Genomic DNA, 60948 nt, shown 5'->3' on the forward strand with positions numbered 1-60948 from the left:
TTTATAATTATATATAATTAAATTTTAATAAAATTTAAATTCATAAATTATTAATGAAATAAAATTATTGATCATAAATTATTTTTTTAATATTTTAATATTTTATTTTTAAAATAAAAAAAATATATTTAATTAAAAAATAAAATGAAAACAAAAAATAAAGAAACAGCTCCATAAACACAAAGTCACTTCCTCATAATTATATAAAAGAGTTTCCTCCAATATAGAAGGGAGCTCTTTCACTAGAGTCATGTCATAGTGGGAGCTCCGAAGACCTTAGTTTCATGTTAAATTAATATTGTTTATTTTTAGTCTATCTATATTTTCTTTCATTTTAAACTTGGTTGAATTATTTAAAATCTATTTAAAAAAATTATCAAAAATATTTGATGTTATTAGTTAATTAAAATAATATTAAATGGTTGAGAAGTCGTCAAATATTTTTAAAAATACTTAAAAATTATAAATCTAATAAAGAAAATTTTAAAAATGATACTTTGCATGCTAACTACTCAACTATTAAGCATCAAACTCCCTCAAAACACATGGTAAAAAATAGAATGGACTCCTATATAATGATAATTTAAAACTCATGTAAGGGTATTTTATACTTTCGAATTACTCGTGATATTAAATCGTCGTTAAAATTCATTTATATATTTTTTTAAAATTTATAATGATGACTTGTAAAAAACTTCTATAGAGTCAGATTTGTTCCCTCAAGATTAATCGATTCAAAAAAAATTAATATCCAGATTAAAAAAACCTATTGGTCATCAAACACTTTTAATTAAAAAAATATTTAATGGGTACTCATCGATGCCAAAGTATTTGATAATTATTCAATTGGTCATTCATGGATGGAAATGGATAAAGTAAAATGGGTCGGAAAAGAGTATTTATTAAACTTAACAAACTAGAGGCGGTCATAATTACATTTTAAAGTAAAATGTGTAGATGGGGAATGACTTACTTAAAATTAAAAGAATATTATTTCTTGATCTTTAGACTAAGTTATTCAAATATTTGTTAAAAAATAGAAAGTTAAATGCATAAAAATAAAGAAAGAGGTAAAAATCTTCACTTAGTTTGTAATTAGAACATTGTTAATCTAATATAAATGTAACTCACTAAAATCTCCTTCTCCCAAAGACGGAGTAACGTCTTATAACATTAAAAGTTAAAAAAAAAAAAAAAAAGTAAAGAACAAAATTAGAAGTTGAAGTACAGAATTTATTTACAAGTGTTATTCTTAACTAATGAGACTAGGGCTCTATTTATATAGTCCATTGGTCGAATCTAACTGTTTGCTGATGTGGCAGCTCTGGGCGCCTTGCATGGTTCCGGGTGTCTAGGCGTGGATAAAACTTTATACATATTATAACGATTTTGCATAGGATAAATTAAACTTTATTAGGTCCGAGAGCCCGGACCGTTTGACGCTGCTTCGAACAACGCTCATGCTCGTCGAGGAGGCGCCCCTAGGCTGCCCCAGAGGGTCCAGCGCCCGGATTGTTTGGGCGCCCGAACCAATCTAGGCACCCGGACAGTCAACAACAGGTTGACTATCCGGATTCTCCTGCATTCCGACTCTGTTCGTTTGGGTGATTTCGGTCATTCAGAATAAAGTTCGCTCGAATCCATCTTCTGACCTTCCAATCAAGCAAGCTTTCGCTCAGACTTCTCGCCCCTCGAAAATGTCGCACGCTTCCTTCTCATCCGTCAACGTACTCTTCCACAACACTTCGTCTCTAGGACGGACCGAACTTGTTGACTCTCTCCCATGCTGTCCTTCTTGCTAGCTACGTCTTTTGTTCGACTTCTTATACTCCTAAATTCCTGCACACTTAGACACAAAGCATCAAACATATACAGGACTTAACTTACTTGGTTGATTACATCAAAACCACCACGGGATACTTATAATATCTCTCTTTTTGACGTGGATCAACCCATTTTAAGTTAAGGTAAAATAAATCATTAAAGTAAATGAATATATAAATTAAAACATTAAATATATAGATTAAAATGTACCTCCCCTAAACTTAATCTATAATCCTCCTCTTTGATTACATTAAAAATAAGGGTTAAAAAAAACTAAGGGTAACACAATTAGTGATTAACACTTAGAAAAAATTTGAAAAGTATATTTTGAAAACTAAATTTTTTTGTGATTTAAAAATTAGGTTTTAAACTAAATAATTTTAAAATTAGTTTTAATAATTAAAAAATTTTAAAATTTTTTGTAACGGTTAGACATACTTATCTAAAATAGATATAAATTTTTCAAAAAAAATAACAATAATTAGAGCAGTAATTAATTATTCTATATAGAAAGGTATATTTGTAAATAAAATTTTTAAAAATAGATTTTTAACTCGAAAAATCTTAAAAATTTTTTGAGAATGTAAAATAGTAAGTATTTTTTTTTTTTTAGAAAAAGTAAATTTTCAAGAATAGAATGTTCAAGAATTTTTAATATTAAAAATTAGTATTTAAATAAATAATCTATAGAAAATCAAATAACTGTCGAAAAAAATTTCTTTGACAGAGAACATGATGTCTTATCACAATTTTTTCAAAAATATCTCTGTAAAATAATTTTAAATTTAAATATATAAATTTTGCAATCCACTAATCAGTCGGTCGAAACTCACTGATCGACCTAGAGACCTCAAATTGCAGCCATTTTAAGTCCTGTAGATTTCTAAAATTATAAAAATTGTAAATATGCACTTCATTGTTATTTTCGGCATTACAAGTGGTGGTCCAAAGGTTTTGGGAAAAATAAATTTTCTTTTTTCTTCTTTTTTTTTTATTTTTTTTCTCAATCATATTGTAAGAGATCAAGTTCATGTTGGACATGATATCTCTTCATATTACGCCTAATGTATCTCTCCATAGCAGACCCAACAACAGAAAAAAGGAAAAAAATGATTTATTTTTTCAAAATCTTTGGACAACCACTAGGAATGCCGAACATAACAATGGAGAGCATATTTAGACTTTGCAATTTTAGAAATCTACAAGACCTGAAATGGTTGCAATCTGAACTTTCTAGGTCGATTAGTGGGTATTTAATCCTATTGATCGACCTAGAGACCTCAGATTGCAATCATTTCAGGTCCTGTAAATTTCTAAAATTACAAGAAGTCTAAATATGCTCTCCATTGTTATTTTCAACATTACTAGTGGTGGTCCAAAGGTTTTAAAAAAAATAAATTCTCTTTTTTTTCATCCTTTTTTATTATTTTTTTCTCAACCATCAGACCCAACAATATAAAAAAAAAAAAGGAAAAAAAAAAGAAAAAAAATAAAGAGAGATTTATTTTTTTCAAACCTTTGGACAACCACTAGGAAATAGGAATGTCGAAAATAATAATTGAGAGCATATTTAGATTTCTTGCAATTTTAGAAATCTATAGGATCTAAAATGGTTGCAATATGAGATCTCTAGGTCGATCAGTGAGTTTCGGTCATACAACTATTTCAGATCCTGTAGATTTCTAAAATTGCAAGAAATCTAAATATGTTCTCCATTGTTATTTTTTACATTATTAGTGGTGGTTCAAAGGTTTTGAAAAAAATAAATTCTCTTTTTCTTCTTTTTATATATTTTTTCTCAACCCTACTATAGGAGATCAGGCTCACGTTAGACCTGATATCTCTTCATATCAGGCCCAACAACAGAAAAAAATGGGAAAAAGGATAAAAAAAGAAAGAGAGATTTATTTTTTTCAAAACATTTGGACAACTACTAGGAATGCTGAAAATAACAATAAAGAGCATATTTAGACTCCTTGTCATTTTAGAAATCTACAAGACCTGAAATGGTTACAATCTGAGCTCTCTAGGCCGATTAGCGGTCAATCCACTGATTAATCTAGAGAGCTCATATTGCAACCATTTCAGGTCCCGTAGATTTCTAAAATTGCAAGAAGTCTAAATATGCTCTCCATTGTTATTTTCGGCATTCCTAGTGGTTGTCCAAAGGTTTTAAAAATATTTTTCCTGGTCAAAACCCACTGATCGATCTAGAGACCTCAGATTGCAATCATTTCATGTCCTATGGATTTGTAGAATTGCAAGAATTATAAATATGCTCTCCATTGTTATTTTCGACATCTCTAGTGGTTGTTCAAAGGTTTTGAAAAAAAAATAAATTCTTTTTTTTTCCTTATTTTTTTCTTCTTTTTTGTCAACTCTATTATAGGAGATCAGACCCACGTTGGACCTGATATCTCTTCATATCAGGTCCAATGTGGGCCCGATATCTCTCCATATCATGCCCAACGATAGAAAAAAAAAAGAAAAAGAAAAAGAAAGACAGAAAGAGAGCGCTCTGTTCGCACGAGTATGCTTCTCAATCGATCGGCTGATCGATTGGGAATTCAATCGATCAACTGATTGATTCGAGAGTGCTCTGTTCACATGAGTATGCTTCTCAATCGATCGGCTGATCGATTGGGAATCTAATCAATCAATTGATTGATTCGAGAGTGCTCTATTCACACAAGTATGCTTCTCAATCGACCGGCTGATCAATTGAGAATCTAATCGATTCAAGAGCGCTTTGTTCGCACGTGTATGCTTTTCAATCGATTGCCCAATCGATTGAATGTTTTTCAATTGATTAGTCAATCGATTGATACATTCTTTTGTTCACGGGTCTTAGCTTTTAGCTCACCAATCGTTGACAAACTTACCAATCAATCTTGTTCGACAAACATATTCATATTTACAAACTCTAAATAATAATTCTTTCCAACAAGCATATTGTTGGGGTTGCAAGGTTACAAACATAGTCCCATATTAAAAATACATGGGAAAGATCATGAGTTTATAAGAGAAAGATATCTCCATTGGTATGAGGTATTTTGGATAGAGCCCAAGAGCAAAACCATGAGGGCTTAGGCCCAAAGTGAATAATATCATACCATTGTGGAGATATCTAAATTCTTTTCGATCCTACAATTGGTATCAGAACCCGGATTGCCAGAAGGACTAACCGCCAATTGTACACAAGAGCAAAGAAGTGGGGGCTCCCGTGTCCGGATCAAGAGAACGATGGATCATGTGAACCACCTGGAAATGGTTCACATAATATTTCATCATCTTCATTATTCCCTCCATGAAGATTCCCTCCAATGGGTAACTTTTCATGCACATCTTCTTGTTGTGGTGCCTCTTTTTGGGTTACTTGTGATTATTGTACCTTTTCTTGTAATGATTGTACCTCTCGTGCAAGTCTCTCTTGTCGACACTATCTGTCAGAAGTCGTTGGTCTATTCCTCCTTGAAAATGTTTTCAACATTTTTATTGCACATAAGAAATAAGTGAATTAGATATACAACCAACATGTATTGAAAAGAAACAGAGATGTTCGACCACTAAAAATGGAACAAAACATAATATATTCGGCAACACACAATCAAACAAATTTGTCGGTGTTCAGCTGCTGGAGGCCAAACGTTTAGTGTTTCGTTCAACGTTCATTGATCGAACACATTGTGTTACATTCAGTAAACCATGACGGAACATATCCTGATGCATTCGGCAGATTGTAGATGAACAAGTGACAAACTAGGGAAAAATGACGCACAACTGAAATTTGAGAGATTTTCATGAGCACTTGAAACCTAAACACAAAATCTAACAAAAACAATATAATGATTTGAACGAGCACTAATATTGTTTGATTCGGTTGGAAATCGAGTGGCCCAAGTGGAGAGATGAGAGAGAGAGACGACAAAAGTGGCGAAGGCTACAACGAAAATGGCACAAGTAGGAACGATGATGGCGAGTCGGCAAAATCGTAGGTAGGAAGATGATGTTAAGGTTTTGTTTGGTTTTTAGGATTTTTAGAAAGGGTAATATAGGAATTTTATGAGGTGTATTTAAAAAGAATTATGATAAAATATTTTTTTGATGAGTATATTTAAAAAATAGGATATATTTAGTAATCCATAGGGTTTGGGTTTGGATAGCCGCTCCCTTCACACAAGACATTATGGTCCATACTAGTTTTATCCAACACCCCCGCCCAACTTAAGGGCTAAGCCACTTTACTCGTCCGATTTGCTCCCCCCTATAATAATTTGCAGCCGTCTTCTCAAATCTCATTCATTGAGTTTTTGCTTTGTTCCTTCGATGGCTCTCTCCACATTCTCCTTCCCCTGCCATCTTCTTGCTGCAGCTGCCTCTAATCACCACAAGAGTTCCATGTTGCTTTCTGAACTTCATCACCAGCAACATCACCGCAGATTTCTCAAGGTTAGTCTTCCTTTAATCGCTGTCTTAATTAACTTTGTTAACTGAAAAGGCTCAACCTTGATTTCTTAATTGATTTGCTTGAATTTATTGACTAGCAATTGAAGAAGAGAAGGGCATCCGTTTGTGCATCGCAATCAGAGATCGGAGAGTACCATTCACAGAGGCCTGCGACTCCACTTCTGGACACCATCAACTATCCCGCTCACATGAAAAACCTCTCTCTCAGGGTACGCAGCCAAAAACTGAACGCAGCCTCTCCTTCAGGATCGCTTAAGCATTTATTTTTGATGATTTGAATTGCTTCAGGAGCTTAAGCAGTTATCAGATGAGCTCCGTTCTGATATCATCTTCAACGTCTCCAATACTGGAGGTCATCTCGGTTCGAGCCTCGGCGTCGTCGAGCTCACCGTTGCCATCCACCATGTCTTCAGTGCTCCAAAGGACAAGATACTCTGGGATGTTGGCCACCAGGTTTCCTTCTTTATTCGCATTTGTTCCTCTGTTTTTTTAGAAAGTGAATAATAAGTTCTAAATATTGGAGCGGTTTGCAGTCTTACCCTCACAAGATATTAACTGGAAGGCGAGACAAGATGCAAACTCTGAGACAAACTAATGGCCTATCCGGGTTCACTAAGCGTTCCGAGAGCGATTACGATGCCTTTGGTGCAGGGCATAGTTCGACCAGCATATCAGCAGCACTCGGTGCGTAAGAAAAAACTCAGATTAAAATATTGATTTTCTTCCATTAAATGGGTTCGATCGAGCTATGATTACAAATGAACAGGGATGGCGGTCGGGAGGGATCTGAAGGGAAGGAAGAACAATGTGATAGCAGTGATTGGCGACGGAGCCATGACTGCAGGGCAAGCATATGAAGCCATGAACAACGCAGGATATTTGGACACCGATATGATTGTGATTTTAAATGACAACAAGCAAGTCTCTCTCCCCACCGCAACTCTCGATGGCCCTGCGCCGCCTGTCGGGGCTTTGAGCAGCGCCCTCAGCAGGTTGCAGTCGAGCAAGCCACTGAGAGAGCTGAGGGAGTTGGCTAAGGTCAGTATCCATGTGCGATTAAAACAAGTTGAAGGATCTTTTCTTCATTGGATCTTGTTCAGAGGAATATAATATTACTAATCGAATCATATCGACCAGAGTCCTCTTTGTCGTGACTAAACGAATCTGAAATAGCATCTCTCGACGCTGCAGGGAATGACAAAGCAAATCGGTGGGTCCGTGCACGACATAGCGGCTAAAGTCGATGAATACGCCCGAGGAATGATCAGTGGATCCGGCTCGACTTTGTTCGAAGAGCTTGGCCTCTACTACATCGGCCCAGTGGACGGGCACAACATAGATGACCTCGTCACCATTCTCAATGAGATCAACAGCACAAAGACAACGGGTCCAGTTCTCATTCATGTCATCACGGAGAAAGGAAGAGGATACCCTTATGCGGAGAGAGCTGCGGACAAGTATCACGGTAGGTCATAATTCACTGAGAATATGTAAATTAAATTCCTCTGCTAAATTTTTTTTGTTGGTGAAGGTGTCACCAAATTCGATCCGGCAACTGGGAAACAGTTCAAATCAAGCTGTTCGACAAAATCTTACACCGACTACTTCGCCGAGGCGCTGGTGGCGGAGGCGGAGCTGGACAAGGACATCGTGGCGATCCATGCAGCCATGGGAGGTGGAACCGGGCTCAACCGCTTCCTTCGGGAGTTCCCGGACAGGTGCTTCGACGTGGGAATAGCAGAGCAGCACGCGGTCACGTTTGCGGCCGGGTTGGCTTGCGAGGGCCTTAAGCCTTTCTGCGCCATCTACTCTTCCTTCTTGCAGAGAGCTTACGATCAGGTGGTGCACGACGTCGACTTGCAGAAGCTTCCGGTGAGGTTCGCGTTGGATCGCGCCGGCCTCGTGGGGGCCGACGGACCGACGCACTCGGGGGCGTTCGACGTGGCCTACATGGCCTGCCTGCCGAACATGGTGGTAATGGCGCCGTCCGACGAAGCAGAGCTGTTCCACATGGTGGCCACAGCGGCTGCCATTGACGACAGACCGTCGTGCTTCCGGTACCCGAGAGGAAACGGCGTCGCCGTTCCTCTTCCTCAGGGAAACAAGGGTGTTCCTCTGGAGGTTACTAGTAATTCGATCATCTTCAGGGTTCAGATCTCTATGCACGCGCTTCCAATTGTTTGATTATCAGTTGTTTATTTCTCAGATTGGGAAAGGAAGGATACTAATTGAAGGGGAAAGGGTGGCGCTGCTGGGGTACGGGACGGCGGTGCGGAGTTGCTTGGCGGCGGCTTCCATGGTGGAGCTCCACGGCCTCAAGATCACGGTGGCCGACGCACGATTCTGCAAACCACTTGACCGAAGCTTGATTCGGAGCTTGGCGAAGTCGCACGAGGTTCTCATCACCGTGGAAGAAGCATCAATTGGCGGCTTTAGCTCTCACGTAGCTCAGTTCATGGCTCTGGATGGCCTCTTCGATGGCAAACTCAAGGTAATTAAACAGATTCATTAGTGATTAGTGCGATCGATGATTAAAGGATTAATTAAAAACTTCTTGAATTGTTGTTGTTGCAACAGTGGAGGCCTTTGGCTCTTCCTGATAGATACATCGACCATGGATCGGCAAGTGATCAGTTATCAGAGGCTGGACTGACACCGTCGCATATCGCAGCGAGTGTGTTCAACGTCATTGGACAGACAAGAGACGCACTTAAAATTATGATGCCGTTGGAAAAATAGGAAGAGACGTTAAACGTACGGTTTAGTTTCTTCTTGTTTTTCTTCAATACGGTGGATTAATTGCTTATTCTCTGGTAGCTGATAACGAATAGGAAATGGTATGAAAAGGGCAAATCGAGCCAAGCATAATAATATGGACGTAGGCCAAGTCATGAACTACAGGATTCTTCATATTAGGCTTATCATTCTAGTAGTGTTTGCGTTTCAATTGGTTTTGTTATTGTTGGTGTAGGTGGTTTTGATGGTGTTATAGGAATTATATAATAATTGTATAAAATAATTAAATATTTACAGTGATCTTTCGTAGATCTACAATCGGCGATGATAGGATTTACTGTCGGAAGAACGATCATAAAATCGGAAAGTTGTTTATGGTTCACAAACTAAATCTCTCTCTAAAGGATATTCTCCTTCTCTACAAGACACGTAGTCTCGGTAGAATTATGATAGCACTTCTGTTGTGCTTCGATCTCATCTGTGTACACAACACAACAGCCTTTCCCTGATGCATGCTCTCCTTTCTCGTCATCCACCAATTGCTTGGACGCTCTTTTATATAGAGGAAGATGATTCTTCCTTTACCTCCATTAATGGTGGAAGGTGAAAGGGTTAGAAGATGAGGGGAAGAGACACCCTTTCACCTTCTTAACACCAACATCTCTCACTTGTTCAAGTCAATCCTTAAAGGTTAACTGGTCACATAGACCATGTGTTGGTTGCTACTCGGAAAACCTAAAGGTTCCACTGTACAAAAATTTTGTACAAAGGTCTGAACCTTTTCCTAGCTACCATGTGTTCTTTTAAATTAAATTTTGGATCGCCTGCGGAACTTAACACGTTTGATCCAAAACTTAATCTATTCGTTCTTTTAGGTTTTGACTTGGGTCTCCTGCGGAACTTAACACGTTCGACCCAAATCACCTTAAGTTATTAATTTCATTAAATATTAATTTCCATAATTGGTTCCCAGTACTGACGTGGCGAGGCACATGACCTTCTTGGATATGGGAGCAACCACCACCGACTAGACAAAACCTTTTATGGAAAGCTAATATTTAATTTCCTAAAATAACTTTAGGTTAACCGAAAAGAACAATCAAATCACAAGAAAAAAAACAAAAGCACACAACATCGAAAAACATATTCGAAATACTAGAATCGCATGCCTCTTGTATTTGGTATTATTTTCAAAAATAACTAGTATGATGCGGAAAGAAAAATTACTAGTTATACCTTTTAGAAAGACCTCTTGATCTTCTACCGTATTCCTCTTCTAACCTCGGACGTTGTGTGGGCAACGATCTTCCGAGATGAGAAACCACCAAAGCACCTTCTTTTCCTTTACAAGTTTCGGCCATCAAAACTTCTCCTAGGATGAAGAGGTTCGGCCACCACCATCATGCTCCAAGGGATGCTAGAAAAGAGGCTTCTTTTCTCTCCTTCTTCTCCTTCTTCTCCTTCTTTGATCTGCCTCTTGACTTGGAAAACCTCCAAGATCCTTCAAGAACTGGCGATCTGAGCTTTGAGAGTGCTGTGCAGCAGCTGGCGAGAGATCTGAGATAAAAACAGTGGAGAGTTGCCGCAGCCATCGCACGCCTGCAGCTCAAATACGACGCAACGGTCGGATCCCGATCGATTCGAAAGCTCCCAATCGATCGGGGAGGCTTTGGATTGATCCATGGATCGATCCAGAGCGCCTCTGTGCTCTGGGAAAACGCCTGGATCGATCCACGGATCGATCCAGCGCTTATCGCGCGAACCAGCAGCGTCCCAATCGATCGGCTGATCGATTGGGACCTCTGGATCGATCCACTGATCGATCCAGAGGCTCTCTGTTCATTGGGAAAGGCCTGGATCGATCCACTGATCGATCCAGAGGCTTTCTGTTCGCTGGGAAAAGCCTGAATCAATCCAGTGATCGATCCAGAGGCTTTCTGTTCGCTGGGAAAAGCCTGAATCGATCCACTAATCGACCTAGCTCCTGGATCGATCCACTGATCGATCCAGCTCTTGGTTTTTACCCAAAACCAAGTCCCAAGCCTCTCACACCAACATTCGGTCAACCTTGACCTGTTGGTATATCATGCCTAGCATCTGGTCACTCCCTTGACCTGCCAGGACTCCCCACCAAGTGTCCGGTCAATCCCTTTGACCCACTTGGACTTTTTTCTTCGTGCCAAGTATCCGGTCACTCCCTTGACCTATTTGGACTTCCACCAGATGTCTGGTCAACCTTGACCCATCTGGATTTCCTCATGCCAAGTATCCAGTCAATCCTTTGATCTACTTGGACTTCCCAACACCAGATGTCCGATCATCCTTGATCCATCTGGATTTTCCCTTACCTGGCTTCACTCACTAGGACTTTCACCTAGCTTCACTCACTAGGGTTTTCCATCTACCTAGCTCCACTCACTAGGACTTCCTTCTGCATAGCTTCACTCACTAGGACTTTCACCTGGCTTCACTCACCAGGATTTTCTTCTGCCTAGCCTTCCAGTTAGGACTTCCCAGTCAGGTATCCGGTCACTCTTGACCTACTTGACTCTTCTTCAATCAAACTGATCAATGCCTTATCAGAATCTCCCCACGTGAACAACTGCACCTGCATTGTCCATGTGTCTACATGTATTGTCAAACATCGAAACTATGACCAAGACTCAAACTTGGTCAACTCAGTCAAACTTGACCTAAGGGATATTGCACCAACAATTTAAACACGCAGTCTTTTGTCATATTAGGCCAAATAATTTGAGCAATGTTCAGCTTTTGGAAACCGAACATTTTGAAATTTGTTCGGTTGATTGTTTCCGAATATAGCTGAATACGTTCGGTATCTTAGTTCCGAACAAGTGAGTCATGTTCGTCCATTTGTAGCCATGAACAAGCATATGAAGCCATGAACAACGCAGGATATTTGGACACCGATATGATTCTGATTTTAAATGAGAACAAGCAAGTCTCTCTCCCCACCGCAACTCTCGATGGCCCTGCGCCGCCTGTTGGGGCTTTGAGCAGCGCCCTCAGCAGGTTGCAGTCGAGCAAGCCACTGAGAGAGCTGAGGGAGTTGGCTAAGGTCAGTATCCATGTGCGATTAAAACAAGTTGAAGGATCTTTTCTTCATTGGATCTTGTTCAGAGGAATATTACTAATCGAATCATATCGACCAGAGTCCTCTTTGTCGTGACTAAACGAATCGGAAATAGCATCTCTCGACGCTGCAGGGAATGACAAAGCAAATCGGTGGGTCCGTGCACGACATAGCGGCTAAAGTCGATGAATACGCCCGAGGAATGATCAGTGGATCCGGCTCGACTTTGTTCGAAGAGCTTGGCCTCTACTACATCGGCCCAGTGGACGGGCACAACATAGATGACCTCGTCACCATTCTCAAAGAGATCAAGAGCACAAAGACAACGGGTCCAGTTCTCATTCATGTCATCACGGAGAAAGGAAGAGGATACCCTTATGCGGAGAGAGCTGCGGACAAGTATCACGGTAGGTCATAATTCACTGAGAATATGTAAATTAAATTCCTCCGCTAAATTTTTGTTGTCGTTGTTGAAGGTGTCACCAAATTCGATCCGGCTACTGGGAAACAGTTCAAATCAAGCTGTTCGACAAAATCTTACACCGACTACTTCGCCGAGGCGCTGGTGGCGGAGGCGGAGGCGGAGGTGGACAAGGACATCGTGGCGATCCATGCAGCCATGGGAGGTGGAACCGGGCTCAACCGCTTCCTTCGGGAGTTCCCGGACAGGTGCTTCGACGTGGGAATAGCAGAGCAGCACGCGGTCACGTTTGCGGCCGGGTTGGCTTGCGAGGGCCTTAAGCCTTTCTGCGCCATCTACTCTTCCTTCTTGCAGAGAGCTTACGATCAGGTGGTGCACGACGTCGACTTGCAGAAGCTTCCGGTGAGGTTCGCGTTGGATCGCGCCGGCCTCGTGGGGGCCGACGGACCGACGCACTCGGGGGCGTTCGACGTGGCCTACATGGCCTGCCTGCCGAACATGGTGGTAATGGCGCCGTCCGACGAAGCAGAGCTGTTCCACATGGTGGCCACAGCGGCTGCCATTGACGACAGACCGTCGTGCTTCCGGTACCCGAGAGGAAACGGCGTTGCTGTTCCTCTTCCTCAGGGAAACAAGGGTGTTCCTCTGGAGGTTACTAGTAATTCGATCATCTTCAGAGTTCAGATCTCTATGCACGCGCTTCCAATTGTTTGATTATCAGTTGTTTATTTCTCAGATTGGGAAAGGGAGGATACTAATTGAAGGGGAAAGGGTGGCGCTGCTGGGGTACGGGACGGCGGTGCGGAGTTGCTTGGCGGCGGCTTCCATGGTGGAGCTCCACGGCCTCAAGATCACGGTGGCCGACGCACGGTTCTGCAAACCACTTGACCGAAGCTTGATTCGGAGCTTGGCGAAGTCGCACGAGGTTCTCATCACCGTGGAAGAAGCATCAATTGGCGGCTTTAGCTCTCACGTAGCTCAGTTCATGGCTCTGGATGGCCTCTTCGATGGCAAACTCAAGGTAATTAAACAGATTCATTAGTAATTAGTGCGATCGATGATTAAAGGATTAATTAAAAACTTCTTGAATTGTTGTTGTTGCAACAGTGGAGGCCTTTGGCTCTTCCTGATAGATACATCGACCATGGATCGGCAAGTGATCAGTTATCAGAGGCTGGACTGACACCGTCGCATATCGCAGCGAGCGTGTTCAACGTCATTGGACAGACAAGAGACGCACTTAAAATTATGATGCCGTTGGAAAAATAGGAAGAGACATTAAACGTACGGTTTAATTTCTTCTTGTCTTTCTTCAATACGGTGGATTAATTGCTTATTCTCTGGTAGCTGATAACGAATAGGAAATGGTATGAAAAGGACAAATCTAGCCAAGCATAATAATATGGACTCAGTCCAAATCATGAACTACAGGATTCTTCATATTAGGCTTATTATTCTAGTAGTGTTGTTTCAATTGGTTTTGTTTTTGTTGGTGTATGTGGTTTTGATGGTATTGTAGGAATTATATAATAATTACATAAAATAATTAAACATTTACGGTGATCTTGTATAGATCTGCAATCGGCGATAGTAGGACTTACTGTCAGAAGAATAATCATAAAATCGAAAGCTCTTTATGGTTCATAAATCAATTCCTTCTCTAATGGATGTTCTCATTCTCTACAAGACACATAGTCTTGGTAGAATTTTGACAGTACTTCTGTTGTGCTTCGATCTCATCTGTGTATACAACGCAACAACATTTTCCTGATGCATGCTCTCCTTTCTCGTCATACACCAATTGCCTTGGACGTTCTTTTATATAGAGGAAGATGACTCTTCCTTTATCTCCATTAATGGTGGAAGGTGAAAGTGTTAGAAGATGAAGGGGAAGAGACACTCTTTTATCTTCTTAACACCAACATCTCCCACTCGTTCAAGTCAATCCTTAAAGGTTAACTGGTCACATAGACCATGTCAGTCACATAGATTACAAGGTGACCATGTCAGTAACATAGATTACAAGGCGACCATGTCAGTCACAATGCCAAAGCTAAACATTAATTGGTCACAATGACTGATTAAGTCATATACACTATTTGACAATCAAATCATAAAGACCAGAGCAAAATTAATTAGTCACAAAGACTAAATAAGAGCATTCATTCCATACATTAGGGAAAATGATTCGTGCGACAACAAGCACACTGAGCAATTATTGCTAAGAAGATTGTTATATCTTACATAGTTGCTCTCTGAGCAATCAATGCTAACAAAAATGTTACACTTTACTTAGTCGCTCTTTTAATTTAAATGAATTAGAGACACTCTCATTATGGCACATAGCCTCTCTCCTGACAGAACATATCTGTTACCCAGAAAATATCCAATCTCCTAGTGGCACACAACCATTATCTAGGAGATATCTATGTCTTGCTATTTATCCAAATTAAATAATCTTCATTTACATCAATTTGAACATCTCTAATCTCTCATAATTACTATTATGTCAAGAGCATGTTCCATATTTAATATTCACAATCATTTCTATACATAACAGAAATGGATCGACCGATGAATAATATCAAAAGATGCAAATCTATTTAATTTTCCTTTTTAGCTAGAATCTATTCATTTTAATCAATCGTTTTTCTACTTATGCTCTATAGACCGAATCATCCATAGCCAATATGAAACATGCTAAAGTAGCAGACACTGATTATAACTTCAAGTAGACAGCTAAATAGTCACTGAGGGTAAAATTAAGATTAACTTATAATCTCAAGTGTCTCACATAGTAGAGAAGCAAGGATCTATTCTCCTACTACCTTTCTTTTCGCCATAGCACATGTGGTAAGAATCACATGCTACGATATTATTTTCTTTACTAAAAAGAGTGCATGTTTTTATCAAATTTTAACATTGTACAGATTTCGATCTAGACATACCTAATGCCTAATCCTGAATTCAATATATGAATTCGAATCTGGCCTTTAAACAGATTCAGTAAATGATGGGTACATTTACTTCGATCATTACATAAATGATCTCATTTTGATACATTTATCAAGGCGGCCTTAACTTATAGGTATGTCTTTATTCACAGCTACATAAGTTATCCCATAAGTAACGGTCTTACCTTTATTTATACATAACAAATAGAGATGATTGTCCATGTGAGTGGACTAATCTCAATCTGTCAACATGCTCATCTAGACTTTAATCCAAAATATAACAATATATACACTGAATAGATCATAACATTTTACAAAGTCATAAAGACTTCTCATATCCTTGAAATGACTCTTTAGTCAATGGCTTAGTAAAAGGATCTGCAAGCATAGTACGTGTAGGGATATACTCAAGTATTATCATTTTCTTGTCCACAATATCCCTTACAAAATTATGCTTAATTCTATATGCTTGTCTTTGCTGTGATATTTGGGATCCTCAGCTTGACCATTACATTACACTGTAACAAGACTCTCACTATCTTTAACAATCTTCAAATGCTTTAAGAACCTTTTCAACCAGACAGATTATTGCACAACTGATACGCAAGTCACACAGCTTCCATTGTCGATAAGGCTACACAAGCCTAGCAATATAGCTTCTATTGTCGACAAGACTACACAAGCCAAGCTACACAGCTTCCATTGTCAACACTGCTACATAAACTTACTTCTTGCTATTGCATAATATGACACCACCATTTAGTAAGAAGGTATAGCCAGATATGGATTTTCTGTCATCAAGGTCTCCTGTCCAATCTACATCTATGTAGCCACCTAGGCTCATATTAGATTCTTGAAAATAGATACATAATCTGTTGTCCTTATAAGGTATTTTAATATCCTCTTCACCGCTTTCCAGTGTCTCAATCTTGAGTTTAATTGGAAACGACTAACTAAGCCAATACCATAACTTATATCAAGATGAGTACATAACATAGTGTATATCAAACTATCAATAGAACTGGCATATCAAACTTCATTTTGGCTATTCTTTAGAAGTCTTGGGACAATGTTGTAATCTGACATATTAAAGTGTTGTATCATTTTAGTGATATAAGTCTCTTGAGACAATCCTAAAATTATTTTTGATTAATCTTTTATGATCTTCACTCCTAAGATATACTCAACTTCTCTTCAAAAATAATACCCTCCATTTGGGTATATCCTTTTGCAACTAGCCGAGCTTTGTATCGATTAATCAATCGATCCGCTTTTCTCTTGATTTTGAGAAACAACTTATTCTCAATAGCCCTTCGACCTAGAGGAAGATCAACTATGATCACAAATTTGATTCTTTCTCATCGACTCCATCTTTCTTCAACTATTGCAACTTTTCATTTTTTTTTCTCTAACTCTACATCCCAATGCTTCATATTAAGATTTGTAATTGTTAATTGGAAGTGTTATCAATGTCTCATTTTCAATATAAAACCTCTTCTTAGGTTTGATTTTACGAACACTTCTTCGTAAGTTAGGCTGTTGAGAAGTCAATTTATGACTCGGCATATCACTCCCACTCGGTTGACTAGACTCAGACATTCCTTTTGACACATCTCTTGTTGATAATATCTCATCCTCTTCAAATAAAGGAACTTTTTTATCAACATCACCTCTGATTGGGAACTCTATTTCAAGAAAAGTCGCATCTCTCGAATCTATTTCGGAGATGGTTCCATCTAGTTGCTCACCTACGAAAACAGAACCTTTGGAGATCTCATGATATCTAATAAAGATACATTTCTTATCCTTAATCATAGTTTTCTATACTTGTGAGAACTCTCATGAACATAAGTAGCGACCCCAGGGTATTAGACTACTTAAATCTGATTTTCTGCCTATCCAATGTTCATATAGGATAGATGAAACTGACTTTGAAGGCACTTTGTTAAGTATATATGTTGCAGTTAATAATGTATCTCCCCAATAGGAGATTGGAAAATTAGCCTACGCTATCATAGACCTAACCATTTCAAGAAGAGTCATATTTCTTCTTTTAGCTATCTCATTTTGCTGTGGAGTTTTAGGAATTGTCAGCTGTCTAATAATCCCTCTATCATTACATATTGTCTTGAACATATCAGACAAATATTTCCCTCCACGGTCAATGCGTAAAGTCTTAACTTTACGTTCTATTTGATTCTCAACTTCCGAACTTAGTTCATATAACAAATGAAGCAATTAAATTCTTTAGATTTGTGAGAAATCAAATACACATAACCGAACCAAGAGAAATCATTAATAAATGTAATGAAATAGGAAGCTCCATGTCTAGCCTTCACATTCATTGGACCACAAATATTCGAATGAATTATTTGCAATGGTGATTCAGATTTAATAGTCTTACCAAATGGTTTCCTAGTTATTTTTCCAGCAAGATAATGCTCATATATAGACAAGTGAATCTTAGCCTGAGTGCCCAATAGACCTTCTCTAGCCAACCGATTAATACGTTCTTGTCCTATATGTCATAATCTAGCATGTCAAACCTCATCAGTTATATCTGCATTACTAGTTAGAGCAATGTTTGAAAAATAACCTTCAATTGCACAATTGGCATCTAGTTCTATTTCAAGAACCATCAAATTATTTATTAAAAAATCATATCCGATTAACACTGAGTCAATCTTAAGTTCAACACATTGGCTGTAAAAATTAATATAGTACCCTAAATCAAGAAGATATATAACGGAAACAAGATTCCATCAAATTTCAGGAGCATACAGGACATCATGTAGAAACAAAACACTACCACAACGAAGGTTGAGTTTGCAAGTGTTGATTTCTTTGACTTCAACTCTTGCATTGTTTCCTACATAGATCCATTTGTTGCGAGTTAGTACCCGATGGTACTCAACAAATGAAATTCGTTCCCGAGCTACATGGTTGGTTGCTCCCAAATCTATAATCCACAAAAGATAAGAATCAGCTAACAACACTAAATTAGCAACAAAATGCTCAGTTAAAGAAGACACACATGGATTTATCTTTTTCGGCTCAGTGCACTCTCGAGCGAAGTAACCTTTCTTGCGGCGATTAAAACAAGCCAACTTATTTATAGGTTTCTTTCCAATATTCTTTCCTATCTTCTTGATTAGGCCCTGCCCCACAGTAGCAGCTTCTTTCTTCTTTCCCTTCCCTTTCTTGTACCATTTCTTTTTTATGGATACAGATGATCCAACAGAACCTACAGCCACACGAGCTTGTCCAAAAATCCTTACGGATTCAACTCTCTCCGCCTCCAATTCTATATAGCATGAGACGCCAGTGAAAGTCTTGATACTCTCACTATGAGTCAGGAGTTGCTTCATGGTGTTCCAAGAATCTAGAAGGGAATGAATAACCGCTTGAACCTGTTGTTCATCGGTCAACTCATGACCAACAGTTTTAAGCTCTCGAATCATGTTCAACATCTCCCTAAGGTGTTGAACCATTGAAACATTCGAATGCTTCTTGTAGTTGTCAAACTTGTTTGTTAGCTATCGAAACTTGCTCAGACTTACTCCACTATATTTTTCTTTAAGGGCTACTCATACTGCATGAGCCGAAAGATAGGACTCATACTCAAAAGTTAGGTCATCTATCATTAAACTAATCAATATGTCCTTTGTAGTGGAGTCTTTTTTCTTCTATGCCTTATAAGCATCGCGATCTCGTCTGTGTTGTACAATGGGACCATCTACAGGTTCTACCATAACCTGATTTATAGTCTCTAGAACTTCTTGTTCCTCAAGTACATATTGTATCTTGAGCTGCCAGATTTTATATTTATCTTTATATAATTTTTCTCTGTTATTGAGTTTAGCTATGATGTTCTTATTTGCCATGATCTAATATAAATAAATATATTATTTAGTATTCAGTGTAATTTACATGGTGGCAATTTTTGATTAACTCATTGTTAATTTGAGTTGGTTTACAAAATCAAGTGATAACTACATTTTCACTCATCATTTGTATGATCTAATCAAATCAACATTGATTAATACTATTACACACATCCCAACTAATGAATTTAATTATTATTCTATCATGATTTCTTTAATTAAATGAACTAATCATTTTTCATGACACTATGTAGAGCAATCAGCATATGAATGAACATATCATTAACATAAACATGTTGTAGTTTGTTAACATATAACAAACTGACATGAACTAAATGGACTAATACTATTCATACATAATGACAGTAACAATAACAGAACTCTAATTAACTAGATATGCTACTATCACTCCCACTAGGACAGACACTAGTACAGTGACCAACATTATCCCTTTCAACCAAGACTCATTTGGAATAATCTCAGGCGGGGCAGCTTCATGATTCTCCATCAGATCCCTAATTGGATCCTCTTCTAGATCCTCCTTGATCATTTTCGGGCCCTCTTCGAACTTTTCAATATACTCTTCAGTCATATGGTGAAGCAGTTCCTCACATAATTCTGAATATGTGACACGTCCTTGATGACACCCCCAAATATAGTCTATTATCATCCTAGGATTCTCTGGCAATGAACGTATCAAAGCCCAAATCCTATAACTGTCTAAGACTGTAAACTCTTCTCGCTCAAGTTTCTAAGATAGATCACCAAGCCGTCCACATCGACTCTATAAGCAGAGTTATACTCCATCTCCTGAATTTCCTCCCTGAGATGATTTCGTCTCACTTCGTGACGAGTCAATGTGGTAATTATCCGTGCCATCTGAAAAATTAAAATTAAATAAGTCAGTACAAAATTGACTAACCAGTATAATACCAACTTAATTCAATTTATACAGGCATAGTACCAACATAATAAATCAAAAAAGAGTAAATCTTCTCAATTTTCAGGAGTCTAAGTCGACTAACCCATTAGATCGGTTGATTGGGAATCCAGATCCTAAGCTTGGTCCTTTGTTCTCGTTATAACTAACCTAATTTGACAAGGATTTATAGTACCTATGTTCTGTTATTGTTTAATCTAAGTCCATTTCAGCCGAACTTAGACTTATTGATTAAACTCAAGTTCGTTTGATTAAATCAAGGTTCATTGGTTTAAGTCTGACCAATTAAAATAAATCTAACCATTTTGATCAAATTTGACCCAATAGAGTAAATCTGGTCATTTGATCATATTTGATCCAAGCCCAATTAATCAACCCAAATCGCTTCTAGTTTTGATCAAACAAGTTCAATTAAACTAATTAATGATTTAATCTAAATCGAGGCTAAGTGGACCAAACTAATCTAGCCCATTAATTGAACCAATTTTCCAATTAATTACCGCATGTAAAAAATAATGCTACAGTATACATGCGTTGGCAAAAAAAACATGCATTGATTAATTGAGACAAAAAAATATAAAGTTTATCTTTATAAACCTACTATGTTTCTTGATTTCAATATACATGCAGTAACGAAACATTTTATTATTATTATTATTCTTTTATTTTCTAAAAACAAACTTTTTCTCATGAAGCACTATGCTTCGTGTTTATCCTTAGTCCATTTTCTTCGTCGCACGATACCCACACCGCCTCAATCGTTGCCTCCATACAACCACGACAGACATAGTCACCAGCCATGAAGGCCAATCTCTGACCTACTAGTGTGGTCGCCGGTCCTATCCTGCACCGAAATATAGTCACTTTTGGCCCGACGAGGTTGTTGTTGGTTGTTCTATCCATCCTGGCCACCAGTATAACACTGGTCATCCGGGATGCCACCATTGGTCACGGAAAGCCTTTGTCGGCATATCCCTATGGTCCGAGCCTTACTTTGATGAAAATTGTGACCCTCTCACGATTTTGGCGCAGTGCGCTATTGAGCAACGTGTTAACGCCGACAGGCGATGCTTAGCAGCGACCCTATCGTCGGCAAGCGACGCTTAAGAGTGACCCTGTCACTAGTCTCCCTGAGACCCTAATGTCGGCATCATACAATCGTGATGCAGTCGCAAGCGCTTGTCTGCTATGACATATCGGTCGTGCAAACAGCGACGAGAAATCGCAACTAGGTATAATTCCTAATGCTCTGATACCATTGTAGGAATTATATAATGATTGCACAAAACAGTTAAACACTTACAGCGATCTTCAGTAGATTTGCAATCGACAATGGTAGGACTTACTATCGGAAGAACAATCACAAAATCGGAAAACTCTTTATAGTTCACAAACCAAATCTCTCTCTAATGGATGTTCTCCTTCTCTGCAAGACACATAGTCTCGGTAGAATTCTGACAACACTTCTGTTGTTTTTCGATCTCATCTGCATACACAACGCAACAATCTTTTCCTGATGCATGCACTTCTTTCTCATCATACACCACTTGCCTTGGACTCTCTTTTACATAGAGGAAGATGAAGGGGAAGAGGCACCCTTTCACCTTCTTAACACCGACAGGTACTAGTAACATCTTAAAGTGGTTGTTATTTCTTATGAGAGCGTGTATCGAGTGTGAATCCAACATACCTATTGATCCAATAAGTGGCATTCGGGGTGTGGCTCGACTGACTTATTGATGCTAAGAATTTAGTTCTTCGAATCTAATAATTTTAGAGGGAATCGTTTCAATCCCATAATTTTTTTTTATTGATCATCAAAGTAAATTCAAAAAACATAAATGGCACATGGTCCAACATCTAACGTCTCATCCTACTAGAGGAAAATATCTTAATATGTCTTAATTGGAAATTAAACTGTGAATACATGAAAACCACAAGGATGGGGCCAACGTGGACCCAATGTAGGCAGGAGTCCATGGTTTGTAAAATCATGATCCGGATCGTAGGATCGTACGATACTACGATCCGAAAATCCAAAATTGATCCAGGATCATGCAGAATCGATTTTTGTAGTAGGATCGCAGCAGGATCGGTAGAATCGACACAAAATCGGTAGGATCGTAACAGGATCGAAGCAGGATCGGTGGAAGCTTTGAGAGGTCATAACTTTTGACTCGGATTGAACTACGGGCCTATAATATACCAAATCAAATCTCGTTTAGAGATTTTTAATAAATTTCAAAGTTTATCCTTAACCACCCTATTTCAAACGCCAAAAATATCATTTAAATCATTTTCAAATGTCCAGAAGATTTTATCTTTTTTTATTATTTTTTTCATCTTATTAGGGTTTTAAATTATTTAAACATATGTTTAATTATTTTTGAGTTCATTTTTTATCAATAATATTCTATCATTTCTTTTTCTAAAATGATGAGTTTTTGGATGTCTATTGTCTAGTATTGTGTGGCATCAACCAGTCTTTAAAATATTATTTCTTGCGTTTATATTTGAATCAAATGATTCAATAGCTTCTGTTATGTACGTTAGGTGCTTTGTTGATCTTTAAATTGGATCATCTTATAAATAAGGAAATATTTTTGACGTTGAATGTGTTGTTATTATTGTGTTAATAGAAATTTTATATTATTTTATTTTATGATATGTAAATATAAATATTACTATGCGAGAATAGTAGTTAAATTACTAGTTAATTATGAGGTGTTAAGTATAAATGATTGCATATATATTCAAAATTAGTTATCTATTTATATGTAAATGAGTTTTTTAGGTATTTTTTTCTAATTCTTAATCATGTATGATAAGATTTTAAAGATTTTTGGTAGGATCGTACGATTCTATGATCCAATCCCAACCGATCCGATCCTGACCCTAAATCAATTTTATGTAAGATCATGATTCTACAAACAATGAACAGGACCACAAAATATTGCATTACACGTTGTGAAGGGAAAGCCAATAATAATAATCGAACTCCATAGCTCACATTACAAAATAAAATTAAAATTTTTTACACTTGGAAGACAAGACCGTGCAGAAATTACTATAGACAATCTCAAGTTCGGCGCTTGCTCAAATGCCGTGAGTTAGGCTTATAATATCGGTCGTATAACGACTATATGCTCTTGCTACGATCATGTCTTTACTTAGTGGGGTAATAGTCGCTCGTGTGACTGCCACATTACTTCTTACTTCGCCGAGTAATGCAAGTGACCACGCATGTACTGAACTAATATTCTAACTCCACCCCTGAAACTACTGGAATGTCATTGCCGTGGTAACGTAACGTGGGATTGTAATAACTATACTCTTGGAAATTGAGAAATTAGAAGGTCATTCCTGGTGCAAGTTTTATTTGCTAACAAAACAAAAATGTTCAGCTCTACTAATTAGAGTTACAATTTGGATCGTCCTACCAAATAATGTAGTCCATTTGATTAAAATTTTATTAATTCATTTAAAAATAAGTTTAGCCGGGTTAGTCCATGGCAGGCTCGATTGACATATAGGTTTAGAAGTTTTTTTTTTTTTTATCAAAGTTTAAAATTAAAATGAAAAACCTAATATGCTCATGAGTTTGACTTATTTAAGCCGCAACTAAATTTAAAATTTTTAATCTTTTTTAATGATCTCGTGAACGGACTCATTTAACCCGCAACCCATTTCAGATTATATTGAAAAAATTTTAATCGGTTAGAATGACAGATTGGTACATCCTTATACGATAGGTTGAGTTTTTAACGGTTGGATCCACCCCGCCATGGGATCAGTTTGGCCGCACAAACGATAATGAGAAAAGAACTAGCAAGTAGCAACTGATGTTTAGGTAGATCAATAATCAGAGTTTGTTTAATATAAAAGAAAAGTGATAAACGAAGAGTTCAAATTAATTATTTTATTACAGAAAAACATCTGCAGTGGAAGAAAATTACTAAATAAATTTAAAGCGTACTGTAAAAAGAATCTCAAATTATATAAATCATAAAAAGTACATTTAAAGCATTAATAATAATTAAAGACATTATGCTTTTCAAAAATAACCTTACTTTTACTGCGGTTGTAATATAATACTATAACTAGCTGACACAATGTAGTGTAATGGGTAACAATTAATATACAATATTAGGGTAAGGTGTGTTTGATTTAGGGTTCAGGATTATCGTTAGGTAATGATAATTGTTATCTTAATTATCTATTTAACATTATCAATAAAATTTTTATTTTATTTAAATAATAAGTGATTTTTGATAAAGGAGTATGTCTATCTTGTCAATAAATAGAGATATAACTTAAAATTGGAATATCTTATAAGTGTAAGATTTTTCATGATTCCGAGGTTAATAAATTTTTTTTTTCAAAATTTACCCTCCGTTTTCCCCACTCGACGGTTGTTATGAGTTCATGCCAAACACTAGCGATGTGCTCCAGTGTGCTGCTTGCAGTTACCACCGAAGCTTCTGTTGGTGCAGGGAGCATCGAATCTGAGTTTTGATAATGATAAAGGGTTCTAAGTTAAATGTTATTATTGTTTGAACAAGTTGAACTAAGTGCTGCGGTTAGACAATGAAGTCTTGGTCCAGACGATTGGGTAAAGTGTTGCAAGTCGAGGACGTTGGGCAAAATCCTAGGGTCGAGAACGTTAAGTGAAAATCCTGGGGGTCGCAGATAGGACCAGAAAATCAAACTAGCAGAATAAAAAAAAATTGTTACTATAATTGTCGAAATTCCCGAGGTTGCCGCACAATACTGGCAAGAAAGGACGTTTGCGATGAGACTGCAAGATGTTGATGGAGCACGTTGATCTTTGTATTGCTTCAAATTGTTGTTGTGCTCCAAGATGTTCATGTTGTTGCTGACTAATGTTGTAAAAATTTGGTGCTAGAAGAGGAATTAAAGAAGGAAGAAGCTAAATTTTGAGGGAAGATGAGGAAAAGGAAGGATCATGGTTCTGATACCATGTAGAAATCAATAATTAGAGGAAAGAAATAATATAAAGTTTTTTTGATAATCTTATTACTAAAGTCAATAGGCTTATTTATACAAATTGTCCGAAAGATTAAATAAGGAATGCAACCATAATAATTATAAACATAGTAATATAATAGACTTGGAAATATTATTTTTACTATTTGATTATCTTGATTGTGTGCAAATATAATAAATCTCAATTGATTGAAATCAATTAGAGATTATTTCCATTATTGTCATTACAGATCTCCTAGTCTACATTTTTATGTACCAGGGGATGGACCACAAGGAATTGCAGTCGCATCATGGCGACGATCTGACCGTAATTGATTGTGATCCCTCTCTGGATTCACCGTCTCCCTAAGTTATAGTTTGGGTGGGGGTGGATGGCTGGAGGCCACTCGAAGGTCACTAGTGGTGGACAAGTGACCAGGTTGCTAGTCGTTGAGCAGGGGTGGCCTTCGGTCGACCTCTGGCCACCCGCCCTGACCCAAACTATAACCTAAGGGGACGATAAATTCAAGAAGGGATCACAATCAATTGTGATTGGATAATCTGTCACGATCCGGCCGTAATTCCATGTGGTCCATCCCTTAGTCCATAAAAATATGGACCAAGAGATCTCCTCCCATTGCGAACACCAGGTGGAAGACTGGATGGGTCAAGGATCAGATGTTCAAGGGAAAGTACCGATATTTCAGACGCTGAGCAAAAGTTCAGACGGTCTGGAGGACCGGTCTGGTATAAAAGAGGAGTAGGTGAGGACGCGTTCCCTGTTGAGAGAACAGTAGGCGTCACTTCGACCTAAGATTTTCAAGAAATCCAAAAGTCAGAACCGGACACTACTGAGACTGTTAAATATTTTATTTCCATACTATTTTATTGTGCTAATTTTATTTAATAGTGTATGTTTGGTATTTTGGACTAACATGTCTTGCAGAAAGTAAAATACACAAAAGAGCCTCAGGTGAACAATGCTTGAAGTGTCTTCCATGGTTCTGGAGGAGCCTCAAACACCCTCGTAGAAGGCGTCTTCTATGAGCTTGAAGGTGTCTTCGAAGGGATAAATTTCACAGAATACGGATTTTATCGTGACCGAAGCTGTGGGGATAAGATATACAGCTGGAGGGGCCTTCCATGGTGTTAAAGGCGCCTTTAGCACTCTATATAAAAAGTCTTCGAGCAAGAGCTTCTACACAACTCATTTTTATGATCCTTCTTTTGCGTGCTACTTCAAAGACTATCCTACGACTTTGTGACATGACTCCGACGGCCGAAAGCGTGACTATCTGAATCGTTAAGTCGTCGGTATAATCTTTCTTTATAAAGCACTTACATTATAATTCTCTTGTAATTGTCTCGTGTACTTATAATTTGCGAACAATTAGTGAATTGCCCAAAGTAAACACTTAACGAGTGTGAGTCTTGGAGTTGGAGTCGTCAAAAACTTCGAACCAAGTAAAAATTAACAGTGTCAACGATTGTCTTTTTCTTTATTTCTTTCCGCTACGTTTTACTCCAACTATTTTTCGTATAAGTGAAAAAACCACGAGCATTATTCACCCCCCTAGAGTAACGATCCTACAACTTCCACTACAAAGACCACGATGAGATGTGTGAGCTTTGAATGGCGTCGTAATGCCGCTCTTGCTTTCACCACAAACAACTTTGGTGATGTTGTCCCATGGCACCCGAAGGCTTTCAACACCGCATCTATTCTAATGGTGCGGGCTGGGAATAGTGGCGCGGTGGCAATGGGAACGAAGTCATCAAGTGAGGATCTGGCGGCGCAATAGTTGTTCATGGTGTCGAGGAAGAGGTTCTAAACCAAGTTCATGGTGGAGTAGGAGGAGAAGATTCTGTTGTTGGCAAAGAAGGTGGGGTGGCGGATGCAGGGCGGAGACGAGGGGGCGGTGGACAAGTGGAGCACTTTTGCGGCAAGGTCAGGGTGAGAAAACATGTGTTCATTGTAAGGTGTGGATGGCAATAACAAGAGCTCACTAAAGTAGCAAAACCACCACCAACAGCAACAACATTTGCTTTCTGGAATTAAGGGAATCTCCAATCGTTAAAGCTTTGAATAAGCTTTTTTTAGAATTCTAACATGCCACATCAACATTATAAAAACTCATTAAAACATTCCCAATTGTTAACACTTTGAGTGAGTTTTTTTTTTTTAATTCTCTCCACATATAGTTGCATGACTTCATGCATATTACATCAATTTCAATACAAATCAACTATTCTCTCCACAATTTAAAAAAAAAAACTTGCATACAATTTTTTCATTTAATATTTTTATATAGTTTTCATTTGATATTTTAATTAATTATAATCTTTAATTTAATTTATTTATAATTAACAATTAATAAATTAATAAATTTTAATTTAATATAATTTATCATTTTATTTAATACTTAATTATTTTATAAATTTAATTTAATTATAGTCATTTGTATATTTTTTTTAACTTATCTCAAATATATTTATTTTTAAAAGAAAAAAATATAATTTTAATTATTACTAATTATTTTATAAATTGAAACATTATAATTAACTCATCAAATAATTTATTTGTAAATTATTTAAAAAGGGTCAATCATGTACATTAATTATTGGCTCAACCTTCATGAGAAAAAGCAGATTTGAAAACTCAAACCTGTTCTTGAATTAAAAATCCCAAACCTCACCTATACAATCATAAAAGCTTTTTAAATGCCCCCGCGGGCTGGATCAACCGGTTAAGGCGTGACATCCTTGCACAATGAGTCGTAGGGTCGAAGGTCCACGGACGCGCACTGGATGAATAATCTGGGCCGGCTGTGTTAAATTCCGGAGACACCACGCTTTACCCAGGCCAGCATTCACCGCTGATTTATCTCCTCCTAGGATCCCTGTGGGGCCAGGCCTAGGGGGCCGCTGGGCGGCGGGACCCGCCTTTTCTTGCACAATAAAAGTTTTTTTAATGAAGTTTTCAAATTTTACAAACCTTGCATTGGAGATGTTCTAAGACGACGAAGAAGAACGGCAAAACCAATAGATCCATTACCACTGCAATCATGAAATGCCGGGGAATGAGTGTACTTTCAATTACTTCAATTTATGATCGTGTTATAGCAGTAATTTCGTAGTTCTTGACTTCTTGGACCAGAATATTACAGTAAATATTAAATTAAATTATATACTAAAAATTCTAAATTTAAAATTAAATCAAATAATATTAGATTACATTTTATTCCGTGTAATATTGGTTATGCATGATAACTTGAATTGAATGCACTCTAATTATTTTAAAGTAATTTTGATCCATTTAAAATGATTTTAATAGAGTTTAAATAATTTTAATTAGATTAGTAAATATATTTTAATATAATAGTATTCCTGATTTAAAATTTAAAATTGAACATCTTAAAATGTAGGACTTATGGTTGTGTAATAAGTAGATTTTATATTAATTAATAGTCTGTATTACTATTTTAAAATAATAAAATTTAAATAATTTTAATAAAATATGACTAGTATGCAGTCGACAACTCTTATCGCATCTATTTTTCTAGAATAGTTTACTCACCGCCTGAGCAGTGAACTGGGCCTAGACCTCCTTTCCTATGGGCCTCCAAAGAGACTAATTTTGTCCAATAAGAAAGCTGGAACTCGTCATATGTTTGATCTGTTATGTGGCAAAAGGCGATTCATCCGTCCCTATATCAACACGGAGGAGATAAATTACTAGTGGCTACTAGCTATTAGTGCAAATGACCAAGACATGAGAGAAATTATGCTCGGTCACGTCGAGTTTCGACCTCAACACCTCATGTGATAACACTCCATATTTTTATCATCACAGTGTCCCGAGAGGACATGTTTGATCTGTCAGCTAATATTGAATCTGGACTATTGATCTGATCCATAGAAATTTTTCGTACGTCCAGAAGTTCAGCATCTAGTAATCCGAAGGAAAAATCCGTCGTGATGGTGACCAGAGCTAATGAGAAGAAACGATAACAGTACGGTGACTGATGAAGTGAAAGGGCCAAGGTGCTTCCCTTCCCCCCCAAACTTTAGGTCAACTTTAAACAATGTCTCTCATCCGTCCACATCGTTGCACGAGACTGAGAACATTTGGAGGCATGCAGGTTTTTGTGAGAATGCCTGAAAGAAGCCTTTCATTTTTCACTTCGCAGATATCGGAAGCTTTCGGTATCAGCTGCATGCAGAAGCACCTCTCGTGCTTTGCCTCCGGCAGCGCAGGCATCCTCTGCGACTTGCACAGAAGCCCAGCCCGCGGATCCGGTCGCGTCTGTTACCGACCTCGGCCACTGAAACATCCTCGTCGTCGTCGAGGCTGCAAGGATAAGACTGCCGGCACTGATCCTTCGCATTGCTCGGGGCAAGATGAATTTTTTACATGGAATTAAATATTTACAGGAAAAGTCACAATACATAAATTTCAAAAGAGCTCATGAAAGTGATGGTTGATCTTTAGGATCCGAGATCTGCTTTTTTGCCCAGAATTAAGCTTTCTTTTCTGACCAACTTAAACATATGAACACCGGCAAGGCAAACTTCTTTAAGCCTGGAAGGCTTTAAGTGGCAGGAGCCTTCTAATTTGTACTTTTTTATTCTCTTTTAATAATTCAAGTGTCTCGGGTCCTATTAGTTTTGAATGTCTTAAAATTTTCATTATATGGGAGAAAATTGTTTTAAAAGTACAATTGTGAATACTTAAAAAATATTAATATCTCAGGCTCATCATCGAGGAAGATGGGCATGATTCCAGAAACTCAATCGAATATTTTAGAATTGCATGAAAGTGACTTAATCGGTCCCTCTCCTCTACTTGGCTTTTCCTAACTTTTTTTTTCATTCAATAATTATAATTAGGCTCCTATTTTTAATTCGTGCGATGCAAAAACATGTCCTTGATTGAGGACTTAAATCTATCATCCATGATGTAACTTCAGATTTGAAGATCACAGCAGTGTAGGGTAGCAAAAGACTACCCTAGAATGTTCCAACCATGGTTTGGCATGTAGTTAAAAAAATGAGAAAGAAGAAAATATTAGACAATAAAATTATCAACAATATGAAAGACACGTTTAAAATTATGGAATTTTAAAAGGTACATTTATTTTTTACTAACTAATTATTACGATGCTACATTTTTAAGATTTATGTAGCATCAAAATGGTATTAAATTTTAAAAATCAACACTATAAAACTATTTAAGAATCGTGATATTTGAAATATGGACATATGTTACCCATGTACTTGTCCAAACTCACCTACTGGTACTTTGAGGTCATCAATGCGGTGCCCTAAATGAAATTATCATGCTGTTCCAAGGTTCCAGTTACTGCAGCCTTCTTCAATATCAACCTTCCTGTTGCAGTAAATAAATAAATGCTTTCCTCTGCCGCGCCTTCTTCCACCCCAAATCATCAATCCTTTTACTCACAAGCCACAACCAAACGAAAGCCAGGCGACAAAACTAAGGCAGTCAGCAGCCTGCGTTGCCGCTGCATGCTCTCCTTACCGCGTGTCAACAACTCCACTGTCAGAGATTCTTCTTCCTCCTCTTCTTTACTAATTTATTATTTTTCTGCTCATAAATTGGAGTGAATTTTTCATCATCTTTGAGATAATTGATTTGCCCACCAACCGTTCGAACAAATGAGCGATCCACAGCACAAGTCAATCTGACCGACTTGAAAAAAAAAAAAAAACAATCTTGCAATCAAAGATTCTTTCAGAACGCTTGCATGATTGCCACCGCAAGCTGCCAACGAATGCATGTGTCTCACACAGCTCCTCCGGAGCAGAACATTGATCGGACACTGAACTGCGCCAGACTTGTTTGTAGGAATGCCAAAACCAATGATGCGAACCACAGGAGAAGTCCATGATGTTTCTGAATTCCCCCGCTCTCCTTGCATCATCCTAAACCAATATTTCTTCAAGATGAAGTTTAGTCAAGTTCTATCCTAGAATTATAAAACAGGTGATCTGCTGCTTGAAAGATTCTCTCAGAGTGTTTGTGGGATGGCAGTGCAAGTGTCCAATGCATGCATGGCTCAAGCAGATTGTAGATTTGATACTGAACTGCCAACAGCTTAAATAATTAAGGGTGCCGAGAGGGGAAAAAGAAAAGGCAAAGGTGATTAAAACCACAGAGGAGGCATGAGGTTGGGCAGTGGCATGTCCCCATCTACAATTAGGAGGAACAGAGACACCCATACTGGCATTTTCCAGTCCCACCTCCAGCTACTAGCAAACTAATCTCTTCCATTCCACCATATCCTTTCTTTCATGATCAATGTGCCCTACCACCTTATTCTAAATCTACTACCAAGTTTGGGCATCATTAGGATTGTTGTGTCGGCCACACTAAGTGAAGTTGGATTAGTAGATAAAGCTGCACTAAACAGTGTACTCTTATGCCTCTATAAAGCCATGATCTCAATCTTTACCTGAAAACTTCTAAAGTTTGTCCCACAGACTGCAAACATCTATAATGGTTGATCTTGAGATAGGAGATAAGCCACAATAACAATTAGTCAGCATATTTAGACTGATTGCCTGTAATGAGGGAAAAGGCAGAGCTGCACAGGCCATCAGGACCAGGTGGCATTGTGGCAGCAGTGGATGATGCTCTTGGGACATTAATCATGAAGGCCAATTTAGGTAGGGTCCTCTGAGGAAGCATTAGTCCAATAGTTTGACTTGACCACTGAGGCAGCCATATGCATATGTGCATGGGAAAGTGCACCTTATTTATTATAAACGAGTACAACAAAGTTTTTAGGTGAAATGAATGCGTGAATTCACTGCATGCCATGCTCTGTTCCAGTTCATGTCCTCACTGATTATATGCATGCCATAGATTGTAAGTGGTTTAGGAATTGCTGTTTTGTTGTTTAAAGAAACAAAAAATAATAATGGAGATAACTTCAATTGGTGGCAACTTGCATGAACAGTAGCGATCAGATTGGCATCTTTTTTTCTTTTAAAAAAAATTATTTGTTTTGGCCGAACCAATGTTACATTCTTCTGACATCGTGTATTTATCCTTTGAAAACCTAAATTTTGAAGTGTGTGCATAGATTCTTACAGTCTTACATCTAAATGACTATATATGAATACGTTTGTAGTTATTTTGGTAAAATATTTATGTTTTTGCCAGCATCATTTCATGTAATCTTTATGTTTCTGATTAATATAAATTAATATGTTTCTGTTCCTTCATTCTTGAGTTAGATTTAAACAGTTTGTGCAAGTTCAAATTGAAACAAACTGAATCTGATAAAAATTATCTGATATTCGATTGAAACCAATCCGGTAAAGTGACAAACTACATTTTTCGATATGGTTGTTTTGTTTATTTGGTTTGGGCAATGGATCCCCACACCTAGTCTCTACAGCCTCCCATGTGGTATGTTCAAATACATGACCAATTAAGAACATATCTTTGCCTTCTGAAATGAGTGGCTTTATGCTTTGCAGGAAAGCGAGTGTTGATTGATTGCATCATTCTTCTTTATTTATGAATTCTGGAGCAGTGTAATTATGCTGTGATATCTTGTTCAAAGCGTAATAGTTATATTTCTTTTGTGCAATTCTCATGGTTTGGACAGGTTAATCTGATATGGAGCGTAGATTGTGAAAATGAGGTAGGAAGTTTATTTATCAGCCTGAAAGCCTTCAATGAATCTCAACATAGCAGACATCGATGCCATGCAGCAGGATGAGACAGTAACAACAGCCCTCGCAGCCATTAATTACAACTCTGAAACCTTTAGTGCTGTATAAATTGGTCTGATGTCATATATGTTAGAGTACGTAACTTCATTGCAGCATGAAATAATGGGTTGAGTAGGTTACGACACAGAAATGCGCAGACTCAGCTGTTGGCAGCAGCTGTGCATTGCCATGAGGATCAAGTTCATGGACGCAAACTTTGTGAAAGTCTGTACAAAATCTGCGAGATTTTTCTTAGAAATGTTGGAAGTTTGTATTATTCGAGTTCTCAAGTTAATGCAGAGCTTTAATGCTTTCCAAGGTTACCACTGTTCGGAGTTGAATCGACTCTCGACTTTGACTTTGCTCATGCACAGTTCGAGGAAATCCTCCAGAAATGAGGAAGCAAGTTTATGAACTGTACAGAGATCACCACCGAAGATGTCTTCTTTGGCATTAACCCAGTCAAAATAAAAAATAATATCAGGTACTTTTTTTTCTATTATTTTGTGGGGGGAAAATAATAAATAAAATAATAATAATAATAATAATAAAGGACTAGATATCACGTGCATTTCACGTGATGATGAACATAGTTAAGTACACACCTCACCAGCTGTGGAACGGCAGCAGCATGCTGTCATATTGCAACTTGTCAAGTATCAGCAGCATTCTGAAAACCCCAAAGCCTGCAGCTTTGCTGATCCAACTTGTGATCTCTCTCATTCCTTTTCTCTGCTCTTCCTCGACAAGCTTCAACGAGCTTCTCTCTTGATCTTTTTTCGCTTGTTCTCTTCTTCTTGTCTTCATTTCACAACGCAATTGCGCTTGGTCTTGAAGCGCATCTTTGCATTCTCTTGTTCAATCGGAGCTGTGAGGGATGAGTAAAGAAGAAGACATCAAGTTCCTCAAGATACAAGTAGATCTCCAGTCTTTATGCCCTTTCTCTCTCTGTCTATCTCTTGCACTGATCAAGATATTGACTTGCAATGGCTTTCGTTCTTTGCAGACATGCACGCTTAAAGTGAACATTCACTGTGATGGGTGTAAGAAGAAGGTTAAGAAACTGCTCCAGAAAATTGAAGGTGCATCACTGGCAAGATTGCAATTTTTGATTGCCTTGTTTCTCCGCAATTGCATCAGCTGGTTCTGATTTCTTCTTGCTTGATTCCATTTGTTTCATGGCTTCTGGTTTGGATTGCTTGTGTGAGCAGGGGTGTACACGACCAGCATAGATGCAGAACAGGGGAAGGTGACTGTGTCGGGCAATGTTGATCCTGCAACCCTCATTAAAAAGCTTGCAAAGGCTGGCAAGCATGCGGAGCTGCTTGGTGGTGGGAATGGCAACAACAAGGAGGGACAGAAGGCTCCGCCACAGAACGGCAAGGGGCAGCCCAAGGAGAACGGGAAGCCGCAAAAGGGCGGTGGTGGAAATGGTGGTGGGAAGGAGCAGAAAGCCCAGCTTCCGCAGCTCACACCGCAGCAGCAGATGATGCTCCAGCAACAACTGCAGCAGATGAAGGGGGCCAAAGACCTGCAGATGCCTCCTCAACTCAAGGGGGGCTTCAATTTCTCCCCGCAGAAAAACCCTAAAGCCGCCAACTTTGCCTTGCCCCCCAAGGGCTGCGACGACGACTATGACGACGAGGACGACTACGACGACGATTATGAGGACGATGATGACGAGATGGATGACTTTGACTGCTTCGACGCTGATCTTGAGGACGACTTCAAGGACATCAAGATCAAGCCGGCAGTCGCTGCGCCGGCACAAGATAAGAAGGGCGGGAATGGGAAGAAAGGGGGAGAAGCTCCGGTGCACGGGAAAGCCGTGGGGAATAATAACGAGGGGAAGAATGGCAAAAAGGGCGGCGGCGGAGGTGGATCTGCCACCAAAAGTAATGGCGGCGGTGGCGGGGGGAAAAATGACGGCGGCGGACCGCAAGAGGGCAAAAATGGAGCAAATAATAACAAGGGCACGGGGAACGCTAATGGTGGCGGTAGCGACAACACTAACCCTGGCGGCAATGGAGGTAAGAAAGGGGGCGCGAAGAATGAGGCTGGCGTCGGCGGCGGCCAACCATTGGTCAATCCGAGGATGATGGGCCAAAGCTTCCCGGGCATGGGAGCTCAGATTGCCGGCAACATGCTTCCCCATCCTGCCATGGGTCATATGGGAGCTACAGCCTCTGCCGCGGCCTTACAAGGACTCCCTGCCGGAACGCCGCACCCCCCTGGCTACTACCAAGTAGGCATGACTCCGCCTCCAGCAGAGGCGATCGCAGCCGCCAACCCTTACCAGCAACAGCAGTACATGGCCGCCGTGATGCAACAGCAGCAACAGCAGCAGCAGAGGATGATGATGATGAACGCCGCGCAAGATCGCGCCTTTCAGCCGCCCATGATGGGTTATGCTCGGCCGCCGATCCCGGCGTACTACAGCATGAACTTGCCCCCGCCGACGATGGCGCCACCGCACCACAGCGACACATACACCTACTTCAGTGATGAGAACGCCGATAGCAGCTGCACAATCATGTGAAAAACTCCGACCTTTATTGCTCAATTATGATCGGTGCCTCGATGTTCTTGTGTTTTTGTAATTTGCCACTTGGATTGCATCCATGATCCAGTTTGATCTCTCTTTTCAAGTTCTTCGATCGGGCGATGAAACTGTCATCCAAAGGAAAATAGTGGGGAGTCTATCATCTTACCCGCTGCAAATACCACATGAAAAATCAGTGATTTTCCATTTTCCCCCTTAATTCTCACCTTTGTTTTAGGTAAGAGTCCATATATCTATATATATTTCAACTGCAAGTTTAGATAGAAAACTAGTTAAGGATTAGATGAGGACTTGCATTTGGTTTTCTCAGGCACTTGTGGTCGTCACTGGTATGTGTTCACAAGTTCAGAATCTCAGTAAATAACGGTCGGCATCAACTGCAAAATAGTCAACTCTGTATTGTTCCACTTCTGTGTCTGTCTTCTCATTTCCCATATACTGTGATGTCCAAAGTCCTGTATCAGACAACGGATCAAATTTTTAGGGAACATTTGAGAGATGAAGTCTGGATTCAAAGGTACAAGACGTTTAGTTCACTGCTAAACGCAAACCCTGCAAGCGGGCACAGGCTCTCGCAGGGATCCAACAAAGTCAACTTCAGAGAACATTACACATCAGGAATGATCAGATCCCTGCTCGTTCACCAGACGAGCTGCGCAAAAACATAAACAGTTTTCGAGATGCACACATATTTTCTCCCCGTGAATTTGTAGACGAAAAAGTCAGAAAATTGAAGGGAAAAAAAAAGAGAATGATGCTTTGCGAGCATTGGGGGAAGAGCAGAGGAGCATGGAATGATGCCTTCCTTCAGTTTTCTTTCATTACTTTAGTTACTCACTGCCCTCCATGCAACTCGCCTCCCCAGAACTTTGACCCAAAACGTACTGCCCAGTTCATACCGTGCTTGAACTCGGAGAGTCGGCAATGGAGGAATAGAGGGAGGGAGCAGGAGCATCTTGGCTCCGGACGAGGAGGATGATCTAGTGCATTAGTGCATGAATCTAGGCATGCAAGGGTGTCAGTATTTGCACGTACGGAGGGCACCAGTCAAGTTCGCCACAGTAACCGTGAGGACTCGTTCAAGGGCCGTCCAATCCAATCAATGGTCCTTTCTTTTCTCTTTAACATACGGAGGGGAGGAGAGGAGGGGAGTGGGATGGGGGTAATAATGGCGGGGGCCGGCCGGGGCGCAGAGAACCGATGGAGAGGATTCGATTAATTGGCTTAGAACCGTGCAACAACAAAGATGAACACCCATCAGTCTGCATCAATCAATCGGATCGGGGGAATGGGTATGGTTAAAACCTCTGTGCGCTGGTTGTTCTCCCCTTCGAGGTATGGGCGGCTCATGAGATGTCATCTCAGAGTCGTCCGCTACCAGTAACAGAAGAGAAACTACTGTCAGTCAGTGAACCCGTCTCGAGTGGAGGCTAGTGCTAGTCTACTAGAGCTCTGGAGGAGAAATGGTATCGTTCTTCTGGGATAACGAACAGCTAGCTCCGTTGTCTTTTGGGAATTTTAAGTTGCATTTTGAATCACCGAGACTGCCGCCATTTGTGTGGTATAGTTTTTGTTAGTTAAGTTGGGTCGATATTATATTTCATGTATTCTACTCAATTGCACGCCTAATTATTCTTAGCTTCCAAGTTTTTCTTCGCTCTTTATTGGGATGAGCGCGGGCTTTTAGGATGGACAAAAGAAGAGGAGTGATCGAGGGTTAATTGGCCAGCAATTTATCTATTTTTGTAATTTATTTTTATTTTTTTAAAAAATCATTTATTAGGTAAATTTAGAATGCACACTCACTCAGACGTATATTTCTAGAATATTTATCAATCTTAGATCACATGTTGCTCTCTTTGTTGGGCCTGATCTGCATGCCCAGCCCAGCCCACCCACACCACTCCACCCTACCGGCCACTGTGCAATCAGGACTTAAGTTTGATCAGGCCTAAATTATCATCATAAGCTATAATTAGTTACGATTTCTTTTTGAATTTACTTTTCTATTCAAATTATAATTTAGGTCGGAATATATCATCGAAGGACGCTCGGAAGCTACTCCTCTCGGTGCCAGATAAATTGGCCACCTATCCACCACCGACAGCTTCCGACCATATATCTTAACTTAAATTATAACTTAGATAGAAAGATGAATTTAAAGTGAGATCGTAATTAATTATAATCGGATTAATATTATGATGTCGTCATAATTATATTAATTCATAAACAGTGCCTCTCGGAAAAGAAAAACGTACTCCATTAACTTTCGTACTCCGCAGGACCATGTTACCGACAAACAATTTATTCTGCTTTGGTGCATTCAGCCCTGCTCGAGGATTTGCCTTCTTTGGGTTTCCGGTTTGTAAAGAGACAGCGGGAGTTGCAGGAGGAAGCTCACCAAATGGAGGGGCTCTCCTCTGATCCGCGAAGGTGGAGGGACGTCGACAAGCTCCTCAGTCGCCCCGGCAACATCGTCGGTCAGGACTTCGAACCCAGCCCCACCGTGAGTATCATTATTCCGAAATCCGCATCACATTCGCTTTCCTAGTTTGGTGTGACCGTTTTCTGGGTCGATTGCTGTAGCTTAGGGAGGATATCGGAGATGTCGTAAGGGTGCTCGTGGTTGGGGCCGGCGGCTTGGGCTGCGAGCTGCTGAAGGATTTGGCCTTGTCCGGGTTCAAGAACATCGACGTCATTGACATGGATACAATTGAGGTCTCCAATCTTAACCGCCAGTTCCTCTTCAGGTCTCGGATTTAGATTGTACAGTAGTTGCAAATGTCTCCGTACTATGCCCCATAACTGTTTGATGTTTTGTGCACTAGATGGATGAAGCTATAATTTGATCAGTATTCATTTATATGCATTTGCAATTTTATTCTCTTTTCCACATTTTTTTTGTTCGATTTAACTTCGTAGCATAGTGTACATTTCACGCTTTTTCTTCTTCTGAAGATTCTACTTTGGTATTTTGGATTCAGAGATTGAAAAGATGGAATTGCTTGTTCTGAGGGAATATCAAAATTCCTTGTTTGCATGGTTAGGTACCGATAAGAAACGGGATCTTATTGTTTTAAGTGCAAGTATGCTAAGAGATGAACATAGGTCAGTCAGTGGTCTTAACAAACTCGCTTAGTTCCCCCACATTTCTGAAATGCAAAACTTTATTATGTAATTATATAGTTTTGGAATTGACCTATCACCCATATGATATTGCTCTAGGTTTTGCATTGTTTTGCCTCCTTATCAGCATATTCATCAGCATTTCACAATTTATATCTACTTATTAATTTCCGGTGTTAGAATTCACGATGTTGGGAAGTCCAAGGCAGAGGTAGCAGCTGAACGAGTGATGAAAAGAATTAATGGAGTGAACATTACACCTCATTTCTGCAGGATTGAGGACAAGGACTTAAGCTTCTATAATGATTTCAATATAATTGTCCTTGGTCTTGATTCAATTGAAGCTCGAAGCTACATAAATTCTATTGCTTGTGGCTTCCTTGGTAAGTGATCTAATTGCTATGTCGACTTAAGTTGCCATGGTTGTGATGCTGCCACTTACTGAAAAAGAAATAATTTTCTTATGAGATCTAAATTGAGAATGAAATATAGGTGTACTAGTTAAATGTGTTCTTTTATGCAAATATTTAAACAGACCTAGCTCGACTACATGATTCTTGTAATTTAGGGCTAGAAAGTAGGCAATAACTCAATTCAGCCTGGAATACAATCATCAGCAAAATATAAACCATTATTTTGGTGAAGGCACTAAGTATAAGTTTCTAAAATTTGATTGCAGTTCTAACTTGTTATTGCTGATTCAAACTTACATAATTAAGTCAGACAGTTAGATACAAATAAAGTTTAGTTGGTAATTTACAAATATGTACAAATATGCAAAAAATTACACTTGTCAACAAGGAATGAAATACTTAATATTCATTGGATATGGGATGTCAATGTTGGGTTGAGATTCATGTAGTTGGCATTCATGACTTGTTATTGCAGTAAGGGTTGCAGTGTTCATTGTGTTAATGTACAAGTAAAAAATAGGACAAAAAGTATATAATGCTACCTTTTTTATTGTTGTTGTAGTAATGATTACAATATTGATTGTAAGTAACAAAAAGGCAAGGATTACACAATGCAAAGTTACCTATAATTATCAGTATTAATAAGATGTATGTTTTTTTAGTATTCTTTGAATATCAGTTTTTTAGTTATTTTATTTTTACAATCCAGTTCTCATTTGATTGCTTCTTTATATTTTAGTGGATACCTTAGCCATATCACTATAGTGACATGTTCAGCTCGATGTAAATCATTTTTTTCTTCTTTTTTTAACATTGCTTGCTACTCTCTATGGCTCTGTATATCTTATTGTTTCTCGGAAATCTAGAGTATGATGAGGATGACAGGCCTTTGCTCGAGACAATTAAACCTATTGTTGATGGTGGAACTGAAGGCTTTAAGGGTCATGCTAGAGTAATCTTACCGGGAAGAACTCCGTGTTTTGAATGCAACATATGGCTTTTCCCACCACAAGTGAAGTTTCCATTATGTACTCTTGCAGAGACCCCTAGAACTGCTGCTCACTGTATTGAGTATGCACATCTGATCAAATGGGGGGAGGTATTGCCATATTACTTTCAATCTCTCGTATTTTGTGTTTCAGTTCCACTATTCTTATCATTATTTTGGTTTGATAGGTTCATCATGGGAAATCTTTTGACGCAGATGATCCTGAGCACATGCAGTGGGTTTACTTAGAGGTTTATTGCTTACAGTGTATATCTATTTTTGCTAATATGAAATTTTCATATATTTATGTTTTCTTTATATCTTGACAGGCTTTAAAGAGAGCTGAACTTTTTGGCATTACTGGTGTAACATTTTCCCTGACACAGGTATGATAAGCTTCCATATGCTTTTTTTTTTTCTAGTTCAGCGATTTCCATCGATGGATGAATGAGTACTCCTTTAGATTAGTTTGTTTGTATGGAATACATAACAGCTACTATTTGAAATTAATTTGTTAGTATAGAATACATCGCAGACAGTATTTGAATTTAACATGCAATGACATCTCTACCTATATAATGTAGATATTTTATGTCCCGCTACCCGATACATGCCATTGTTGGTAGGGATGTAACCGAGCCGAACCGAGCCGAACAGTATTAGGCTCGAGCTCGGCTCGTTTAAGCTATATTCGGGCTCGAGCTCGGCTCGAGCTCGAATTTAGCTTTTATCACAAGGCTCGAGCTCGGCTCGTTTTAGAATTATCAAGCTCGTGAATAGTTCGAGCTCGGCTCGTTATTAGTTCGATTATCAAAGTTAACGAGCCTAACTCGTCAAGCGAGCTCGGGCTCGTTTTCGGTTCGTTTTAGAGCTCGTTTTTTTAGCTCATTTTAAATCTCATTTTAAGGTTCGTTTTAGAACTCGTTTTTTTTTGCTCGTTTTAGAGCTCATTTTTTAGCTCGGTTTAAGGCTCGTTTTTTGGCTCGCGAGCCTATAAACGAACATGTTCGCGAGCTCACGAGTCGAATATCCTTAAGCTCGAGCTCGGCTCGATAAAACTGTCGAACTCGAAATCGAGCTCGAGCTCGGCTCGATAAGATAAACGAACGAACTCGAACGAGCTTTTTACCGAATCGAGCTCCGAATAGTTCGCGAACCGTTTGGTTCATTTACATCCCTAATTGTTGGTTTCGTATAGTTGTGGGAGTGGAGACAAGTAGCAGTTTCCCCTAAAAGCTTATAAATGCAGAAATAAGGATTCCAAAGCCTAATTAAAATTTTAATATGACATACATTGGAAAACAATGAGCTTTTGTGGGGAGTGATATAAAAGTCCAGCAATTTTTATGATTTTTAATTTCCAATGTTTGGGAATTGAAGCATTAATTAAAAATCTCTTTAATTTAGTCAAGATTTCAGTCGAAGTGACCTCAGCTAATGCATTTTCTTGGAGACATAACTGTCTAGTAGTTGAAGGAAAAACACAAGCTGGACTCCAAAGTGTAGTCCTATTTCTATTTAGTGTTTATATAAGAGTTCTTCGGGCATTTCTTATGGGTTATTTTTGGAGAAAATTATAACTAAACCTAAGCTATTAGGTTCATTTAAACAAGCATAACAACCTTCATTAGAGATGGTTGACTAGAGTGAATATTTTCCAGTGACCTGAGTTCTTATATGAAATTAGAGGCCTACATTGTATGGTCATTTTTACTTTTCATTATAAAAAACTAACATTTTAGGTTTGGAACTTGGTAGTCAAATTGATTTTGAGCATGCCATTTACCTTTTATTTAACATATGGTGGATCAGCAAGGAAGGATTCTCAAAATAATGTCATCCTATCTGAACACTTTACTAGGTTTACCAACAGCATGCTTATATTTGATCGATGCGTACAATGAACATATTTTTTTTGACTTGTATCCCCCCAAAAACTTGAACTCTTTGCTGTATTTGACTGATTAGGTTGAAATGTAGTGGCTTTTTGGTCAAAGACTTAAATGCGCAATCCTAGTCTATAACCACGTGTTTTATAATTTGAGAAATTCCTGATCTCCATAATATAAATCTGAAAGCAGAAAGCAGGCCAGCACATGATTGTGGTGTTATTTTAGCTCCAACCAGCCTCCTTTTGTAGTGTTCATTGTATTGTATACTCAACTTCCCATTTTGCAGGGTGTTGTGAAGAATATAATTCCTGCTATTGCATCCACGAATGCAATTGTTTCTGCTGCCTGTGCATTGGAAGCATTGAAGATAGTATCTGGATGCAGCAAAACATTATCCAATTATCTCACGTCAGTACCTTTCTCTTTTTTTTTCATGCTTGTTACGTTTTTTTTCTTTGAGAAAATCTTAGATCTGTTTACTTGGAGAATAGTAGTAGGAAGTATAGATTGATGGAGGGATAGACTATTGGAGGGAAAGAAACCATGTAAGAGATGTTCACTTTATAGGAAGATAGGTGTAGTTAGACAAGTGAGGATAGAAATTCTAGAACTAATTAAAGACCATTATCCCTCTTACCTTCTGGGTGCTTCACTTCCTCCACATACATCACACACCAAAAAATGCTAGATAGACAAGTGAGGATAGGAATTCTAGAACTAATTAAAGACCACTATCCCTCTTACCTTCTGGGTGCTTCACTTCCTCCACATACATCACACACCAAAAAATGCTAGTTCAGGGTTCAAAATTGTTCCATTTTTTATAGCATGGGCAAATCTTACAGTTCCGCAGATCAAGCAAAATCTGAACATGTTGTATATGAGTATTGCTCTTATCAATCCCTATCTACTGAATATCACTCATCTTGACCTTTACTGGTTGAGGGTTAAGACAGAAGAATCTTTGGCTAAGCTAGATTTTGGTGGTTACGGGAAAATGGACATCTATATCTATAAAAGGAGTGGTAAGGGAAAGGAGAAGATTCATGAAAAAGGAGAGGAGCAAAGGAAATTTACAAAGTCTAGGCTTTGAAGAAGTGTTAGACGAATGGGCGAAGATGGAAGTTGAGAATAATATGACACTGAGCATAACACTAAAGCAACTAACACATGTAGAGGTTGAGCAAGAGTAGCAGACTAGTAGAGCGATAATAAAGTGGTGGAATAGAAAAGGAAAGGTCGGATGGGTAGAGCGAATGCTGTAATTGTAAATTTAAAATTTCATAGTATAATTGCAGAAAATTAATTGACTATACGCTGTAACTATAAAAAAAGTCAATCCTACTTAGTGGGATAAAGGCTTAATTGTTGTACACTATAACTAAAAAAAAAAGGGCAGTCCGGTGCACGAAGCTCCCGTTATGCGGGGTCCCGGGGAAGGATCCATTGTACGTAGCCTTACCTTGCTTTTTGCAAGAGACTGTTTCCAGGATTCGAACCCGTGACCTTTTGTACACTATAACTATAAAAAATTAAACTATTTATATCCTAATTTAATCATATATTACATATTATATATCGGAAGAAATTGAGCTTATTTGAATCTTCCCTTGCGCTATTTTCTTCCTAATACAGCAAATGTGAATGTCTCACCCTAAAACGTTCTCTGCCATTCCAAAAAGTACCCCAGTTGATCATTAGCGGAATCCCTTCAAGTGGCTTAGAATTTTCATTATGTTATGCTCGCCAAAAAGCAACTATTTCAAAATCTTAAAATGTGCTATATTGGAATCTTATTCGAATGGGGGCTGAACTTGGCTTGACACAGCACATAAACAGGGTTGATCAGGCACTTACTGTGCCTGACCTGATCAGCCCATTTTGACATCACTACAGGTAATGTGTTTCTCTTATAACAGGATCTATGGTAAGTGCATGACCCTTGGATGCTGAAGGCATCCTTGGTCTCAACTTGTAGTTCTTATAGGGCGGCGACATTGAGGATAGTCCATCGAGCTCTTTCCTTTTGACCTTTTTTGCTCAGGGGCAACTATGGAGGTTTATGTAGATTTTTGATAGGGAGGAGGACAAGTGATATATTAATGATGCAGAGAATGCCTTCTTGCTGCTTGAGAGATACTTCTTTTCAAGACAATCTATGCACCTTTCCAAAATCTCTCTGTAACTAGGGTACCAGGTGATACTTTTGATGGTTGCATAAATTGATGACTTGGATGGTTTAGAGTCTTATTAAAGCATATTTTTGTTTAAATTGATGGAAATACTTAATAAATTACTTAGTGATGCTTATTCACTTACATAAAGTGGAAGCATTTCATCTTCATTCATTTGATTAGCCTATCCTGATATCTTTACATCTTTATAACTTACTGGCAGCAGCAATACTGAAATCACAACATGGAAAAGAAGAATGATAAGCATTGTGACGTTGACTTTTTGTAGTTGACTAGTTGTTGATTAAACTTAGCTTTATAATAAAGGAGACCCTAGTTCTGCGTACATATTAGCTTCTTGCTTGACTGGGTCTAACCCATTTACCAAAAAATAGCAACCTTTTATTAGATTAACTCAGTAGCAAGTTTTAGTAGTCTTTTTGTATATATGATATAATTGATGCCATTATTATTTATTAGTCAGAAGAGTTCACCCGTTTTTGCCTTTTCTGGTTGCTTCTCTGCACATAATTTACTTTTCTCAAAGCATACAGATTGAAGTAACATAGACAAACCAGGTAATATTGGAGTCTATTGGTTCCAAATAAAATACCACACTTTTTAAGAAATATATGAATGCTTGGTAGATGTTGAATACTAACTGAACATTGAAAAATATAGCCTCGAATTTTAAAAATATGCTCCTTCTTTAGCTATCTGATTATTAAATAAAATCATGCTGTCTTATGAAGCCTTTGTTTGCATTTTGTAGCTTTGCAGTTGTTTCTGCCTTTGGATGAGTTCCTATAAGTAGCTGTGTTTCTAGAACATATTTGCCTATCTTTTATAATATTATCAAGAGAACACAAGCTTTGTCTAGTTGAGTTCTAAAAAAGGATGACACATATTTCTCCCTGCATGGTGGCTATGTTATTAAAAAATGTACAAGACCATATTTCTTCTAACTATTCTATTGCCATGTTTTTCAGATACAATGGTCTGGATGGAACACACATAAAAGTAACTGATTTTGTCAGAGACATAGATTGTCTTGTGTGTGGACCTGGAACTCTCCTTGAACTTGACACTTCCACTACTCTTTCGCAGGTGACTTATCCTTTTAAGAGCTCTCTCACTGTTGAGATTTTCACTATTGATTTTTATTGTTTGTTTCACTTTAGTTTTGTGTCATGATCTTCTGAAGATGCCATCTGCTTAATTGACACATTCCTATTTGCTAAACATAGAGAGATGACTCCCTAGGAAGTAGGAGCTATTTATTGAAAAAAAAATGCTTTTTTAAGTACAAGAAATATTGCAATCATATATAATGCAATTATTCTCTTTCTTTACTGGTGTTTGCAGCTTGCAGGCCCCTCTTTAATTTTTTCTTCCAGAATGAAGGATTCAAGATGAACTTTTTGGAATTCATGGATGAACTTTTTGTTTGATTTCATTGTTCTTCCCCAATAAAAAAGAATGCATGTGAAAAACATCTTGTGGATCTACCTAATTAAATTAGTTATAGTGGAAAATATGAAACCTAAAAAAGCAGGGCTCAAATTTGAAATTTGATCTAATTGGACATTTTTTTCAAGGTAAAGGTTTGCATAAAAGGATTTAAGTGATGTCCATCTAATTGGACCATGCATTCATCATTTGAATTTTCTTTTTCATACTTTCATTTTTGTGAAGCTATATTCTGGAGTCTAATCTTAGTCATCCAAATCAAACCTGTGTCCCATTGGTCAACTTGGTCAGCCCTATTCTAATAATCAGTGGGAGGGACTATTTGAGGTCCAAGTCTTTTTTTTCTGCCTTCTTGAAGTCTTCACTGATCTAGGGCCAGTTGATTAATTGGGCTGTCTCAATTACTTGATTTTAATTTGCTGAGAATAGTTAGGTATCCAAATCTTTTCTGCATTCTCATTCCCATATTTTGAAGCATAATTATGTAGGAAGTTTATTCTGGAGACAACAATTTTACTACTATTATGTCAATCTTTTAAAATGATCGAGTATTAACATGTAGCAAAACAAAATGTGCCAATTAACGAACTAACCATCTGCAAAGTTAAGGTTTGACTGAGTGGTTAGGTGTACTTGACCATTGTAATTGCTGGTGACAAGTTCAGCAATTGTCTCAATGCAATAATCCATGCAGACACGTGCAAGGGTTTACTTTCAGTATTTTGATTTGACAAAAGGGTCCTCTTCACTCTATCCTACATTGAAATCTTTATGATTTCTCATGATTTTCTGTAGATAGGCAACTCCTAAGTTTGAGCTAGACTATGGATACTGGCTCAATAATAATTGATGAGTAATTTTGGGCGTTGAATGACTATGATTCAAGGTGTACACTTTGGATTCTAGATACAATAGGCAAGGTTGATATTGGCCCATGTGAGATGTGGCAAATGGTAATTTGTAAGTATCATACCTAGGCTTTCCTTGCTGAAATAGTTAGAAAGAACTACAGTTCTATGTATGCAAAGCTCATGTATGTATAACCATGTTTTCAAGTGTGTTGGATTGATCACTATATCTTCATCAAATTACGGTACAATTCTTTGTAGTTTGAGGTGGTAGCATTATTGACACTCCCTGTTCTTTGGTGGTGCGCTCATGCCATATTCTCCAGGACATCCATTATAAACAAGTTGCAGAAATCTTCTAAATCACTGTAGTATTCTCAATATTTACAATTTCAGAGTGGTGACTATCTTCCTTCATACTTGGAACTTTTCTATTATATTGTTTTCTCTCTAAACAATAATTTTTACTTCATATAATGTTACAGTCGATATCCTTCAGTGAGTTGTGATAAAGAGACCTTGAAAGAAATTTTCACCTTGAGTCCTGCTTCTTCCTTGAGCGAAAAGTGGTTTTGTTCTTATTCTTCCTATAAGAAATCTTTGTTTGTCATTTATTTCTCACCATACTATGTGAATATAGGTAGAATTTATGATTAACTATTTAGTCATATCTAATGGGGATCAATTGGTAATTCCTAGTCCTTTGATTTTCTATTTAGATTTTTTTATATATTACAATATGATTTTTTCCACTCCGATCTTCCTCTTTTGGACTATTTTATCATGGTTACTCTTCTTCATTAAATGTGGATGCTTTGGCTTGACAACTAGTATGCTATTAAAAGAATCTTAAAGCATATGCATGCCACCTTTTTCAGTCTATGGAAATTCTTACCCTATAAATATCTTTAAAATTTTTTGATCAAAGACATTAAACAGGGAGAGAGAAAGCTACTGAAGTATTTCCGTGGATTTACAATCATTCCACTTCGAGTGTTCATTTTGCTCACGCCTAGATGCTAGTAAGCTTATATTGAAGATTAATGTGTCAGAAAAGTTTTGGGTGTGCCTTTTTCCTTATCTTCCAAGAAAAAAGAAGAAAAAAGTAGTGTTGGGTTCCTGACTGCATATGTTCGCTGTAGCACCATAAGCAACTCATTTTTCTTTTAAAAGATGTTTTTCAACATGTTCATGTTATAATTGTGGAAGTTTTTTTTGTTTTGCTTGATTGCTCCATTGTGATTTTTTATTTTATTTTATTTTGTCTATTATAGTTCATTGGACTGCTTGGCGAACACCCTAAGCTTCTTGTGTCAAAAGCTAGCGTCACATACCGGGGCAAAAATCTTTACATGCAATCTCCCCCGATACTGGAAGAAATGACACGATCCAATCTCCAGATCCCCATATTTCACCTGATGGATAAAGTTCCAAAGGACACCCTACATATTAGTGGTATATCTGAGAAAAATGATAAGAAAGCATCGTGCCTGAGGAAACTCCGTGTTGTCTTCAAAGGGGTTGCTGATGAGGCCTTAAAAATGGATACCACTGAGAGCTCATAAATTATCTCAGCTATAAATTCTACTTTTGTATTTTCTTTCGGCTTCCTATGGCATTGTCTTTATTATGTGGAATTATTTAGGCCAAGGAATTTTCTGAATGCGTGCCCAAATCATACAACAGTTGGGTCGGCATTCAGTTTCTTATTTGAAGAGCTAAAAGTAAACCTACTTCCGTGTAATGTTCTTTTTGGTTTTTTTGGTGTGCATGTGATTTAGATAAATAGAGTTAAATTATCAGCTTTAGCCTTGGACATGTTTGTTTTATGAATTGCACAGGTAGCCTAGTATTGGCTAAAACAGCATGATATGGGCCTCTACGATTAAGATTTCTTATTTAACTTGACAGATCTCCGATGATGTCAAGGTAACTCTTCTTGTGATCGTACTAGAATTATCTTTTTCTAATTCATTGTGTCTGATATATGCATATTGAACTTTATACAGCTTTAAGCAGAATAGATATTGTATTCCAAGTCCATTGGATGATGGAAAAGCAAATTGAACAGAGGTTCATCCTCCAGACAGTGAGCTCTCTGCAGATGTTTGTCATATGATAATTGTGGGTGTGTATTATGATGCAATCCACTGCAAGTTGAGCCCATTCTCCATCACGAATTCACACCTAGTTTCCATCACTTGAAGTTGAAGAAACGTCGGACACAAGTAGACCTAGCTATGGTTCCATTATTCTTGTCAGGCCAGCTACATATGATCTGTAAGTCTCTTCGTATACTGAAAGAACACTGTCAGTGCTGGCCAATCGGTTGAGTCATGAGACTGGGGACTTAACTGGTCCCTGTACCATGCAGCATGAAGGCCAAACAAATTTAATGCATATTATATATATATAAAGAACAAGAGAAAAATAACAAAGAAATGAGGTAGGTTGTGTAGCAGCTCAGCTGTCCATACTTGATAGTGCCGAGTACCTGCTGCATTATCCACTCAATTCTCTCCCCAACCTTTCAGGAAATATAGCAGGGAATGATTACTTTGGTGCAATTGTTTAATTTTTGCCACCAGTAACAGGTAGTTGAACAACTCATGTAAATTTAGGTCGAGTTGCAATTTGATTGAGAAATGTACAGGCGTGTAAACAATGCATATCCTATATCTGAATGAAACGTGGCATTCCAATTATTTGGGCGATCATGGATTCCTAATTCCCTCTAACCTATGGAAAAGGAGGTTGTTGAACTTCTCACACCAACTTTTGTTATCCAGTCAAATCCTTATCAAAAGCTCTGATGTTCATTTGTGTCGTTCATTGCTGGCAACCTTGCCATCCAAGCTAGCAATCTAAGTCAATAGGACTTGATCAATTAATGTTGACTATTTTATGACAATTTTAACTGTGTTTTTTGTCTTGGAACTGATTACTCTGTTTAAAAAATTCTAGTATTTCAAATTTTTCTAGTGAAATATGAATTCTTTCTATGTTGTTGATTAAACTCATAAGTGTCTAGCAGGATAAAAGTGGAATCTGTTGCCATCATCCACCATGAGGTAGTCCAAAAATTGAGAAATATGAATTAGTGGTCAGAAACTCTACATAACTCGCTTACCTCCAATTTCTTGAATTGGCATCAGCTACAATATTTAATGGCCTTCATTTAAAGTTTGAAAGGCTATGTGTTCTTGAACTTGTGAGGCTTTGTTGGCTACATTTGTTACCATAAGCTTCTCCCCTCATCTATTTCAAACTCTAACTAGGAGTCCATTTACTACTCGGTGTTTCCAAAAATTCACAAATTTTCTTAATACTAGGAATCCTTTTGAGTCGTCCCAGTTCAAGGGCTCGGAGGAGAGGGCTTTAGACGATATAGCCAAGCGAACAAAAGCTTCAATGTCACCTTGTAATAATGTGTCCTAATATGAATGATTCCTCGATAGATTGAACCTTAGGATTGAATCGATGTGCAAAAAGAATACTCTGATCACATACCTATAAGTGTGCATACAAACACATCAAATTAAATTGAGACAACATTCTCTGCCCAGGGACATATGTGGAAAACCTTAAAATACTTTTAGGCCTTAAATGGGATTGGCCAACTTACGCTGGGCCCCAAATTGCTCCCAATCCACATGCCTCCCCCTCTTGCCTTCGCCTATTAAAGTACATCGCCAACCATAACAACTAGGAGAGAACAGCAATGAGCAGTTGAGCAGTAGACTTGAGAATTCCTCAAACGCTCTCTTTTCCTCCTCTTTTCAGTGAAAGAATTCCATCACTGGTCGTTGGATATGGCTCTAGAGGTGGAAGATGAAGCGTTTTTTGCAGAGCTTAGCAAGCAAATCGCAATGCTAATCACTGATGATGAGGAAGAACTCCCAATTCAGTATCCTCCCCTTCCAGTTCAGGTATCTTATTATCGACAATCATCCTTTCTTTTTCATTTTTTCCCCCTCTTTTTTCGTCATCGGAGGAACTGCCATGAATCCATGCTTTTCTACAACCCAACAAACAAGAGAGATTCACTAGATTCTTTTTTGGAAGCTGTTCAACTATATTAGCCTGAAAGGGGCGCTCAACCAATAAAAATTCAGTACCAATATCAATTTTCCTTGCTGAAGTTATCCATTGTGATAGGACCACCAAGGTCCAATTGTAAAGAACAACTCATAAATACTCTTTTAAAAGCCGCTTTTTTTAAGTTTTAAATCAATTTTAATTCGATGTTCAGTATAAACAGGAGATTGCATACATGCCCCATATGACGATGTGGATGCCACCATACATAAATGAGGTGCCCCAAAGAAGGGAGAGCAAAGGAACTGGAGTGTTCATCCCCAAATCTACTGCTCCAAGAAGGAAGAGCAAGTCAAGGAAATCCACTGCATCCATGGAAAATGGTAACAACAACAGAAACTCACAGAGGCTCCAACAAAAATATCCAAACTATAATTGCAGCAATTCAAGTAGCTTGCTGAAGAGGCAGATGTAGAACAGTGTGTTCGTTGTGTGATGTGTGATGATGGTGCATGTACAGGGAAAATAACACACTCGCTGTTAGTGATTTGCTTGTGAGGAGGAGGGCCAAGGACAAGGTTGGGGCCTCCTTAGTGATTCGCATAATTAAAAGTGGACATGATTGCGCACCAATATTGCAATAATTGATGAATGTAAAATATCAAATGAATCAATGAATGAAGCAAGATTGATTTGTGGAAGAACTTGCAACATTATGCTTTTTTTTCACATATTTACTACAAAGTGTAAGTTAGCTTGTTTATTTACTTCTAGAATTTGTTTAAATTTATTCATTAAAAAGCTTATTAAGCTCAAGTTGAACTTAACTGATGCGGCGGAAATAGCAAAGGCCGCATGGCAGGCCTGAGACTTGGTCAACACACTCAACTCGAGTTAGTCAACTCATGGGCAAACTCGAACTCGGGTCAAGTTAGCAAACTCATGGCCGAGTTTGATTCAAGTTAGTCCGAGTCACATTTGAGTTGAGTCGGAAATCCTAACCACCTCTTCGCTTCTTACATAAGCTAATAATAACAACATCAAGAGATAACAATGTGACATTGGTATTAATGTTTTCACTTTTTTCCTATCTTTTCTCTTTTAAATTTGACTTAAGCGTTAGAAGGATCTTGCTCTTCTAACCTTTTTCGATCCTGACAAAAACCGATTCAATATAATTGACTTGATAGAGGCTAACCTGACAAGAGTCGGCCTGAAACGCATCCAACATACAAAAAGAGCTCGACCACGGATGTACCAATAAATCAACTTATCCCCTAATTTCAGATCGAATCATTAATTATTAACGTTGCTATAATAGTAAGTTTATATTATTTTTCTATTTTCAATATATTATAAATAAATTTTTATTATCTTTAAATTTGTTCGATGTAGATAAATGGAGCATGCCAACTTGATAGGTTTGTCAAGTGAAGTAAGGTGAGCTATGGCAAGCGAAATCAGTTGGATTCTATAAATTAAATTAAATAAGGTGGGTTAAATAAATTATTTAATTAATTAAAATTTCCTCTTTTTAAAATTATGATATATCGATAATTAAGGATGGCATTAAATATTATATTAATCTCAGCAGCAAAAAGTTTATGTTTCCGCCATGTGCTGCCAAAAAGGACGAGTTTTCAGTATCCAAGGAGTGGGCCCAGAATCTAACCACATGCACATGCATGACACACCATGAATGTCGGGGATTTTTACGCATCCCACGGGTTCTTTTGCCAAACAAAGTAATCATATAATAAATGGATAATACATATTTATCCACAGCATCCCAATTGTATCCCTCCTTCTTTGGGTAAGTTCGATCCTATAAATAACGATACTGCTTGAGCTTATTTATTGATCATCATGTGTATATTAACTATCAATTTTTTGTTAAAAAAATCATATAAATTATTAATTGGTATACACATAAGGACCAAAATGAATGGATTCAGATACTATCCTTATTTATAGGATGGATCTTATCTTTTTTTTTTTTAATTAGAAAAACTATGACAAATTAAATATTATGTTATTGTTCTCCTCGAGCAAAAGTAAAATATATATATATATAAATCTTATTTACTTTACCTCTAGAATTTTATGTTCTTATATTTTCCCCCCATTTTTGATTTATAATAAATAAAAAAATAAGGAAGCTTATTGAATGAAATCTTGTTCTTTTTTAAAATAGTACATAAATGTATTTCATTGTGTTCTTTTGGATCATGGTTACATTGCATGATTATTTGCCTAAATTGATTAAGTGCACAATCATAAGAATCCAAATATTGTTTTTCATTTTATTTGCGTGGATCCAACTCTCACAAAATTAATGCCTAAAATTCTTGTTCGAAATCATAAAAGCCTCAATGTAGTCTCCAACGCAAGCTCATCCGATAAGGATGCTAGCCTCGATGGTAGGTTTGAAGGCTAGTAGAGCACCAAGCACTCCGTAATTATTTTCTATTATTATTTTTAAAATTTATACCTTTTAGTTCTGATATTTTTAGCCTAGTTCCAATTTTTTCTTATTCTTATCAATTTTTTCATCATTTCAAACTTTTTAAATTAATTTTATCAACTCAACAGGAGGACTCGAATGAGATTAAAATTAGGCCAAAAAACAAAAAGATGCTCTTGTTTTTTATAATTAGAAGATATTTTATTTTTCAAAATTATTCTTATTTTTAATAATATTGTAGCAGCTACATGTTTATAGTGGCTAACACTTCAATTTTAATCAATACAATGAACTGTATTGTAACAACTATATTTTACAGTTGTTATAATATGAGCACTCCATCTCTAATTAATACTAATCAATATTATGTTGTATTGATATTTTGACTTTAATCAACACTAATAATGATGTGTTATAATTATAATATAAACATTTTATCTCTAGTCAACATGGGTCAATATTTGTTAGCACTTGTCAATATCATATTATATATAGTAGTTACGATTCATGACTATTATAGCAATACTAGTTAGCATTATATTAAAGTAGCTACGAGATCATAATTAATACAATTGTATAGTTGTAGCAGCTAATAACTATAATCCCTTAGCTACTATAATTGTATAGTAGATATGAACTCGTAGCCGCTATAATAACTAAGCTGATATAGGTCAGAGCATGTCTAGCCTTAGAGGGTTGTAAACAAGTCAAGCCAAGTCGAATTTTGTAGTTAACAAACTTATTTGATAAGGCAATTGAGTTAAGTCAAGTCGAGCTTAAAACGAATCAAATCATTAAAATAATTGTTCAACCATGGCTTGATATTTTTTTTATGAGTTTGAACTTAGTTGGAACTTGATTTGAGCTTGGTTCCTTTAAATGTTATTGAACTTTCAATTCAAGTTTGTTTGATTGTTTGAAACTTTTACATTTTAAACTTATTTGTTAGAGCATCCACATCAGATACCTTATTCAAAGATTTTACCTTAAATTTTAGATAGGGTAGTTAAAAAATCTTTACATCAGCTACCCTATGCATTCCCTAAATTATGCATTTATGAACAGTGCTTCTCTAAATTTAGGGAATGAATTTCATTCCCTAAACATTATAGAGGAGAGAGAAGAAATAGGGAAGCTAATATATGATGTATTAAAAAGTGGATATCCAAATTTAATAAAGTAACTTTTTTACTCTAAATTATACATTTTGGATAGGGAACCTGATGTGAATGCTCTAATATTAAGTTTGATAATACAAACTTATTTATTCTTTTTAATTAATTAATTAATTATTTATTTATTTAACATGTTGATAAGAATTTTATGGATGAATATAGCTCTTAAATATTATTCACGAATATTATTCAAGAATATTATTTACAAATTTTGTTCATGAATATTATGGTATGAAAATCTCACCATGATAATGTGGCAACAGAAATCCATCCTGGCATAAAGAACGATGACATCATGACCTTAGCTTCTCATAGATTTCTTTCATTTCTGTAGTGCCATGATTTTCTAAGGAGGGTAAAAAACATCAAATGGTATGCTGGGAGTTGCCCTGGCAAGAGCACTTTGATGCCTAATTAGTTAGCATGGAGGTTTTATAGTAGTAGCAAGAAGGTAGAAAATGAAATGCACCCTCCCTTGAGCGAGAGAGAGAGAGAGAGAGAGAGAGAGAGAGAGAGCTCCCCCTTATGTAGGAAGAAGAAGACCTCATTAATACCCTTTTAATATTGTTGTGTTGTAATATTACAAACAAAATCTCACATTGAAAATATATGAAAAAAATAATAGATTTATAAGGGAAAGATATCTTCATTCATATGAAGCCTTTTGCGTAGAGTCCAAAAATAAAACTATGAGGGTTTAGGCCCAAAGTGGGTAATATCATGTCCTTGTGGAGATATCTAAATTTCTTTTGGTCCTAACAATTAATATCAGAGCTCGAATTGCTAGAAGGTCTAACCGCCGATTGTGCACAAGTGCTACGATCTAATTTAACTATGTGAATAGAACATTGACCTCGAACAAAGAAAGTGGGGGCTCTCATGTCTGAATCAAGAGGACTAGACACCAGACAGGAACTACCTAGTAGGTCGGGTGGACCAAGGGGCAGGAAGACTTGGTGGAAGTCCTATTAGGTCGGGTGGATCGAAGGGCAAGAAAATCTAGTGGGTCGAGGATCGGACGTAAGAAGATCTAGTAGGTCGAGAATCGAACATGGAAAACCTGTGGTCCTTCGTGTAAGGGAAGATTATTGGGTTACAGGATTGTAAACAAAGTCCCACATTAAAAATACATAAGAGGGAAAGATCTCTCCATTGGTATAAGACCTTTTGGGTAGAGACAAAAAATAAAACCATGAAGACTTAGGCCCAAAGTGGACAATATCAAGTCATTGTAGAGATATTTAAATTCCTTTTGGTCCTAACAAATACCTCATGAATATATACCTTATTAAAGGATGTCATTTGTAAATATTGTATCCTTTAATATTAGTAATCATTGCATGCCGGGAGTTTGGGAGGTCCGGAGGTCGGCAGTTTGACTAATCAGGAAGTCGAAGAGTCGACAACTTGGGAGATTAGGTTAGATCGGGAGATCGAACCGACTTACAAGATCAGAACGACACAGAAGGTCGGATGCTACCACATAACCCCCATGTTGATCAAGTCCTAGAGGATGCCACTCAGACTCCCTGGTGATCGGGTTAAGGGACCATCACGTGGACAATTACCTACCATCCACATCACAAACATCTCCTTCAAGTATAGTTGAAGGAGGATGTAGATCGACTGACTAAACAAGTATTATGCTCAACTGCCGAAATGGTCCCTGATGCGATGATAATTAATCTAAGTATGTTAAGGATTAGGAGATAAACCAATTCATGACTAAGTCCTAGTCAAGGGAATAAGTGGTACTCTACTCTCGACAGAGGAAATGCTCAATCCATGACTAAGTCAGAGTCGACAGAGTATAATAAACTCAATCTGTGATTCCCGAGCACTGGTGGAGTGGGAGAGAGAATAATAAGCTCGATCTCATGACTCTTGAGTTCCAGTGGAGTAAGAGACAGAATAGTTTGAAGCGCGACTATGTCCGAGTTGGGAGAGAATAATAAGCTCAATCTAGACTCCCAAGCACTGGTGGAGTCTGAGAGAGAATAGCTCGATCCACGACTATGTTCGAGAAGGGAGAGAATAATAAGCTCGATCTCACAACTCCCGAATACCATTAGAGTCAGAGAGAGAATAACTTGATTTGCAACTATATTCGAATCGAGAGAGTTTAGGCTCTGAAAAGAATTTGGTGATATGATATGCACTGCTCGACCCTTGTACGAAGGGGATATTGATAGCGTAGCCTGGATGTCGACCTCGATTATATCCGAGTCGGGAGAGTTTGAGTCTTAAAAAGAGCATTGACAATATGATATGCGATCAACCCTTATACAAAAGGAGGTTTGGGGGAGTTTTGGCCATTAAAAGGATATTGACGATACGATATACGCTCAACCCTTGTACAAAGGAAGGTTGATATCATAGCCTAAATCTCGACCCCGATTATGTTTTGAGTTTGGAGAGTTTGGATCTTAAAAAGACATTGACAATACAATATACGTTCGACTCGTAGCCTGTATCTCAACCCCAACTATGTTCAAGTTAGAGAAGTTTGGGCCATGAAAAGTACATTGATGATGCGATATGTGCTCGACCCATGTACGAACGAGAGGTTGATATCGCAGCATGCAACCTGAATATCGACTCTGACTATATCCGAATCGGGGAAGGTGAAGCACCTTCAAATAAAGCTACGAAGAAGAGCTACAATTCATATTCAAAAGCTAAAACTATATGCACTCGAACCTAATGCGCAGTTCTGAAATGATCCTGCATACCACTATCTTGTAGATAATATCTTGATATCTCGACTTCTGAATACTGATGGAGTTGGGGGGAATATAATAATAAGTTCAATCCCAAAATTCCCGAATGCCCGCAGAGTAAAGACTAGAATAACTCGATCCACGAGAATATTCTAATAAACACCTTTCCCCGAAACCGAGGGAGTTGAGCTGATAGACCCCTTGGTTCGAGTCCAAGAGAATTTTTTGAAGTGCAAGTTTCAGTGTCTGCTTCGTTTTCTGCAAGTAGGGGTAGCACATAATGTTTCCACCCCAATTAGTTACCTGATTAGACCACTTCAATGTCTAAATTAGCATTGAAGTTTTATAGTAGTAGGAAGAAGGTAGAAAATGAATAGCATCCTCCCTCCACAAGAGAGAGAGAGAGACCCCTTATCCTTATGTCGGAAGAAGAAAACATCATTAATGCTCCTTTAATATCTTATGAATACTTTGTTAAAGAGTAATGATATGTTTAAGAAAAAAAATTTAAGGAAAAATTTAAGGATAGACACATAAAGTCATGATTCACTATTTTATTTTTTGTGGGTCTCATCATTTTATGTATCTATTCTTTAGTTTTTCCATGAGCATATCATTTTTCTTTATTAAAGGATGTCGTTTGTAGCTGTTGTATTATTTAATAGGGTAAATCTTGTTGGTCAGAATCTGACCAGCTAGAAATTTTTATCTCTTAATTATAATACATACATGTACATATATGTAATTAATATTTATATATGGTATTACTAATATATATATATATATATATATATATATTTTTTGGAACATTAAATTATGACAATTTAACATTATCCTATTTAATATAAGCAACCAGTGCATGTCGGGAACTCCCGAGGTCTGGAGGTGAACAAGACGAGTCAGCGAGTTGGGAAGCTGAAATATATATATATATATATATATATATATATATATATATATATATATATATATATATATATTAAACGACCATAAGTTCAAATAAAAATTGCCGTCTAGTGCGGCAGTTGGGTCAAAGCCAGCAGTGGGGAAGGTTCACTGCAGAGAGATTAAGGGTGTGGGCGGTCGCTTCGGCTGCTCTTCTCGGCATAAATTCGTGGAGCTAATCGAGGGAGGGGGAGGAGCTAATGGCGGATGGGTTGGATTGGGAGTCGCTGACGGAAGCAACGTCGGGTGCGGTGGCGGCGCTGGTGAGCACCGCCGTGCTCTAACCCCTCGACACTTGCAAGACCAAGTACCAGGCCGAAGTCCAATCCCATGGCCACCGAAAGTACAAGTCTTTCTCCTTGTCTCGCGCATCCCCTTTTTATTTTGATGTCTATCCCTAAAAATTGCTGTTTCTAGTTCATGAAAGTCCTTACAAAAAAAACTCGAGAACGATGTCTGTTTCTGTCTTTTACATTAATCTCAAACTCATATTTTTTTTCTTTCTTTCTTTTTTTTATGTTCACTCTTTAATGAAATTAGAATTTCATTTCTAACAATGTGTCGCATTCCATGTTTTTTTTTAAAAAAAAAAAATCAGAAGAATAGAGATGAGAAGTATATCATCCAACAAATTTGAGATTTAATCCCATCAAAATTGTTCAAATTTATGTTTATAGTATAGTGCCAAATATATCCATATTTGATTCTCATTTCTTATTCAGATTCAAACATAACGATTGAACTGGGAATCTAAGATATATCCTTAGGTTTGCTTCTGTAACATACGGAATTGAAATTCTTTTCCAATAAGAAATTATTCCTAAAAAGCTTTGAATGTTTGACATGGTAAACTGAGATGTCAGATACACAAGTTAGTAATTAGTTGTGGTTGTTTGAATTTCACGGATTTTATTATCCAAACATTTTTTTAAACATGCCTTAAATGTAGAATTGAATAGAATCTATATATTGCTATTGGGATCTATAAAAGTTAGTGTGACACCAATAATTCTCAGTCATTTCTTAACATAATCATCATACTAATAATGAGGAATCCACAATTTGATTGTTAGTAGCAATTGATTAGAATATAAAATTATTCGATCTGTCATTCTAAGAAAAAACTATATTGGATCAATCAATATGCTTGACGCCTGTTGAACTTGAATTTCATTCATATTTTTTCCCCTCAGTTTGCATACCCTAGCACAGTCCATGACCCACTACAGATAAAATTAATTTTGTAGAGGGGATGGGATCATGGATAGGTGAACAAGTAAGTTATCAATTATGAGGAAGTTTTGGGGGATACTTCTAGGTCTCTTTTTCTTATTTTTAAGTTGAGCTGTTGAGCCACAAGATTATCTTACTTTAAAAGCCTTCAATCTTAATCTGATACGGATATTGAGAAACATCTTCATTATCTTGCTTCATTAGGTTCATTGAAGTGTTGAATTCCTTGGTTTGCCACCAAGTTATACAAAAAACCATTTTGTGCTCGTACTATATGATTCCTTTATCAACTAAAGTCCGTTTCTAGTCAATATTGAAAGACAATAAACTATGCTCTTTTTTTTTTGCAACAATATTTTCATGCTATATTTCCAGAAATAGTGTCTTTCTTAATTCCCAAATGTTGACATCTTAGATAACTATAGGAATAGCATGGTCTAAATCTGATGTGTTGAACTTTATTTCCCCCTGCTGCTTCCCTTCCTCCTTTCATTTTTGCCCATGAAACTCTCGGATAATGATGCAGCGGTAGAGCACCTTATCAGTTTCTCAGGCATTTAATGATCAAGTTCCAATTTGATGAATTAATGAATGAATTTCCCTTAATAGGCAGTAGATCTAAGAATGCTCGCCCAGTGCGAGCGCTTCCCTATTTACCCTGATGGTCGATGTAAAACTTTCGAAGGGCTAGTTCGGTTACCCCAGAACTAATCGGCGTAAGTTAGAACCGAATACCAACTTTCGTAGGGTCATATCACTTTTCGATTTATCTTGGTGACTGATATTTCCTTCCATGCAACTCAGGCCTAAAGGACATGCTTTTGCCCTGAATGCTCAGCTTTGGGAAGTAGTCACTAGATCGTACAGAGATGACACCTTAATTTAGTTATTCTGGTTTAGAGTCGTTCTTCGTATCTTTACTTTGAAGAGTAACTTATGTTGTGATTGCACGAGACAATCAGCTAGTTATATTAGTTGTTCAATTTTAATTTTTGGGGGGTTTTGTCTGGAATCTTTTTGATATATTTTGGGAGGCAATTTCCAAATGTTTCCTTTCACTTTACCAGGGGCAATTGACCAAAGGACATACTTAAAGTTGTGGAATTTTTTAAAAGACGCATCTAACTTTTAGATTTATCAAAGGGCACACTTATTTCTTATTTTATCCCTTCCGTCAACCATTATGATGCTGGATTCAAAGAACAACACTGGTGTTGAATTTAAAAAAAATAATACTATTGCAGTGCTGCATTTAAATCAGTACCTATTTGATACTGCATAAACTCTAAAATCAGCACGTATTTTAAAAATCAACATCATTGTTTATTTTTGAAATACAACATCACATTGGTGTTGTTTTTTGAAATCCAACACCATAGTGGTGTTGTTCTTTGAAATCTAACACCACATGTCGTTATTTGAAATCGAGCACTAGCATCATAGTGGTTGATGAAGGGGTTAAATGGGAAATAAATGTGTCTGAGAAATCTAAAAATTAGGTACATCTTTTGAGAATTCCATAAGTTTAAATGTGCCCTTTGGTCAATTGCTACTTTACCCGAGAATAGGAACCAAGAACTTGCAATCTTTAAACAGTTTTTTTATATAGTTATAGCTATTTAAAACGATTATATTTACGGAAAAGTGGAGCTAAATCAGTTGGAACAAAAGCTAACTTGGTAGTTGCGGTTGTTGTGGGTGCTTGTACAACGATTATAATTCATGCAAGGAACTCCTGCCATTACCATTTTTTTTAGGTAATACCGTGCAGTTAGACAAATTTGCAAGCATAGCCTATGCTAATATGAGACGTTTATTGCCCCAACGGACATGATGTAGCAGTTAGG

General features: G+C 37.6%; 5 protein-coding genes across 6 annotated transcripts; all 5 read left to right on the forward strand.

The window, feature by feature from the left end:
- The first annotated feature begins 6087 nt into the window (after positions 1-6087).
- On the forward strand, positions 6088-9319 carry LOC121998401 (probable 1-deoxy-D-xylulose-5-phosphate synthase, chloroplastic). Its single transcript, XM_042553328.1, has 9 exons — positions 6088-6273; positions 6369-6500; positions 6580-6744; positions 6825-6975; positions 7058-7329; positions 7483-7756; positions 7823-8412; positions 8498-8782; positions 8869-9319. Exons 1-9 carry the CDS (start codon positions 6151-6153, stop codon positions 9028-9030), a joined length of 2154 nt encoding a protein of 717 aa, XP_042409262.1. The 5' UTR covers positions 6088-6150; the 3' UTR covers positions 9031-9319.
- A 2601-nt stretch (positions 9320-11920) lies between these two features.
- LOC121998402 (probable 1-deoxy-D-xylulose-5-phosphate synthase, chloroplastic) lies at positions 11921-13926 on the forward strand. The gene is made up of 5 exons (XM_042553330.1): positions 11921-12106; positions 12255-12528; positions 12598-13193; positions 13279-13563; positions 13650-13926. Exons 1-5 carry the CDS (start codon positions 11930-11932, stop codon positions 13809-13811), a joined length of 1494 nt encoding a protein of 497 aa, XP_042409264.1. The 5' UTR covers positions 11921-11929; the 3' UTR covers positions 13812-13926.
- A 19728-nt stretch (positions 13927-33654) lies between these two features.
- LOC121998403 (heavy metal-associated isoprenylated plant protein 33-like) lies at positions 33655-35700 on the forward strand. The gene is made up of 3 exons (XM_042553331.1): positions 33655-33968; positions 34059-34134; positions 34264-35700. The coding sequence occupies exons 1-3, from the start codon at positions 33930-33932 to the stop codon at positions 35589-35591; spliced, it is 1443 nt and encodes a 480-aa protein (XP_042409265.1). The 5' UTR covers positions 33655-33929; the 3' UTR covers positions 35592-35700.
- A 2212-nt stretch (positions 35701-37912) lies between these two features.
- Positions 37913-48340, forward strand: LOC121998404 (NEDD8-activating enzyme E1 catalytic subunit-like). The gene is made up of 9 exons (XM_042553332.1): positions 37913-38121; positions 38202-38365; positions 38922-39124; positions 40021-40253; positions 40331-40393; positions 40472-40528; positions 42321-42442; positions 45198-45315; positions 47801-48340. Exons 1-9 carry the CDS (start codon positions 38020-38022, stop codon positions 48089-48091), a joined length of 1353 nt encoding a protein of 450 aa, XP_042409266.1. The 5' UTR covers positions 37913-38019; the 3' UTR covers positions 48092-48340.
- A 1862-nt stretch (positions 48341-50202) lies between these two features.
- LOC121994515 lies at positions 50203-51265 on the forward strand. 2 transcript variants are annotated; one of them, XM_042548524.1, is made up of 2 exons: positions 50203-50455; positions 50779-51265. In XM_042548524.1, the coding sequence occupies exons 1-2, from the start codon at positions 50339-50341 to the stop codon at positions 51037-51039; spliced, it is 378 nt and encodes a 125-aa protein (XP_042404458.1). In that variant the 5' UTR covers positions 50203-50338; the 3' UTR covers positions 51040-51265. The 2 variants fall into 2 exon arrangements, with proteins under 2 accessions (XP_042404458.1, XP_042404459.1); XM_042548525.1 differs by having other exon boundaries at positions 50204-50455; positions 50788-51265.
- The last annotated feature ends 9683 nt before the right edge of the window (positions 51266-60948 follow it).

Source organism: Zingiber officinale, chromosome 6A (genome assembly GCF_018446385.1).
Source record: "Zingiber officinale cultivar Zhangliang chromosome 6A, Zo_v1.1, whole genome shotgun sequence".
In the NCBI taxonomy this organism is placed as follows: Eukaryota; Viridiplantae; Streptophyta; class Magnoliopsida; order Zingiberales; family Zingiberaceae; genus Zingiber; species Zingiber officinale.

Bases quoted from the DNA above. Each gene is read 5' to 3' on its own strand.
- LOC121998403 (XM_042553331.1), top strand. From the start codon at position 33,930: ATGAGTAAAGAAGAAGACATCAAGTTCCTCAAGATACAA. The intron at 33,969-34,058 runs GTAGATCTCCAG...CGTTCTTTGCAG, and splicing joins TCAAGTTCCTCAAGATACAA to ACATGCACGCTTAAAGTGAA. The intron at 34,135-34,263 runs GTGCATCACTGG...TTGTGTGAGCAG, and splicing joins ACTGCTCCAGAAAATTGAAG to GGGTGTACACGACCAGCATA.
- LOC121998402 (XM_042553330.1), top strand. From the start codon at position 11,930: ATGAACAACGCAGGATATTTGGACACCGATATGATTCTGATTTTAAAT. The intron at 12,529-12,597 runs GTAGGTCATAAT...TCGTTGTTGAAG, and splicing joins AGCTGCGGACAAGTATCACG to GTGTCACCAAATTCGATCCG. The intron at 13,564-13,649 runs GTAATTAAACAG...TTGTTGCAACAG, and splicing joins TCTTCGATGGCAAACTCAAG to TGGAGGCCTTTGGCTCTTCC.
- LOC121994515 (XM_042548524.1), top strand. From the start codon at position 50,339: ATGGCTCTAGAGGTGGAAGATGAAGCGTTTTTTGCAGAGCTTAGCAAG. The intron at 50,456-50,778 runs GTATCTTATTAT...TTCGATGTTCAG, and splicing joins ATCCTCCCCTTCCAGTTCAG to TATAAACAGGAGATTGCATA.
- LOC121998401 (XM_042553328.1), top strand. From the start codon at position 6,151: ATGGCTCTCTCCACATTCTCCTTCCCCTGCCATCTTCTTGCTGCAGCT. The intron at 6,745-6,824 runs GTTTCCTTCTTT...AGCGGTTTGCAG, and splicing joins TCTGGGATGTTGGCCACCAG to TCTTACCCTCACAAGATATT. The intron at 7,757-7,822 runs GTAGGTCATAAT...TTGTTGGTGAAG, and splicing joins AGCTGCGGACAAGTATCACG to GTGTCACCAAATTCGATCCG.
- LOC121998404 (XM_042553332.1), top strand. From the start codon at position 38,020: ATGGAGGGGCTCTCCTCTGATCCGCGAAGGTGGAGGGACGTCGACAAG. The intron at 38,366-38,921 runs GTCTCGGATTTA...TTCCGGTGTTAG, and splicing joins AACCGCCAGTTCCTCTTCAG to AATTCACGATGTTGGGAAGT. The intron at 45,316-47,800 runs GTGACTTATCCT...TGTCTATTATAG, and splicing joins CTTCCACTACTCTTTCGCAG to TTCATTGGACTGCTTGGCGA.